General features: G+C 37.6%; 3 protein-coding genes and 1 non-coding gene across 6 annotated transcripts in view; 2 read left to right on the forward strand and 2 right to left on the reverse strand.

Annotated features, from left to right (window-relative positions):
* The first annotated feature begins 9,627 nt into the window (after positions 1 to 9,627).
* On the forward strand, positions 9,628 to 38,457 carry LOC120326695 (uncharacterized). Of its 2 annotated transcripts, XM_039393027.2 has the most exons (15): positions 9,628 to 9,765; positions 10,456 to 10,585; positions 18,056 to 18,313; positions 18,768 to 18,930; positions 22,436 to 22,528; positions 23,323 to 23,407; positions 26,295 to 26,388; positions 26,768 to 26,890; positions 27,607 to 27,780; positions 28,561 to 28,662; positions 29,519 to 29,611; positions 30,580 to 30,723; positions 31,882 to 32,013; positions 34,572 to 34,727; positions 35,453 to 38,457. In XM_039393027.2, exons 1-15 carry the CDS (start codon positions 9,704 to 9,706, stop codon positions 35,678 to 35,680), a joined length of 2,037 nt encoding a protein of 678 aa, XP_039248961.2. In that variant the 5' UTR covers positions 9,628 to 9,703; the 3' UTR covers positions 35,681 to 38,457. The 2 variants fall into 2 exon arrangements, with proteins under 2 accessions (XP_039248961.2, XP_039248962.2); XM_039393028.2 differs by lacking the exons at positions 9,628 to 9,765; positions 10,456 to 10,585 and adding an exon at positions 11,633 to 11,744.
* A 15,513-nt stretch (positions 38,458 to 53,970) lies between these two features.
* LOC120326712 (uncharacterized) overlaps positions 53,971 to 72,089 on the forward strand; it is a 20,628-nt gene continuing 2,509 nt past the window's right edge. Inside the window, exons 1-2 of one of the 2 annotated variants that reach the window (XM_078112097.1) lie at positions 53,971 to 54,291; positions 54,731 to 54,859. In XM_078112097.1, coding sequence (XP_077968223.1) covers positions 54,018 to 54,291; positions 54,731 to 54,859 — 403 coding nt within the window. In that variant the 5' untranslated portion in view covers positions 53,971 to 54,017. Of the gene's footprint in view, positions 54,310 to 54,730; positions 54,860 to 72,089 lie in introns of both variants that reach the window. The other variant, XM_078112096.1, reaches the window with a different exon arrangement.
* Positions 64,929 to 65,002, reverse strand: Trnan-guu (transfer RNA asparagine (anticodon GUU)). The gene has a single exon. It is a non-coding gene; the product is annotated as a tRNA-Asn (tRNA).
* LOC120347859 (zinc finger BED domain-containing protein 5-like) lies at positions 65,728 to 68,049 on the reverse strand. Its single transcript, XM_039417969.2, has one exon. The coding sequence runs from the start codon at positions 67,703 to 67,705 to the stop codon at positions 65,945 to 65,947; it is 1,761 nt and encodes a 586-aa protein (XP_039273903.2). The 5' UTR covers positions 67,706 to 68,049; the 3' UTR covers positions 65,728 to 65,944.

Raw genomic sequence — 72,089 nt, forward strand, 5'->3', positions numbered from 1 at the left:
CCATAAAATATATACATAGACAGTTATTTATATCCTAGAATAGCAAGTTTAACATCGATTATTTCAGATGTTTTTTTATCATAATAAAAACATCACATTTATATACAAACAATAATACATAAATATCATTCCACTTGAATAAAAACGAGCTTATTTTAATATTCCACTTCTTATGAATTCACAGTTCACCGTTTCTAGTTGCAATAGTTTTTTCACAGTTAATAATATTTTTATCATATATGAAAATTGAGGCCTTTCATTACGAAGTTTTCATTTTGTATATAAATATCTGGCACATAATAAAACACAATTTAAAACTTGGATTCGCCCTACCCACAATAAAATTTCTTTATGTGTCAAATTGAGGTTTAATCCATACTCAACAGTTGGCCATACATTAGCTATTTCCCAAAATTGCTGCACAAATTCACAGCAATGAATTCAGATATTACACTTGGGGTCGAATGCGAGCTGAGGTAAAGAGATATTTTACATACTTCACCCATTCTATTTTCCATTCCATACTAACCTAAAGTTTATATAATTTTCAGGTATCCAAACTTTTTTAAGTTTAAGTCACGATGCAAAAATTATTTCTATCGCTTTTGTTGTTGGATGCTGTAATGTCCGTGTTACTCAATGTCACATACGGATATGATAGACAAAGTTAGTTGAAATCTATTTATTTATTAAGGACAGCGGTTCTCAAACCCAGGGGCGCAAACAATTTTTTGATGGGGCGTAGAGCTAATCAAAAATATTTGTTAATTTCGATTTTGGCCGCCTAATTTTGGATATTTACGTTCCATCAACGTAGTTTCAACCTCTCTTTTGAATAAATCATGCCTTTGTACAGTATTACTATCTGTTATTCATATCCTGTTGTTAGCTAGTTATTCTTAAGGTGGTGCACCAGACTTAAAAAAGTCTGAAAACGGCGCGGCTTAAAAAGATTGAGAACCACTGGTCTAAGATTTTCAGACAAAAGCAATTACTATCGGCCCTTAACCCAGTTAGAATTCATGACAAGCACCCAAGTACATAAATCTAAAATATAACGATTGCAATGCCTGTTATGTCCTGGTAACTGGAAGCAATGAGCATATATACAATGAGTGGAAACTTCCAAATATATGCTCATTAATACATTGTACCCTGCATTTTTACGTCGTCCAGCTAAATGGTTCGTTGCATATGGAGAAAGCACATCGTTCGCTGCAAAAAACCCCTTGTTTCAGCTGGGCTGGGTGCAAAATTGGCCGTATTGAGGCTTTTAATTTTTCGATTCTTGTTCGGTTTTGGGTTTCGAAGTATAGTACGTTGAAAGCATACTAACTAGGAGCATATGCATATTGGGAATGGGAAAGCATATGCATATTGGGAATGGGAATGCATATCTATTAGGCAGAAAACGTAGCTACAGAACAGAATATGAATCAGTCGCCACGTGGGGTGCGGTTATTGCTGTATTTATTTATTGATATAACATGGGACTTACATATTTATCCAGGGGGAGAGGAAAGCCTGAATATATATGGCGAACCACGGCCTCTCCAAATTGCTCTGTGCTCCGTATGAACCCCCAGACTGCCAGGACTTTGTAAGCTATTCGTTTACTTCTTAGAAATACTGATTTTAACTATAAATTACTCTGGGATATCTTGCCATTGAAATTTAAAAGTTGCCGTTTTCATGTCTTGTGAATTTACACATTTTTTTTATTGTATTATTTAGAGTACATTTTGTTATCAATTATGATTTTTGCATATATATTATTTAATTTTAACGATCCTTCATATAGTCATGTATATAGATACTGTTGATTTGGATGCAATTATATTTGTAATTAATAGTGAGATATAGAACTTGGACGAGGGGCGCAGCCAGGATTTTTCCAACGGGGGGGTTACGGTGGTTTTGAAGCAGTGCACCAAAAGTTCAATTCATGACGGCGAAAGGCGGGTAATAAATTAAAAAACAATGCGTCGTTCACAGCAAAATTCCACAGTCACGTGTAGCTCGCCTCTGACGGTTTTGGTGAATATATACAAAAACACGCTCGCGTGTAGCGCCGATCGAATGAATGAAATGTGGAACTTTTACTTGGAATTTAATGCTAATGAAGTTGATTTTTCATTGTCATTCAATAATTATTTACATGCGTCGTGATTAGTGGTGGGCAAAATCGTATTTTTTTATATAAAATTATTCGAATATTTTAACGAATATCGGCGAAGATGTTAAAGACAACTGTTGAGGAATGCATTCACAACAAAAATTAATTTTATTCTGATTTTTATCTTCTGTGTAGGATTTGTATCACAGTTACGGTACTAATTTTGAGCGAACAATATTATCCTTACTGACCCCGGGATGCGATATTTGCGAAGCTGATAGTTGACATTTTTATGTTTTAATTTTATATCGTTTCCGTGTTACTTTCGTATTAAATAATAATTAAAAAAACCCGCAAATTGTTGAGTATTCACGTAACTCAGCTTTGGTTTAAAACACTGATACTTAACACGTGAATAAATCAGCAATAATGGCATTTCTACGTGGTCAAAATATTATTTCTCCACAATATCCCGGGAAATTTGCATAGAATACCTTATTCACATGCCTTGCTTATCTGATTCAACGTTTCTAAATTTACAAAAACGATGTTAACACGATTTACGCAAAATTAGAAATTGAAAAATATGATGGAGCAAAAATGAAACAAAACAAAAAATTCTCACATTCATCGTTTCTGCCTGTTGGCGATAGCCGTCGGTAAATTTTACGTAACTCGTTGTAAATTTATGTTAATAAATTCCAATTTGCTTTCAATGTGCCATGTATTTGTATTAAAATAAAAGAGAATGTCCTTAAATTAGCTTATAACCTTCTTTCATTTTGAACGCCCTAAACGACGGTTACATGCGCGTTACTGAATAACAATCAGGCATTCTTATTTATCATTATTAGCGCCAACTAAAAAAGATAACATGTCGTAAAGATAAAAAAGTCTGGCGGTGTTAATTGCGCTGCAGTGATAATACACAAAATAATATCGTTTTGACGAAACCATAATGCGCGACCGTAAAACGACGGTGCTGCTTTTTTGTGGAAGAAGTTTCGCATGAAAAAAATTTCTCAAACGGAATGCGACCCATGTAAAGGGGGACGTGGGGCATTGTTTTCATTGGTATAGGATGGGGTTAACATATTTACCCAGGTTGAGAGGAAAGCCGATTCCCTGCTATTCTTCGAATTTTTGTCTTCGTTTTTAATGTCAAGATATCCCAGACTGACAGAGTAATTTAAAATAGGGGAGCCCTGGGGATTTGTAAGAGCACCTTATAAACTATGATTGTGAGAAGCCGTGGTTCGCCATACATTTAGGCCTTCTTATTACCATTGCTTTCCCCTGGATAAATATGTACCTAAATCCCATGCTATAATTAGAAATAACGGCACTTGACTTCATATTCTGTGCTATAGCTACGTTTTCTGCCTAATAGATATGCATTCTCAATAAGCATATGCTCATAGTTAGTATGCTTTCAACGTACCATTCTTCGAAACCCAAAACCGAACACGATTCGAAAAATTAAAAGCCTCAATACGGCCAATTTCGCACACGGCGCGGCCGAAGCAAAGGATTATTGCAGCATGCTCATTGCTGGAAGAGAGGCCGTGGTTCGCCACATGATTCGAACGTATGATCGGTTTCCCTCTCTCCCGGGTTGAGTGAAATTAGCTTTGTAGTGTCTTCGACCATTTTCAAGTGCGTAAAAATTTGAAATATATTTGCCCATTAGTTTAGCTCACAGGGGTGTGAAACCTTTAGTACAGGAGGGCCGGATAAAAATAACTGTGTGAGACCACGGGCCGCACTTTTATTTAACATGGGCTTTCTACTAGTTAAAATTTTTAGTTTTGGATCTTATGACATGCATTGTGCAATTCGCACAAGCTCGCTGTTAGGGCATTGTAACGTCATAGGCATAGATAATAAATTGAACTCAGGTATAGGCTTTGCAACACAAAGGAAATAAAATTACTGGCACGTACCAGATTTAACTAAATTAAAAACTTGTTTTGCGGGCCGCTCACCATTCAAAATTGGCATTTCTCCGCGGGCCGCACATTGTTTCCTTGTAGGCCGCATTTGAACCGTGGGCCGCAGGTTTCACCCTATTGGTTTAGGAGAAGAGCAATATTTCCACAAAAACACCAATAACAACAAAAATTTAGCAAAACGATTCGTTTTGTGCCCAAAATGTTTTTCTCCCAATTCATTTGTCTTTTGAGTTTCATTTTGCAGAATGCATGCATCATAGAGAATGCGAAGGGGATCCCAGAGGCGAATATTGTCATGTCAACCCCGATCGCAGGGACTTCGAATATTAATGTGGTATTTGTCAAATATCTGAGAAGTACAAATACGAGTTGAGTGTATAAAGGAAGAATTAGTCCAAAGGTAACTAACAGAAGATATGTAATGTATAACCTAAAACAACAGAAATATTCACAGAAACCTTTTCGTTTTGTCTTTCAGGACCATCGCTAATGCCCATGAGGCACTCAAATGTGCAAAGAGAAAGAATCACTGCGTTAAAACAAACGAATTTGATAATTTAGCTAAAATTCAAACAATAAATTGTTTCTCAGAAAATATAATTGGTCATTTTGTAAGCGTTGCATTGGAAATATAGAAGGGATAGGGTTGCTATTTCGGGCCAGATTTGAAATCCCAGGCTAGGGACCATCTATTCCAGGGATAAATAAAAAAAACACACAAACAAAATATTATAAGCAGTCATGTTTATTTCCTACTGACGCAAAAACATGAGAGCTTCGAGATTGTCACCCTCAAGTAGTTTTTTTTAAAAATGCACACTCAGCCTCAACTGCTTCATGCAACTTCCCATGTTTCCTTGGGTCTCCCCACTTGTCTCATATATCAGCATTTCTTTCTCAGCCGGCTGCTATCTTTCTATCTATTTATTCTTGTGGGTCTGTGCCACATATGTAATGGGTTTTATGAACTTCGTAATTTGTAATTTGGCTAATTTTTCGGTGGATGGCAGTGTTGCAGGTACATGACCTCCTTCCTGAAATAGGTAAATTATGAAATTATATTCAAAATAGCCCTGGCATTGGAATTGAAAAAAAGTCGAAAATCCGGGGATCGCAACAGCAAATTGATAGGGTTTCAAAAACAGTCTCTGATTATAGTTGGAATGGGTGCACGTTAGGATAGAATTTACATATTTATCCAGGGGGAGAGGATAGCTGATAAGACGGCATAACCTTATGGCAAACCACGATTTCTCGTAAATGTCGGGTATGGGATTAGTTAGTTACCGTATTTGTTTTCGGAAGCATGGACTTAAGTAAGAACAACATTAGAATTTCTTTACATCTACCGGTATTTGTTTCTGTTTCTGGAAAAAGTTTACTATCTAGTGTAAAACACCAATGTCACCAGTGGCGAAACCTCCAGCCAAGGATTAGAAATTTATTACCGGGTCACTGATTGAATTTGGTGTTCAAAGTGCGCCATCGTGGTTATAACTTGAAGTCGCAAGGCATTTTTCTGAATTTCTGGCAAATGTTGTTCACTTTCATTATTGATCGAAATGATATAATGAATTATACAATGCTAGGTTAAATATTGTTTTCATAAAGTTTTTATAATTTTATTTTTTACAGAGAGGCCAACGGCTGACATAAGAAGACAGTGTGAACCGCGGCAAGTTTGAAATCTTGAAAACCTACTGAAGCGTTACCGAACGACCTTAGAAACCGACGTAGCGTGGGGTCCATCGTTATTGTTGTGTTTTGTTTTTGTTTTTCTTACGATTTGTTTTGTTTTGCTGATTTAGACTATGTCATATTCAGCTAAAAAAATGATTAGATCCGTCTTGAGTTATCTTCGTACCGCATGTCTGGGATTGTTGAGATATCGAATTATTCTAAACTATTCTGCTATTGTACCGGTATCTTTGTGGCTGTGACCAAATACAGAAATACAAATATTCGTACACAGATAAGCAGATAGATCTGTACGGTAGATCTTGTGTTTTTACTGCGCGTTATGTCCAGTATTGTAGTGAGAATTTAGCAGATTGTTGGGTATAATGAAGTAAACGGTTTCATCTGACCAACTTGGTCACCAAGGTAGTTCAACTATAAGATAATAAGGAGAGAAGTTGCATGCATATTTAAATAATCAGTGTTAAACTATGTGAGCTGCGCATCTTTTCATGTTGAATAATCAAAAAAATCGGCAAATTCTTGATTAAATACAAGCGGGTGACTGAAAACAAGGGTCATTGATGAGATCTCTTCTATATGTTTAACAATTAAAGTCTAAACAATATAGTGTTTTGTGTTTCTCAGCATTGAATTTTTATGTTTTCCAAAAACGTCTGTTTGCCGCAGAAGGTAATTCTTTACAGACGCATTTAGTTCAAATTAAACTCACTCCAGCACTTAATTTCCAAAAGAGCAGGTATGCTGAATACTGGAATAGGCTACGACGTTCCGCACGAGACAGATTCTGAGAGAGATTATTACTGGCTCGGCGGTGTGGCGCATCGTGCTAAGTGTTAGGAATACGCTCGCCACCGCATCTCTGATTACCCTTCGTGGGATCGCAGGTTCGAATCCCATGCGGGGATGATCATGTGTCAGAGGATTGCTGGACTCCTCGCCGCCGTAGGGTGGTTCACGTAACCGCAGGTCGGTTACGGCTTCTCCTTCCTCCACCATCAAATCCATGCTTCCGAAAACAAATACCTGGCTAACTAATCTCATACCCGACCTGGACTGGTAACCGGACGTGGTTCGCCATATGATTAAGCCGTCTTGTCGGCTTACCTCTCCCCCGGGATAAATATGTAAATCCTAATCCTGTATTATTCTGAAAAAAATTTATTTTCACTACCAAATTATGTTCTTCCTTGGCAATATTTAAGCAGTTACTTATCAGTATTGGCATAGTAGGAACAGGTAGTAGCAGACTGTGTGGGATACAGAGATATAGTTGTTGATATGGGTTAGTATAAGATTTTCATACATATCTCGTTGTGAGGTAACCACCCTACCGCAGAATTCCTCCAGCGTTCTTTGAACTTTTTTTATCATGTCTTACTACTTTAGAACTTGACATGGCCAAATTTTTTTTTAAGATTGAATTTTGGTTCTATTCCGGTGACGATGGGTCTTACAAATTTGATCAATAATTTTGTTCTATCATAAGTTAGGGTTAGGCCATAATTTTATTGCTATTTTCCTTATCTTAGTTCTATTACATGTTCAGAGACTAGCCAAGTCAGTACAGCACGCTATCCAAATTCCAAGATTGTCCCAATAAAACAAGGAGTAGTTGGTTTAATAAAACATACACTCCATGTGTCTCCCAAATGAGGGGTGTCTGGCACGACGACAGATACGTCATATCGCACCATGCTTGTCTCAATAAAAATCTAAATTAATCGCGTGCGTCATGTGACCAAACTTGCCGTTTTTTGCTAAAAACTCTTAAATGCCACCGTAGAAAATTTTTTTCTTCAGTTAATCGGATTCTTTTTTCCAGAGGAATTCAATGATGACGTTTTTAGATTGCCTTTCTTTGTAGTTTTTTGCGCAACTTCATTATACTGTATTTTTACCAATATTGAGGGACAATCAGGTGCAGAAGTCTCCCCTATGGAATAACTGGGACTTGATATTAACTAACTGCCATTGTGTCTTGACTTAATTATTACCTCATACACCCGCATGTAAGCCGAGTTTAAAACTTAAAAAGAGGTTGCCAAACTAAGGGGTCGGATGTTACAATTTAAAAGGTAAGGAAGTTTTAAATTCATTTCAGGGTGAAGAGAGGGGTGGAAAACCAATACTGGTTATTGAGTAGTGACACCCATGATTAAGATTTACAACGAGATAGCTATCAGAGACCGCTGACTTATCGATCTAGCGGCGTGTATCCTTCCATTTGAATCAATAGTGACACCGCGTGTCCCATCACTAATTAATTAATAACTCGCTAATTATACAACAGAATTCATCCAAAATCAATAGGCTTCCGATCAGAGATATGATGAATGCACATGCACAAGTTGGAGCAGATTGAAGATTTCGTGAGATATCGCGATACGAAAGTGTCTAACAAACAAGCACATACCGGTACCTATCAACGTACTTACCGATCATGATCGATAAGTAATATTCGGAATCATTTTTTAACAACTGTGCTGCGTGTCTCGAGCCTTTATTAAATGCATCATTAGAGTTCCCAGGAGCTTTTGGCGACACTATTGTATTGTCGGCTTCTCCTCATGTCTTTGTTGGATCCTAATCTCAAGCGCCTCCGTGGGTATAGAAATGTCACAAAATAGGTCTGAGCTCTGAGCTTTCATTCTGGAGGCAAAATGGGGAATTTTAAAATGAGTAAAGGATTGTATTTAAAAAGATTTGGAACCACTGCACTAAGCCATATCACCCATTAAAGTAAGATCCAATTCCCACGTCCCTTTTTTGAACTCAGTGCATACTACCGATTTTATGCACTCTCTATATTGTTATTGAACTCTTATAAAACAATACGAAATAAATAATTGTGACGCAGTGGTACTTGAGAAAAATTCCCTACGTCAAAAGATACTTTTCATATTGTTGTTAGACACTTGAGTTTTATCTCGAGAGGTGTGTGAACAAGAAGAACCTATAAAGCATGGCCATACATAATTGAGTATGATATTTTGACCTTATATTTGTGCCATGTTTGTTCAATTTAATAGTATATTAGTTTTTCAATAAGACATAGCAAGGCCCTTGAATTGCTTTTTATTTTTTGTAATAAATCGTAAGAAGAATTCTGGATTGTTTTGTTTAGTTATGGCATTGTTAGAGATAAGACAGATTGTTTTGTTTGAGAATTGAAGATGGAGGCCATTGTTTTCGATGTGTGAAAAATTTTATTTATGTCGAAATTTCGGTACTCCCGTAGTATATGTACCAGGTTAGGTCATACTTTCATTCCGATTTCCGTATTTTAGTTCTAATACGAGTTCGGGTACTGTCTGTGTTAGCAAAGTGAATATACCTCCTGCCCATAGGTTTCAGTCCATTTACACATCTTGATGTAAAGTAGGTAGGCAAACAAAATTAGTTACCTCCATATTGATACACACACCAATTTTTGTACCTGTGTATCATGCCAGTGTTTCCCAATCAGGGAAAAATATGTTATTTTTGAGTGGAAATTACAGAAATATTACTTTGTATTCAGTATAGTTGCACTAATATTGTTCAGCAGGGATGGCTAAAACCGAATAATGTAGTGTTCTGAATAAATCCTAAAATCATCGTTTCGAAAATGAAACATTGAATATGTTCTGAAAGAGAAATTCTTCCTGCGGCACCAACTAGTTATCCCTCTTCAATTTTTTTGTGCCGATGGATACGTAAAATGCAAGGGTATTCTATCAAGAATAAACATGACTATTCTGAGTGATTCAAGAGTTTTCTGTGGAAGAAATATATTATATTTGTTTTAATGTGCAGCAAGAATCTTGAATTCCATAAAAAAAAAATTCACTAATTTCTATTTTATTGTTTCACAGTTTAAAGTAATCTTGTCTAAATGATTACCATGTTGCGTCGGAACGATATTTGACTTCAGTGTTTCTTCGAAGACATCAGAATGAAAATGGATTTGGTTCTTGATCTTGATAATTTTGATTCACAAGAGGCTGAGGGATCGAGGTAATAAATATATATGAAAACTTTGGGCGCTTGTGGTGTCCTAGCGTTTAAAGCGTTATTGAACATAACCGCATTGTCATGACGGATTAAACATCTCTGGTCCTAATCCCACGCCTCCAGGCCGCAGCCTCACATTCAGGATGCAATAAATCGCGAGCGGGGAAGGTTTCAGTCATGATATTGGTATATATCAGGGCCTGCTTGAACAGGGCTTAGTTTTAATAAATAAATTTAAAGTTTTCCATACTGAAAGATAGAAGAAGTCACTAGGAAGTGGCTCAGTGGTGTGGGTGTGTGGCGTTTTGTGTCGAGCATTAGGATCCTGCTTGCCACCGCACCTGCTCTGATTACCCTGTATGGGTTCGAATCTGGGGATAGCTATGTACAAAAGGATTGCAGGACTTCTTAACAGCTGGTTGGTTGCAACTTCGCTTTGATCATTTCCATGCTTTCCTCTGGGATATTTGTAAATCCTATCTTTAAGCTAGCAATTTTATCCTATTTTATTAAACTCCCCTATCATTCTTCTATCGGGAGTGTTAAAATTAAAAGGACAATGCCAAACCATAGAGAGCCCTGCCTTTTGATGAATAGTAGTTTCTTACCTAGTAGCAGATTCTTGTACAAAACCTTGTTCAGCCTAAAGAAGTGATAAACAGCTCAAAAATAATATTATTAACTTATCTCTAGGTATGTTCTTACAAGTCCACGATCTCTGGAAGCTTGCGCAAGGATGAGAATTCGACCGGTTCAACTTCTACCCAAAACTATCGATGAATTTGTGGAAGAAAACCCTGGAAAACCACTGCCTTTGCTGCAGGTATGAATAAATTGCTTTGAAGTGTATAGGATAGAATTTACATATTTAACCCGGGGAGAGAAAAGTTGATAAGACGGCTTAATCATATGGCAAACCACATCCTCTCACCCGGTCACCAGGCCATGTTGGGCATGGGATTAGTTAGTCAGTTATTTGTTCACGTGGATGGACTTGAAGATGGAGTAAGCCGTAACCGTCCAGCGCTTACGTAAACCACCCTATGGCGTTCAGCAATCCTCTCGCACATAACCATCCCACTTGGGATTCGAACCCACGCAAGGTAATCAGAGGTGCGCTGGTAAACATATTTCTATTGCTTAGCACTATGCGCCCACACCGCCGAACTGTGCAGGATAATCCGAGTTGCGAAGGCAAGCCTGTTCCTTGTGTTTATCACGATGCGCCTTCAATTTGGGCCAGTTGAATGTATTGCATCTTATATTTATTAAATTATATTTGAAGTGCAGAACAGGCGTTTTATTAATGGCTCTAGAGTTAGAGGTCAGACTAAGATTTTCATGGGTAGAAATTCTGAATTGCCTGGAGTGCGATCTTTTATTGCTGATGAAAAGGGTAAAAAAATTTCCTAATACTATAAAAAGTGTTGAGTTTACTATGTGTTCTTAACAGTGTATTAATAAATGATTGCATAATTTATGCTGCAGTTTTACTTTTCGAAATATGATTTAGCCAGAGTAAATTTTTTTTTTGATTATTTTTTAATTTTTCCAGATATAGGATACCACTATATAAATTACATTTCCAAGGCTTTTAGATAATAACATTCTTTCTTTATCTTCCCAACTCTGTCAACCGCTCATAGTTTTGGTTCCAAACAAAAGCATTCAGGATTGAATAGTTTGGATTATAATAATCACAACGTATTCAACAAATTGTTTTTCGTTGATACAAGATGTCAATGCAGTGAATTAGGAATGATGGATTAGTACATTTGTTATCGGGGTCAGTGTAGAACGGATGAGAGGTTTCGATGTAGATGAAATCAAAAATTGATATTTTTGGAAGCTCTGACTTTTGTGTTACAATAGGGCTTGTAAACTAGTGTTCATGACTTTGCGTTGAATATTTTTGAATAACAATGTTAAAACTGGCAAATAAGAAATCTGAGGTTGTAAGAGATAGTATATCCTGGCATCAGGTAAGTTGAAATAGATGGTGTAACTGCATTTTCAAAATCTTGGGATTAGAAATGCTACGACTTGAACTACTATAGAATAATATATGGATATTTCTCCTGGGGGAAAGGGAGGATTATTTGATGACTTAATCATATATGGCCAATCATGTCTTCTCGGTTATAACTCCATGTTGGGTAAAGGTATAGTTAACGAATTATTTATTTTCGATGCTTGGACGTTAACGCAGAGAAAGCTGCAACTGACCACTCCATGTCAGCAAGGAGTCCAGCAATTCTCTTGCACATAATTCCCCAGAACGTGTTTGGGTGTGATTTCTCTATTGTCCATGCATTTATCCTCAATCACCACAATTATGTATGGCCCTTTCTTGTTCCAGCATGTCTCCCTTTATCAATAATATATGATCTATACACATAATTTGAGTTACAGTATATACTAAGATTATCATTTATTTATAATTGTAGACTAAGATGGTATTTTTTTCTGTAAAATTTGCACGATTATTTTGCGAAGCAAAGCATTCGCTCCGATATTTGTATGGTTCTGTTAAGATGTGTTTTTTTTTATGTGGAATTGACACGAGGCAAGATTTTAGGAATTCTAGTGAGAACAAGGAAGTACTTTTTTTGAGATATTTGCTCTAAACAAGGTCAGAAAAACTCACTCAAAAAACTGAAGAGTGATAACAGAGCGAAGCTACGGGCTATGCCGACTAAAATGCCAGGATCTACTGACACTAGAATTATAAAAGACAAGCTATAAAATGTATAAACTATTCATATACAGATATACATCCTGAAACTCCAACCTCGCTGTTCTCTCTTCTATTAATAATGTATTATTGGTTAACAGATCTGGAATTGAATTTATCATTTATTTATAACTTTTACTGTATAATTTAGCACAGTTGCCTAGCCCTATACGCTATATGCTTGGATGAGAAGTCTGGTTGTTTGTATATATAGGCCCTAGAAATATGAAAGTTCTCAGAGGTAATAATATTGTGTATGCTCTAAGCAGAAACACCCCTGTTTTTTCCAAAAGTGTAGATGCTTAAGCTTTGTTCAGGGAGGAAGTCTAAACACAACCTATTCCATTTAATGTTATAATAATCTGCAGTGTTTCTTGTACTGTTGGGAACGTCCAACAAGGGGGGACCGGAGATAATGTTTTAAAGGGGCGTGAAGCCGTGAAGTTAATTAGAAATAAAATTATAGTAGAGCTGATAAGAAGTCTTAATCCTCTGCGAGGCATGCAATATACTTATCTGCAGACTAGTTCAGAGCAAACGGAAGATGTAGATATAGTAATATCTCGTAAAAAATGCAATTCATACAAGATGTGTTGAACCATGTGTTCAAATAGTGAATCCCTATATTTTACTGTGTACCTGTCTGGACCCATTTTCATAGCCGATGTGAAACGTATTTGGCTATGGCCCTTATGGGTAACCTTGAGAACATCAGTCTTTATTTATTTAGGGTGAAGCAAAATGAAACTTCAAATGATTATTTATGGTTTGAGTAAATACAGGAATATTGTAGATATTTGCTCAGTTAGCAAGTTAGGATATTGATTCCATATTTATCACTGGGAGAGGAAAGCTGATAAGACGACTTACTTATATAATGAACTGGGACATCTGATTACCAGTCAATGTCTGATATCGTTTTGAGCAAAATTGCAAAATAACCCAAGATAACTCAGAGAAGACTGAAGGGATTCAAAACTTTAAGAACGGGTTCTCTTTTATATCAAACTCACTCACTGGTCCCCTCATTTTAACCATTCAGAACTTATAGTTCCAAAAAACAAGATTTGTGTTTACTGATCACCACAACATTCCAAGGAAGTGTTCCCACTGGTGATGCTCTATATTAGCGGTTCCCAACCGAGGGCGCACTAAGCGGGACACAGATCAGTTGGAGGGAGCCACAATGCTAGGCGCGAAACTGATTTTAGTTTTCCTTTTACAAGAAAACTTCTAGATATTTCACATGGTGTTTTTACTCTGTTAAGCATGAATTGTTTGAACATAATGAGATTTGGAATCTACCAATCAAAATAGCACTACAAATACTGCTTGAATGATAACAGGGAGCCACAATGATAGGCGCGAAACTGATTTTAGTTTTCCTTTCACAAGAAAACTTCTTGTTTCTTGATAAGGTATATTTCACATGATGTTTTTACTTTGTTGAGCATGAATTGTTTGAACATAATGGGATTTGGAATACGCCAATCAAAATACCACCATAAATACCGCTAGAATGATAAACAGGGGGCCATGAGTGCTAAAACCCTCTGGCAGGGGGCCACGAGCCATTTAAGGTTGGGAACCACTGCTTGCCCAAAGTATTTTTCAGAGTTGAATTGAAAGTGCAATCTTGTTAAAGATTAATGCAAAATATTTCAACAAAACGTATTTGGTTAAAGGGGTGACCGTACATTTGAACCCACGTACATTTGAACCCATGCGTATATCCACGGGTTCAATCTATATGCGGGTGCTAAAACCCATGGGTTAGGGTTAGTATGGGTTCAAATATCCGCAAAAAAAAAAATTCCATAGATGCAATAGCATACAGGTGCAATTGTCATGGGTTCAAATGTACGTGGGTTCAAATGTAATGGAACCGGTTAAAGGTACCCTTGAGAAACATCAGTCTTTATTTAATCAATGTAAAGTAAAATGAAACTTTAAATGGCGATTTGAGTAAATACAGGAACGCTGTACATAATTGCTCAGTGTAAATAGTTAGCAAGTGGGGATAGTAAATATAGATTTATTAAAGGAAGAGGAAAGCTGGTAACTCTGTTGAATCAGGCAGGGATTAGGACGGAGAGTTTACCTTTTGACTTTATTCTTTAGGCCAGGGGTCACCAAACTTTTTTGACCGCAGGCCGGGTATGACTCAAACTGGGTTGAAACGGGCCGGATGAATATTTTTGTCAATGCAATAAAATAAATTCACAAAAGTTGGGAAATTCATCCTATTTATTTAACAATATATATTCTACATTTCTGAAGACTTGAATATTTAATTCTATCTATATCGCAGAATATAGATCAAGAACATCCTAGGAAAACAAATATACAAGATTTCTATATCTAGACAACTATCCTGAGTTTAGCTGTTATCAAATCGTTGCTGTCATGAATTAGGAATGTTACAAAATCGGCTTCACGTCTGCTTAGTACAGTTACGCCGTGTTGGAATACTGCTACTGCTGAAAACGACTACGGACTGCCTGCTGTAGCTTGGAATTCCATGAAATTTTGACATAATTTAGATAAAATAAACAACATATCTGGTATTTAATTTTTGCATTAGCGCATACATTTCTCAGCTTTCGACGCTTTTAAAAATTCCGCCTCCCCCTTTTATACGTAGTGCAAATTAAACTATCATGCACAACTTCAGCGTTTATTTGCGATGATCTTTCGGCGGTGTCAATGACCGTTGCCAGAATAAAATCCCGAAATAGTCTCAATATTAGTGAATGACCTGTGTTATTTTTTCATATTTATTACAGTTCTTATCGAAAAAGTAATACAATCCTTATGAAAATAATTGCCCTGTCGGGCGGTATTAAACTTATTTATTAAAGTTATTCTTGACCGTTTTTTATAAACTTGGTATTGTCTTCCTATTTTTACTCAGATCTATCCACTGGCGCAGTTTTTATTTAAATCGGATGAACTTTATTTTTTTTGTAACATACTACATGAATATCCGCCTTTTGAGCAGTACAAAAGTTAGTGTGACTTATGAAATTGGAGCAGTACGCGAGGGATTATAGTACTGTTAGCGCAAAATGCACATTCAACATTTATTTTAGCACAAGAAACGTAAACAGTTTCGTCGAAAGCACGCGCCACGAGTGTACAAGTGCCTCTTTCGCAGAAAACGTTGCGTACCGGTAGAGAATTTTAGCCTATTTTTTCACAGCTATTTCTAGACTAATTTTTTATTACTACTATTAAAACTACAACTCCTAAGGATGCAAATGATAGTTGACTTATTTGATTCATACTTAAATTTCCGAAACACAATCAAAAACTAACGAATAGCATTCAAAGTCGCAAAAACGAGGTATTGTTTACAACCACGACTGGAAATCTGTCAGGATGACAAAAGTTATCTGAGCTGAGATGCAAAGAGGCTTTTTATTACGTCACGTTTTTTTGCATCTTGCTGATTAGTCAATGTTACGAAATAAACAAGGAAGACGATGTTAGGGGAAATCTTCCTTGGAAAAAAATTTAGCCATTTTTGCGTGTTATTGCGGGCCAGATAAAATGATGCCGCGGGCCGCTTGCTTAGAGCCATGTTCTTATAAAAGTACAAATGCAGCCCATTAAAGATTGATACAAAATATTTCAACGAAGCGTATTTGGTTACAGATAACCTTGAGAATACCAGTCTTTATTTATTCAACGTGAAGCGAAATGAAACTTTAAATGATTATTTAGGATTTAAGTAAATACGGGACGTCGTCGTAGATATTTGCTCAGTTGGGAATCACTGATAGATGGAATGCCTATGCAAATATTGAGCTTGAGGGAAGCCTGGGTATTTTATTATTACTATCGGTTATAGGCTTGATGGCTTAGTGTAGGTAAAGTTTCTGTAGGAAAATATTTCTGTGTTTGTCAGAGGTTTGAGTAGAATAGGATTTATGCCAGAGAAGGGAAAGGTGATTACTTATCGATCTTAAGATCGGTAAGTATATTGATAGGTATTTGTCTGTATGTATGTCTGTCTGTCTGTGTGTGTGTCTGTTAGATGAACGCGATATCTCGCGAATGCGAGGTTGAATCTGCTCCAAATTTTGCATGTGCATACATCATATCTCGGACCAGAAGCCTATTGATTTTGGGTTGATTATGTCCTATATTTAGCAAGTTATTAAAAATTAGTGATGGGACACACGGTGTCACTATGGAGTAAGAGCGCTGTTTCGAGGGATCCCCTAACTTTCGATCGATAAGTCTTCGGTCTCTGACCGATATTCTCGTTTATTTGTTGGTGTAATAGATGTAATGTCTATGCAAATATAGGGGTTGATTGATTTTTGATTGTTATTTTTTGTTGAGACGTCATGGTTTAGTGGTTGGGAAAGCTAAGATACAATTTTCTTGTTTATCGTTTGAACCGATAAGGTGATAGGATCACTTGTGAAACTAGGGTCTTTATCCTGCGCTCTCGAAGTATTTGTACCAAGATGACGCACAACCTGAACCCTATCCTGATACACATACCATGTTCAGGCTGTGCGCCATCTTGGTGCTCCCTTTATTCTAGTTGCCTATCTATTCGGGTATAGAGATGGTCGGTAATTTATTTATATCAGATAAATGTTTAAATTAAAATGCCTATTAAAAATAATATTACTGTTAGTCCCGCTTTCCACAATACTGTATTTGGGCTGATGTACATGGTAGGGGTCGTACCTAAAAACCGCAATGCCCATGGAGCAGGGACAACAGTTCTAATATACTGTTGCGCTAAAGTAGTAGCCATTGATGTTACAAATCAGCTCCCACAGTTTGCCCCATCTATAGGATTTATTTGGATAGGACTTATTTAGGATTTAGGATTTGGATTAGGATTTTATTAATTAGGGATAACAAAGCCGATAAGACGGTTTAATCATATGTCGAACCACGGCCTCTCGTCTACTTACCAGTCCATGTCGGGTATGGGATTAGATAGCTAGCCAGTTATTTGATTTCAGACTTGATGGTTCAGGAAGCTGTAACTGTACAGCGGTTACATTGACTACCATATTACTGCAAGCAGTCCAGTTATTCTCACGCACAAATTACCTCTACAGCATTCGAACCTACGCAGGGTAATCAGGTGTGTGGTGGTGAGCATATTCCAAACTGCTTGGCACAATGCATCACACTGCCGAGACTATGTTGGAGTCACAGTTTAAAAATCTTGTGTTCAAATCCCGGAGCTCCCGGAGTATGTGCACCAAGATGGCGCACATTATAAACACAGTATGTGTACCAGGTTCGGATTCAAGTTGCGCGGCATCTTTTGCACATACTTCGGGAGCTCCCAAATCCCAACCCTTTTATTCCAACCCGGATGTGATTGATCGGTCTATGCCAGTTTCAAATGTGATCGAATATTTGATTTGTTTCTTGACACCCTTGCTAAGAACCTAAACTGACTCATCAGTATTTATTTCTTCACCCCCCTTGGGATAGTCTAACAGAACATGATAAATACAATAATGTGAACAAAATATTTTATTTAAAAAAACAATAGGTAACATTGCTTCTATCTTTCAGGTGTTCCACGACAACCACGAATTAAAAAGAATTGAACTCCTCCAGAGGTGCAAAGAGATTAGGCAAACTATAATCATGGAAAACAAAGTGCAAAGTAAGAAGGATAATTCCTCAAAGATTGGCAGTACGAAGATAACGCCACGAAGTAAAATTTTACCGCAAATGAAGTCAGAGAAAGCGTCTTCGAAAGAAACATTATCTCAATCTAAAAGTGTTGGAAATAAGCTTGACCACGATGAAAATAATAATCCAGAAGAGGTCAGTAGAGTGTTTTTTTTTATCTATGGGAAGTTTTTACATTCACCTCCCTCACTCCTCACATCCTATGCAAAGCCACAGCTATGGAATTAGTTAGCCAGCAGAGGTATTCGATTTAGATGCTTGTTGGTGTCGTAACCGACCAGTGCTAATGTGAACTACTCCATGGTGGTGAGGAGTCCAGCAATTCTCTCGCGAATAATTATGTATAAAATTCAAACCTGCGAAGTGCGAACTCATGGGTAATCAGAGGTGCAGTTGCAAGCGTATTCCTAACAGTTAGCATGATATTTCATACCCGATCACAACGATATTCAGGCAAAGTGTTGCCCCTGTATGTCCACGTTTCAGCACTTGCTTATGTAAATCCATATTACAACCGATTTACCATTAGAATAAGCCATCTTATCACTTTTCTCCCCCTCATAAACATCAAAATTCTATTTACACAAAGGTGAACAACACATATGAGGTCATTCCAACGATACCAGACACATCACCAAGAAATCCTAAGAAATTACTGAAACAGTCGTTAACACCACAAAAGTTTGGTCAACGTCTGACTCCAAGACAAGGGGCAAATTTTGTGAAGTCGAAAAGCAGATCAGAGGCCAATCGTAAGTCTTAACTTGTACATGTAAAGTGGTTATTTAGATATAAAACTTTAAGCAAATGATCCAAGTAAGCATAAATATGGAGCGAGTTTCATACAATTGTGGAAGGTCTTGACCTGTATTTTGTCATCATATTCGAAAGAGCTGAAAATTCTGCCTCACACATGTAACGTCAGTGACCCTATTACCGCCACCCTTGAATAGTGATATCTCAGATTGCCCTCGTCGCTTCGAACTAAACTTTGCCACAATAAATAATGGTTTATCGCACGTTATAAAATATCTAACTGGCTAACCAATATGCGAAACTAACAACGCCACAAGCTTCAAGGCAACTAAAAGTCACAGTGGCGTTAATTGGCACCATGTATTCTATTACCGCCACCTAGATTCACTCCCAGAAAAGTTGGGTTAACAACTCGTGATGATGTTGTTGAAAATGTAATTTATTATGAATTATTTCGAATAATAAATAAAACATATTTTTTTTATTATAAATATAACGTTAAATTTCAACTCAATAACTGTAAACTCTAAAATAACAACAAAACATAGCTCAAATATGACATAAAACGTTGGCATACAAATTGATTTGCGCTCCCAAAGTATGTATACCAGGATGGCGCACAACCTGAACCCTCACCTGGAACACACACTGTGTTCAGGTTGTGCGCCATCTTGGTACACATACTTTGAGAGCTCCACTTGATTTAAGGTGAACACAATTATAATTATCGCAAAGTTAAAAGTAGCGCATCGTGTTATCAAATTTAAAACGCACTTGCTTCAAAAAAAATTATTTGTAGAATAGCTAGATTTATCTTTTTTCGTGAAATTATTAACGTTAAAAATGTGTATCAAAATGCACTCAATATTTACCTTTTATTAGTTTTTAAAGTCATACATTTTTTAATTTAGCTTACATTTAGAAACAAAAATCACTCGCAATCCATACAAAAAAATTTTTGGCTGTAGTGAAAATTTGTTGGCATGCATTTGGGACATGTCCAATTTGGACATCCGATAGTATCGCAACCAACCCACAATATTTGTTCCTCTTGAGATATGTTATTTCAATTCCTGTCGCAAATGTGACATTCGTTATTGCTGTCCCAGTCAATCTTTGTTTTTTTGAGATAAGAAGAAGATGATGTGTGTGCATTTTCCGTAGCATTTTCCGGGGGTTTAATTGTGCGCTTTTTTTTCAAGTTGTTTTTTTCAATCATTTTTTGCTGGCACTCGAGATCTTCAGAAATTTGATTAGCTGTCAGTACTCGCGCTTTTGTTTTTACGCGAAGGGGTCGTTTTCTGTTTTTTGGGATGAAATCCTTGGGTGGTGTGAAAACATCATTCAGCTCTGCTGGCACCAGACCAAGAGTGACGAATACGTGCTGTTGACAAGACGACTCATTTTCTTCATCCAGCTGAGTTTGAGTAGCAATTTCGTTTCCTGTTCTTATTTTTTGTGTAGATGAATTTGCAGATAAATCTACATCAAGATCAGCCCAAGGCGTTCCTTGGAATACTTTAGACTTGTTGATGGCATTAGGATTAAAAGGGAAAATGCCGCATGCTTCAAAACCCCTTACGATGTTGTGCATGGACATGCTCTTTTCAAACGGAATTTTTAAAATTCTAGGCAGTTCCTTTTTTGCTATCCACAGTGCACCACGAATGGCTTGGCCGGTATTTAGAAAAGTGGTTATATTAGATTTCAAACTTCTGTAAACGGCGACGTCCAAAGGTTGACACACATGCGTGGTATGGGGCACTAATGCCATTAAAATTACATTCTCCCTTTGAGCAGCCGCTATGAGTTCTTCCGAGTGATGGGACACATAACCATCTAATAAAAGTAGAACTGGATTATCTGGGGTCCTATCTGATGGAATATTTTTAATAAATAATCGCTCAAACCATTTCAGCATCAATTCACAGTCCATGAACCCGGAATCCGATTTTGCATATACAGCGCCATGAGGACCGTTTCTGGCGTAATTTCCTCCAGGAAAACTTTTTGAAAAAATAACAAAGGGGGAAAGAGCATGTCCTGTGGCATTTACCGCACAATGTATCGTGACACGCTCGCGAGAAGCTGCCTGGCGGTAATACGTGTGTGGCGAGAACGAGCAGGAACAATCACTTTTTGAGCTTTTTTGTTAAGATCGAGCATAGATTCGTCGCAATTATAGATTCGAGAAGGTTTAGAGTGAAAATCAAATTTGTCCATGACCTCTTTCAGTTGTGTAAAATAATCCCGCAAGTCTTCTACTATTATATCGCTTACTCTTGATCTATCGAGCATATCCTGTCGTCGAAGGCGGAAATCAAACCTTTATTTTGCTCTACTTTTAAAGCCTTGCCACCACTTCCGACTGGGACCATTTTTGCCAAATAAATTTTTACCACTCTTTTTATCAACCGCCCAAGCATATTTTTTAACAATGTCTATAGTGAGTGGAAAGGCTCGCTTGGCCAGATATTCAATATACCACATTGGAGAGCCTTCGTATTTTTCACTAATTTTGGTCGGAGGCCCAACTCTGGCATTCAATCTAACTTTATCGTTCACCCGATCACTTAAAGTTTTTCTAGGCACTCCATATTTTTTTGCCGCACCTTTTATACTCATTTTGCTGACCTTCACCGCCTCATATGCCTTCTTCATTTCCTCACTATTCTTCCAGTTGATTCTCTTCCCTGCGTATCTAGGTTTTCCCATCCTTCCAAGTTAATTTGGTTCAACACAATTTGACTTTCGTCCAAAGTTTAATTCCCTGAGCAACGTTCCTATTACAGCCACCCCTTTATTTTTTAAAACGGCACGATTTTCAGCTTATATTTTGGTTTAACGCAGTGGAAGCTCCTTTTTCAAGAACAACAACAAAAACAAACAACCCTGCCAGGCTCAAACCCTTTGGCATACGACTGTTTCCCGCCAAACTGCCAAAGTTGGCCGAGCGTAAAAAGCACACCCCATTACCGCCCCAATTTTTGGGTCAGGGCCATTTCAATCTGGCAACGGCCTTCGGTGAGAAATGGAATTAAAAATAATCCACTAGATGTCACGAACATGCTTGTGTTGATTGAAACCGTGTGCGTCATCATGTTTTTCAGATACCGTGCGTTAAAAGTGGGCAGGCAGAGTTTGCGGCGGTAATAGGGTCACTGACGTTAGGTCGTTGCAGAAGACAATACAATTTCAATTGCCTTTGATCTGACAGCAATGGATATTCGTCCGCAACTCTCAACTAAAGAGATGCAATGGATTTTTGATTGAAATCAATCATTAAAGATCGATCAGGCTCTTTTCATATTTTTGCGGACCCCTGTGCAGTCATCACAGACCCCCAGGGGTTTGCGAACCCCGGTTTGGGAAACCTTCAGTAGGCCAGCAAGTCCACCGACTAGCTCATAAAAACAACAACCTGGTACTGCATATCGATACATTCAAAACTCCAGACATTGTTGCTTTTAATTTTATTATATTGTTTGTTTTGTTTTACAGTGGAAGAACCTTACATGATTTCCACACCAGTTGCAGCAAAACACAGCAGTTCAAGAAAAAGTTTGGAAAGAACCGGGAGAAGTATGTTAGGAGGTAAGTCGTTATGGAGGGGGAACTCCGATGAATTTCCTGTTTTGTCTTTCTCTCTAGTGCCGTGATTCTCAAACTTTCAATATACTTAGTGAAGGTCTCTACTTGTGGCCCTCAGATATCCGTAATGTGTGGCCCTCCAGGGATTGAAAAGGGGCCAATTCAAGGAATCCCGCTCTAATTGAAGCGCTGAAATTTGTTTCCAAGAACTTGTTTTGTATAATACACTACCCCTTAGCCAATTTCCTGAGAGTCCATATTAAAAATAATTAGGCTATTTACTCATTTCAAAATAAATATCAGAATCTGAAATATGTGTCTCCATTATCATACATTACTATATTACAATAGCACTGGATAATGGGTCAAATATTATTTGACATTCTCGCTTGGTAAAGCTACTTAAGCTTTTGTTCCGTCATAGTTTGTTTTTCTTCGCCATTGTTCAGCCATAATGGAATTTAGAATTTGTTATTTTTACTTCATAATTGAAAGTGAAAATCACTATTGAATTATTGTCGAACACTTCTAAAAGCTTTTATCAACCGACCATTCATCGAATTTACTATTTTAGAATGAATAGAGAGAATCAAAAGTCTACTATAGGGCTACATTACAAATTGGATTTTGTAAAGTAAATTTTTTCCTAAATTTTTTTTTCCGCTTTGCCAAGGTTCGGACAAACTGGTAACAGAACGGGAGTGCATGGTTCATCGTGTGCTTATGCTATCAGCTTTCCTCTCCCATGAGATAAATTTGGAAATCATATCTAAAATTTAATCTACCTTTGCATACAGATTCTTCATCACTGAGATCCCGGTCTCTCTCAGATCGACATTGGCAGGATAGAAAGCGAAGTCGAAGCTTAGACTACTCAAAAGTGTAAGTTTTCCAATTTTTGATTCTTTTCAGATGAGAGTTGACAGAAATAAAGTTTACTCCACCTTTTCCACTCAGGGAGGAGGATAGGATAGGATTTACATGTTTATCTCGGGGGAGAGGAAAGGGTTAAGACGGCTTAATCATATGGCGAACCACGGCCTCTCGTCTGGTTACCAGTCCAGGTCAGGCATGGGATTAGTTAGCCAGTTATTTGGTTTAGGAAGCATGGACTTGATGGTGGAGGAAGCCGTAACCGACCAGCGGTTACGTGAACCACCCTACGGCGGCGAGGAGTCCACCAATCCTCTCGCACATGATCATCCCCGCATGGAATTCGAACCCACCAACCTGCGAAGCCACGAAGGGTAATCAGAGATGCGGTGGCGAGCATATTCCTAACGCTTAGCACCAGGAATGGCCAATTCGAATTAAGTATTCGAATGTATTCGAATATCTCGTCATTCGAATATCGGAATTCACGTTCATAAGAATATCGGATATTTGTGTGACGTCACACATTTTCGACGCCGCTTTCAAGACGTTTCCGTTGAATGAAAACATTCTCGATAGAAACTTGCGCGTGATTGTTTTCATCACTCATCAGCGTAACGTGTTATTTAGGCCCGTAAACGCCTTTACGATTGTGTTATTTTCTCTAAAACGAAAATTTTCCACAAATTTGTTCCACGATAACGATAACATTTATTTTATTTTTGTAGGCGCACGGAATTGTGAATCTGGTAAATACGTTCATCGGCGGCGAGTTTCTAAAGACAACGCAACTTTTTGATTGAAAAGCGGCAATTTAAAATACTGAAAATAAAACCGTAAACAATATAAGTTTTATTGAGGCCCGCAAAAATTTAATAAAAGGTTTTCTAGGCAGTGAAAATTGCAAAATTTCGTGTGTCTCTGGCACACATTATGTTTGGTCGGCGTTTAGAAACATATCGTCACTAATTGAGGGCGGGATTTGCCTGATTATCCATTACCTCAAATTGCCGTCGAATATTTTCGTATTAACACGATACAAGGTTTGAAACGCGACTTTTTCCTGGGTTGTGAGGATGTATATAATATAATTAATCTAAAGTATATTCAATCAATTTTATTGTGATGAAATAAATTTTACTCTGAGATATTACAGCATATTTATGGATTTTTCGAACGGTTTTATCTAAAAATAATCAGAGTGGCAGCATTTCGATCGAGCGAAGTCACTGTTAACAAGTATATCTAAATATTTGCCGAATTCGCAAAATACGGATCAAAACAATATTTAATCGGGCAGTTTACCTCGCGTTTTTATTTTTATGACCGCGGATTGCAATGGTATATAATAAGACTGGTGAGGATTTTATTTTGTCGACGCAACCGCAGGTTAAATTGAAGACAATTAAATTAATAAAGCAAGACATTTTAAATATGCCCGTGTCGGTCACGAATTCATCACTTTGCACAACAGAAAAATATATATTCGTTGTTATATTATTTGTTGTAAAAGTCGACTCTTTTAACAGGTGGCATAATCGAGGCGATGAATATGAATTTTTAATTTACTGCTAAACTTTATATGTATATTCATTGTATGCAATGAATTATACTCTACACTTAACAGGATTTTATATAATTATTTGAGATTTTTCTTACGGCGATAACGAGTTGGCAAGATTGCAAAAACACGTATTAAAATTAAATACATCAGGCAGTTTATCTCGCAATTTTAGGTCACAGATCGCCGTGGACCGAATAGTAATGTTTTTTTTTTGACGTAAGAAGAAGCAACCGCGAGTTACGTTGGACACATTAAATTAATATATAAAAATATTTTAGAATCTCGTAGTTGTCATGGATTGAATATTTTACGTAACAGGATGATCATTATACGCTGAAAAGACGGCTCTTTTAACGAGCGCGTTACAGGCGGCAATGGGAATTTCCGATTTCGAAAATCCTGGCTGCGCGGCTGGCAGTTTCACATAAATTAATATACAAATATACTGGTGGGTAGTAGAATACTCTAGGCTTAAATATTAGAATTTTTAAAGGCATAATGGATTTTTGATTGTTGTTGCCTGTATTGCAAATAAATTTTATTACTCTCAGAAAATATACACAATTATCTGAATACAAATAGTATTTTTGTCAATAGACTTGACTATTATCGTAATATCATGGTACCACTGATAGAAAGCGTCAGTCAACTTCTTGGCTATCTTTTCATATGGTCATTTGTACAAATGAATAATTTTAATAAACTGACTGTGTCACAAGTTGCTATTATTTTTATTGATAGCTATAAACTTTGTGTACATATACTGATGGTTTGTGGCTTTATTCTGATATTTCTATTGAAGCTTATTTCCTAATTTACTGGGTTTTAATCAACTAAAACAATAATGTGTTATTTTCGATTTTAGAATGTATTCGGAATTCCAGATTCGAAAACATTATTTTAGAATGTATTCGGAATAGTTTAGTATTCGGAAATGGCCATCCCTGCTTAGCACGATGCGCCACACCGCCGAGCCCGAGGAGTTGAATTGTTTTTAGGAACAAACTTTTGCTTTGTGTCTCTCGTTAAGAATACACTCGTCACCGAACCTCTGATTACCCTGCTTGGGTTTGATGGGCTCCTCGTTGCCGTAGGGTGGTTCACATACTCGCTGGTCGGTTACGGCTTTCTCCACCATCAAGTCCATGAATCTGAAACAAATAACTGGCTAACTAATCCCATACCCGACATGGACTGGTAACTGGTCGAGAGGCCGTGGTTCGTCATATAATTAGGCCATGTTATTAGCTTTCCACTTACCTGAGATAAGCATGTAAAATCCTATCCTCCTATCTTTGCGTCTGTATGTATTTTTCTTGTTTGTCATTTCAGGAAGCCTTTCAAGGGTGCAGATATGGAACTGGCATCATCAATGAAATTTGCAAGCTCGCAATTCATGAGCGGTTGTTCTACACCACAGAAACAGGTTTGACTTTCTTTACATCCTAGGAAGGCTAGGTCAGAGGTCAAAGGTTACAGAGGTTTAATAGACCTCAGTCATTCAAAACCCATCCCACGCGGATGAAATAAAAGGGCCAAACCAAAACAGAATTAACATTAGCTTTTGTAGGGACTGTGGTCAGAAAACAAATGTAATAGTGTAAGAGCATTTTGGATCGAATAGTAAATTATTCAAATCGCCGGCCGACAGCGGTTGAGCGAATTCCTATTTTTTTTTATTGAAGCCTCATTTTTACTTTTCTTTGGAGCTTCTCAAGATAACCCCAATGCTTAGCAATAACTAGAATGCTAAATAATACAGTAAAAAATGTAAAAATCAACCCTTTTATCGTTACTTTTTACAGAAAGATCAAAAAATCTTGGAAGTCATGAAAGATAAAAGGAAACAGCAGGAGAACGAGGCGAGAAAAATTAGTGAAAAACAAAAAGAGTGGGTGGATGAGAAGAGAAAAGAAGAGAAAAGAAAAGTGAGTATAATCATATGTTGGGGAGCTGCAGATTCATCTGTTTTCATCATTTTTTGAAATCGTTGCGTGGCTATACTCAAGCAAAACAGCAGCTGCCGAGTTTTTACGCTGTGATAATTCCCACATGTTCAGTTGCTATTCAGCAACACTTCATTACAAATATAAAATAAACAATAAAATTTACTAGAAAATAAGATCATTTTCAGGTTTTTGTTGTAAAAATGAGCGACCCAAGGGAATTATTAAGCAACCCAATTCTGGGTCGTTACCCATAGTTTTAAAAACACTGCTCCAACCTTACATCCTCGATGTCCGATGTGTCCCTTGTGTTTTGTAGTGCTGTGAAAATTAATATAATGCTTGAAATATCAATACTCTCGTAGTGTGTGTACCAGGTCAGAGTTAGGGAGCGCATAATATTATTCCAATTTTCCTTATTTTAGTTTAATTTCAAGGTTGGGGACTGTCTGTGTTAGCCAAGTGAATACACCCCCTGCCCATAGGTTTCAGTCCCTTTACACAACTTGATGTAAAGTAGGCGAACAAAATTAGTTACCTCCATATTGGTAAACACATTTCAGGAGCGCCGAAATATTAAATATATCCTGAAGTTTAACTGACTTTGATAAATACTTATACTGTGTGCCGCCCAGTCCTTACGAAGAGACTTTATATTTCCCTGTTGGCAAAAATAATTTTCTCTTTATTTCTCTTAGCTCCAAGACCAGCTTGAAAAAGATCGAAGTCTTCGGCAATCTCATTTGGAGTGGGAGAAGAGAATGAAAGAGAAAGAGGATAGAAGAGTGAGAGAAATAAAGAGGAATGAGCAAGAGAAATTAACGTTGATTGAAGAAACAGAGAAACAAATTGAAAGAAAGAAAAAGGAACAGGTGATGATTATGTATCATAAGAATGATTAGTTCACTGATATGGAAAATACTGTTGATGTGTCAAAGACCAAAATACTCCATTTGTCTACTTATACTACGACTCAGTGGTGTGGCGCATTGTGCTAAGCGTTAGGAATGCACTCACCACTGCACCCATGATTACCCTGTGTGGGTTCACAGGTTTGAATACCATGCAGGGATAGTTATGTGTGAGAGGATTGCCAGACTCCTCACCGCTGTAGGGTAGTTCAGGTAATCGCTGGTCGGTAATGGCTTCCTCCGCCTCCAAGTCCATGCTTCCGAAAACAAATAATTGGCTAACTATTCCATGGACATGGACTGGTAACCGGTCGAGAGGCCTCTGTTCGCCATATGATCGAGTCGCCTTCTCGGCTTTCCTCTCCCCCGGGATAAAAATGTGGATACGCTTCTATTCATCAGCAAGTTGAACTTCCAATCCTTGGTTTAATTTCAGCCATTTATCTGGGACTTACTGTGGGCCCTATGAAAACTACGGGAATACATTTCAAAAATTCTTAGTCCCATACTTTGAGAAACACTAGCTTACACTAGGCTACAAATAATGAGGCGAAAGTATGTTCTATTAAAAAACATGTTGGAAATACGTGGTTGAGCGTGAATATTCAAAATAAGGCGGGCAAGATCTAATCTAACAAGTATTTTTATCTAGTTTCATGCCCCCTCAAAAAATTGCCCCATCGTTTGAGAACCACTGGTTTAAAGTGAAATAATAATATTCTTGTAAATATGCCTCAATAGGAGAGAATTCAACGAGCAATAATAGAAGAGAGAAGGAAATCAGAGTTGCTACGGAAACAACAGCAGGAAGCTGCAAAGCATACTGTTGAGAAGGAAGTAAAGGTAGGAGGAGGTTTCGGTAACCTATGATCTTTGACCTTTGCCTCTGGCGGTTGACACATCGTGCTAACCATTGGGAATGTACTTGCCATTGGCCATTGCATCGCTGATTAAACAAAAACAGAAAATATGCCCTATAACGAGGAGTCCACCTGTCATACTAATCCCATTGTTTGTATCGCCATTATTACTTATCGATTTTAATCGGTAAGTATGTTGATAAGTATTTGTCTGTATGTTTGTTAGATGCACGCCATATCTCAAGAAAGCGAGATTGAATCTGCTCCAGATTTTGCATGTGCATTCATCTTATCTCGGACCAGAAGCCTATTGATTTTGGCCGAATTATGTCGTATAATTAGCGAGTTATCAATCAATTATTGATATAGTTATCTAGATTTTTGTGAAGCGAGAGAATTTTGAGACCCGCCGAGTGTGTGTGTGCGATGCGCAGTGCGCAAGTTACAAGAGCGGATGAATCGTTTCTGCAGTTTCTGTTTTGGGGGATCCCCTAACTATCGATCGATAAGTCTTCGGTTTCCAACCGATATTCTCGTTTTGTTATCATTAGCTGAATACATGGTGTCCATAAAGTTCATTTACAATTTTAATTTTGTTTTGAAGTCAGTTCTCAATATATCTTAACCAGGTTTGTTGTTTTTGAATCAGTAATTGTTCAAGTATTTTTTCTTTATTTAATACATCTGTGGACTGTGGAGGCCAAAGAAAATATATGGTATCGATAAATTACCTATGCAATTTTGAAAAATTCTAAGACTTTATGGACACCCTATATTTAAAAAGAAATGTTTCCAATTCTGTATTTTTGACTAAAAATTTCATTTTTTACATTGTCTAGGCATTCCAAGAAGCAACCGAGCGTGAGATTGACACAAAGTTGGATAAAGCGCAGAGAATGAAATTAGAAATGGAAATGAAAGAGATTAATAAGGTATAAAGCACATATCCAGATTCCATTTATTGTTCCTGGCAAACATTATGAAATGATCTGTCCATGCATATGAGCATTTGCAAAATATTTTGTAAGTGTCATTAACCTAAAACATTGCGCAGTCATTTTCGATTAATTCCACCAAGTCAATGATTGTCTTTCATGATTCGTGCCCTTCCCCCAGAGCAGAGGTCGGCAAACGAAGCCTTGCGGGCCAAATGCTTTTTTGCCCTCGAACGACCTTATTTTTGAAGCGAAACAAGGATTGCTCATAAATTTATTATCTGCAGATGTATGCCTTAAAAATGGCTGTTTTACAGCGTTCATCTTGTAGAAGTAGAGGAGATGCATGTCAGTTGCCAGTTTACTTGCCAATCATGCTCACCGTTAGCTAACTTCTACGTTAGCTCAACTATGCCTATTAATCCCATACCCGACTTGGAATGGTAACCGGACGAGAGGCCGTGGTTCGCCATATGGATAAGCCGTCTTATCGGCTTTCCTCTCCCCCGGGATAAATATGTAAATCCTATCTTATCCTATGCGCAGTTGCATTTCATATGACAATGTAAGAAATTAGGTTCTCCTTCATTAAATTCCAGTTGTGCCCCAGGTTTGAACGATTTAAAACATTGGTCCAAACAATATAGTAGTCCTCTCACTAACTAGTGAAGTGTGTCGTAAATCAGTGACAAATGGACTAACAAACAAAAACAATAATTCGTATTGATATCAAATAAAAAAAATATATCTGCCATACTTCATAGCTGGAACATTTGAAGGTAACAGGTGGGACGCCGGGACATGTTGGCTAAATCGGAACTATCCCGGCTAAATCGGGACATATGGTAATCTTCCCAAAGTAACGAAGCCATTCGCCAGGCTCAAAGGATAAGACTCACTGTCTTACAAGCTTTCCTTTCCTCCTTTCGGGACAAATTCAACATCTCTCCTATATTTTTTTTCAGCTGCAATATCTGAACAAATCTCAGCGTGAAAAATTTTTAAAACTCGAAAAAGAATTAAAGAAAAGGAAAGATGAAGATGAGGAAAGACTGAAAACTGAATTACAGAAAAGGATGGAAAAGGCTGAAATATTAAGAACAAGAAAGGTAACTTATTGAACAAGGCACTGTATAAGCTGTATAAGTATAATACAGTGATACCTCGGTAATCGAACATAATTCGTACCGGATTGCTGTTTGACTAACGATTTGTTTGAGTATCGAAACTTGGTATATATTTTAATTCGTTCTTATGCTTTTCAAAATACCTAAAATATTAACAAAACGTGTAGCCTACTTCTTGTTGGTCTTCGTGTCCATATATTTGAGCATCGCTCTCTCGTTGAGGCAGACCAGAGGATGTCGAGTACCACAGTTCCCAGCATTTTTTACTGAAAATTTTTGTTTGACTGCTGGGGTATCACTGTAGATACTTCAATGACATACCAACAGAACCAGCCCTAGAATGGCAGTATTACCGTAAAGTATAAACACAAACAGGAATGTAAGAATATATGTAGCTGCTTGTACGCAGGTCGCTGTGTGGAAGGAGATTTCTGAAATCCGCAGGTGGTTCATGGGTGCTCCCATAGTGTGTGTACCAGGTTAGGGGTTAGGCCATAATTTTATTCCGATTTTTCTTATTTTAGTTCTATTACAAGTTCGGGAACTGTCTTTGTTAGCCAAGTGAATACACCCCCTGCTCATAGATTTCAGTACCTTTACACAACTTGATGTAAAATAGGCAAACAAAATTAGTTACCTCCGTGTTGGTACACACACTTCTGGAGCGCCGGTTCAGGTCTTCACAGGCCATTTTTGTGACTTCTATAACCCACTAATTCCTTGCACCTGGTCTAAAAAGCGAATCATCTATACACTGAATTGGAAATCTAAATAAATGCCGTTGTTTGCCAAATGGGTGCTCCCGAAGTATGCGAACCAAGATGGCGGACATCGGAACGTAACATGGGTAACAGGTTAGGGTTAGGCCATAATTTTTTTCCAATTTTAGTCCTATTATCAGTTCGAAGACTAGCCAAGAGCATCCCGTAGTATTTATACCTAAAATTATGGCCTAACCCTAACCTAGTACACATATTACATTCCGATGTCCGCCATCTTGGTTCGCATACTTCGGGAGCCCCGCCAAATGATAATGCTATTTTATCCACTTTCCCCCTATTATCAATACAAAAATGCCACGTAAACTGCCCTGACCTTAGTTAAGCTTGGAATTTAAATAAACGAATTCGTTTTTACCAGATTGAAGCGCGGGAACAATCACTGAGATTACAAGCCAAAGAAGAGGATGAAAGAATGCAAAGAACCAAGGAAAAGCATGAAACACTGAATAAGAAGAATGATGAATACTTGCAATCTATTGCTGAACACAAGGTGGTGTGGTTGGAATTCGGTCATCTTTTTTTTTCACGCAATAAATTAAAGTGAGGGGAGGGGATCTGGAAATTTTGAAAAATTTTGCCATAGGGAGGGGACTTTCCCATTTTTACATTTTCAATTGTAAATATAAAAAGGTTCTTTAACCCTTTCCATGCTATTTTTATTTTTTATTAAATAATCGTATTTGCTACGCCGACTTTATGCATTTGTACCCCCACAACTAATCGATCGACTAACAAAAAAGTAATGATCCTCTGCTGCCCACTGACGGCTCGTTGGAAAGCTTATTTAAAGAGCTTGCAATTGGCGATTAAAAAAAATTTTTTTTTTAAAAGGGGTGGTTTGAGTCACAACCCGGATAGAAAAAAGGCATTTTTTTTTTCTTGGGTGTTGAAACTTCAAACCGTGATAAAAAATAGAAATATTCGCTAAATCCTTTACTGTTACCGCTTCTTGGTTGGCAAACAATAGAATAATATTGCTGTAGCAATTTCGTTATCTAACTCAAAATACTTTGGTAGATGGAAGAGATTTACCGTCGCTTATGTTAATCTCGAAGAAGACTTCTTATCAATAAACTAAAACCCGGAAAAACTAGACCAACAGTTTGCGACCGATTGCTCAATAAAACAGTGGAGTACATCAACGTACCCGCCGCAATCTAGCGAGTTTTGTCGTGGGTACGTATACGTGCCCACCGCACGGAAAGGGTTAAGTTGCTTCGAATATAAAAGGTTTTGTTGGCTCTTCTATTATCAACTATTAGTGTTTAGTTAAAAATTTCCCCAGCAGAGACTTGCAACTCAAATTTGATAAAAACATTATTTATGAATTCTAATGTAGCTGTCTTAGTGACTTTGTATTGAAACAAAGTCGCAAATGATTATTATGTTGCTATTATAGCCCAGAAATTCTACATAAATGTAGCAATATATATGAATGAGGATCTCAAGACTATTTGCCATCGCTAAAGTGGTACATATAGTCAGCTTGGTTGTTACAGTTTGAAGTATACCGTATATGCTCGTTTTACCGCCTGATCTTTATTAAGGGCCCGTTTGAATAGCCGCTCGTGTGAACAGAACATAAAAATAAATAAGGGCCGGTGCTTGAATACCCGCCCGATGTAAAAGCTGATTTTTCAGTGGTAGAGAACAATAGGAAATAAGAAGCGCTTTTGTCACAACGCTTTTCCCGCGACATTTTGTAATTTTTTTAATTTTCGCAAATCCCAAAGAGAAGAAAGAGACATTTAAGTACATAACAGATAGCATTGATTGCGTAACACCATGGTTCTCAAACTAGGCGTCGCGACAAGTGCGTCATCTCAATATTAATAGGGCGTCGCAAAACTTTTCTTTTTTTGCGGATTTGTACCTGCGGTGCGTAGAAAAAGTCAAAATTTTCGTTATTCTCGTTTAAATCATACTTTAAAACTGGAAATAACAATATATTAATTATTGTAACGATCGAAAATAACAAGCGCCCGTGCTTGAATAAGGGCCCGGTTAGTGAGTTGGTTGAAAAAAATAAGGGCCCGGGCTACAAAACGAGTAAATACGGTATGTGACATTCACTTTTTGCATATCTGACTTGAAACATGTTGCCATCAATCAGTGTTTAGCCTCATATTTGAGCTGTTTTACACTCTTTTCTTCTATATAAATATGGAAACCGCCCAGGTAATAACCCTGTGCTAGAAGAGCTCTTCGTCGTGACATGATGGTTCATGAAACTCTAATTGGCTATGGCTTCCATCTCCATCCAAGTTGAAGCATCTGAAACTATACATGGTGTCGTAGGCTTGATGATGACCAGTTGAGACTTCTTAGAAATTTCAATGAAATATAGCAGGGTGGTCCAAACCCAGGCCCGCGGGCCACATGTGGCGCGCTGCTTCATTAACTGTGGCCCGCGTCATATTCGGAGAGTAATCAATAAATCGCAATTAATTGAAAAAACATATTGTTACATATTATTGAGACATATATTTGACACTAATGTCACTGAATTGACTAGTGTTATGGCTATAGCTGAGGCAAATAGCAAAGTTGAATGGTTGTAGCAAAGTTGGCAGTCTAAATTATTATCTGGCTTTCTATCTTTTTGGTCGGGAATATATGCTATCAATATAGGTGTCATAGAAAAATAAAAATCGAATGCGGATTCCATTAGCCTGTGATGGCGATATCTGATACTTATGTGTTTGCACAATAAGAGTGTTTGTTTTGTATTGCACTGTTTACCTATTCTTGGCACTATTGTGGCCCGCAAACAATGAAAAAATAAATTTGTGGCCCGCGGAGCCGACAACCTTGGACCACCCTGAAATATAGCATCATATATATGAAAACAAATAATCGGCTAACTATTCCCATACTCGACATGGACCCGTAACCGGACGAAAGGCCGTGGTTTGCCATCAGAGGAAACTGTGTTATCAGATTTTCTCCGCCATGATAAATATCAAAATCCTATCCTATTGTGTGATGTTTAAATTTCATGGGCAAATTATTATTTTTCAAATCAAAAAATTATTTTTCATATCTCAGAAAGAATTATTGAAAAAGGCGAACTCAACTCTGATGCAAAATATTCAAACAAAATCGAAACGAGCTCAACAATTAAGAGAAGTTTCTCAGGAAGAACAGAAACGTCGACTAAAACAGATTGAAGAAGAAGAGAAAAAATATTTATCAGAGACTAAAGTAGGTGTTTTGATATAATCAGGGGGAGAGGAAAGCTGATAATATGGAGCTTGTTCAGGCAAAGGAATAGTTAAACAGTTAATTTTATCCAATTTTAATTTATGTTCGATATTCGAAAATAATATTTTCAAACAATGCTGTGGCGTCATAGTTTGACAAGGTTTTATGTATATTGTAATCAGTCGTATTTTCAAACTTTTCAAAAGTCAGAAATTTCAACCAAAATTCAAAAAGTAATTTTCTTAAGTAATAAATTAATTCCCTTGATCCCATCCACAGCGTAGTTCCAGAATGTATATTCTTTACGTTTTAAACCTTACTTAAGGTTTTATCCTGATATCACGACCAGCTTTTATTTATTTGTTTTTATCAGTCAGTAATCAGTAATTTATTTTTTCACCATTCCAAAGCACACAATGTGAATACACAATACAAGAAATAGGAAATATGGTACTTTAGGGTGAAGGGAGGCGCGAGACACCAAGACTGGTGATCGAGCAGCGACACCCATGACAAGTCTAACAGTAATAGATAAATAACAGTAATATATAAATCAAACAAACTATAAATATTAGAACAGGTTTACGTTAAAGTAAGTCGAGGCGACCTGTCATTTTATTCCCTGTGATGCTGGTTATGGAGTCAGAATAAACTTATACTTATGTATCGGTGATAGTAGATTTATTTGATTCATGTGATTTATTCCATTTCTATCATATTATCAGGATTTCCTCGAAGCCAAAGACTATCGTTCCAAGACACACCAGCAGTTAAAAGAAGCCGCAATACAACTATCTCGAGCCAATGCAAGGGCGGCGGAAGCGGCGAGGTCAGAGGTCAAACAAAAGGACGATACTTTCTTACAATCGCATAATCACGCTGCGTTAATTTCATCAATCGGACGAGGCCCAAGAACTGGACTTGTAAACGCTTCTACTGTTAAACTCGGATAGCTATTTATCCCATATGTGTTGGAAAAAAATCCCTCCATGGAAATTTTCACTTTCTCCATTTTTTCTTCAAAAAATAGTTTTTCTGAAAATTCATCACTCGGAAAGCTTCGCTAATGCCCAAATTCTTTTAAAGCCCCCCCCCCTCCCCCCTCTCAGCAAGTTAACCGCAAGAAATATATTTTTAAGAAATATGTTGAAAATTGCACTCTGACAGAATTCAACTCTAACCTCTAATAATATCCGCAAGCAACTTCCCTTCAAACTCCAAACAAATCTACGCTACTAATTTCATCATTTTGGCGAGGCTTAAGTACTGGAATTGTAAACGCTTCTACAGTTAAACCTGAGTAATTAGTTATTCTAGAAGAGGCTTCCCCTTTCAAGTGCAGTCAGAAAGATACTTCCCACAAACAATTCCTTTGAATATTTTTCCCTCTGAAATTAAACCGATGAAAATTCCGTGATGTAATATTCAACCAGAAAATGCACCAAGAATTAGACTACTGTTAAAATTGGCGCTTGAAATTCTTCCCTCAAAAATTTTCTCCAGAAAGAATAGACTCTCTGGAAGTTTCTCTCTCGGAGAGTGTTACTCAAAGTTTCCTCCAACAAAAATTCATTTGTCCAAAAAATAATTTCTTTGGAAGTTCATTTCACTCTTAGAAAGTTACAGCACAAAAATTACACCGGAAAAATTCAATCCTGACTCCCTATAAGAAACGCTTTTAAATATTCAACCCAAAAAATTTTGAAACTCTTTTGAAAATTGAAAATTTCTTTCTAGAAATAATGCAATCCCAACTCAAGCTTGCATTGAGAAGATTTTTGGGAGTGATTTTCTGGGGGAATTTACCTTGCACTGTTTTAGTTTACAAATTGTATTTTCAGGAAATATGCCCTTAGATGCATTTAATACAGTACTTTAGTAATGGACATGTTAAGATGAAAGCACATATATTGGTATATGACATTATTATGTTACTTAATTGCTATCGTTTGCTTGCTTAAGTTTTTTATGATTAATGATATTTTTAGTGAATCTCTGCCATCATATATCATGTCATTATTAGCAGTTCCTACTGTAGGCAGCAGGGCTGTGATGTGGAAAGGTTCCAGTCCTTTCAAATGATAGTAACTCCTTGCATGTTGTCAGATATCAGTGGCTGACATGAGGTGCGACTAAGCGTCGTTCACATACCTTAGACCTGCAGTTTTGAATACGTCAGAGATCTGTTTTTTCTTTTGTTAATCTTCATATTTCGGGATAATAATCTGGATGAGTGAATTTGAGGTATATATGGCTCTTTTTGTGTAATATATTTAGGTTATATTCAAATTATTACTCAAATAAATTTTTTGCATGATTTCAGCGGACACAAGTGGAACGGATGAAGCACTCCGATAGGCCTGGCTGGCTGTAAATCACTCACCCTCTGCTTTGTATCATGCATTGTAGGCATCATGCAGTAAATAGTTGCTTTTTCTTTCATTTATATGTGTTATTTGGTGTATTTATTTGCTATTTTGTTCCCATACATGTGCGAGTGTCGTTAGACATCTTCGGACAACTGTTAAACGAGTACTTTTGAGTATATGGTCATTATTTCTATGTTTTGGCACTGGCCAGAGTTCATGTTTGCACATAGATGCATTTTTCTTTATTTTGTTATATGTGCTATTTGGTTTATTTATGTGCTATTTTGTTCCCATACATGTGCGAGTGTCGTTAGACATCTTCGGACAACTGTTAAACGAGTACTTTTGAGTATATAGTCATTATTTCTACGGGCTGGAGTTCATGTCTGCATAACTCATATCCTCATAGATGCATTTACCTTTATTTTGCTTTGAATGCTATTTCGTGTTTTCTTGTACATATGTGGCCAAACGTCTTTGGCAGTTAACTGTGCATTTTGTGCAACTGTGCTATTGAGTATATCGACATCATTTCTATGTGTTTCGGAACTGTTTGAATTTCATATATATGTAAACATTTTTCGATATCTTGTGAGATGTGAGTATATACATGTGGTGAATTGCTGTCAGGAATCGACTGTGAAATTGTACTTTGCAGAATGTGTGTATCCACATATTTCACATGCCCATAGATGTGTTTTGTGTGTCATTGTGTGTTTGTGGCCAAATTTTGTTGGGAATCGACTGTGAAATTCTGTTTATTTCAATGTGTGTATCTGCATATTTCACATGCCCATAGATGCACTTTTTGTTTTTCATTGTGTGTATGTGACCAAATGTTGTTTAGGATAGACTGTAAAATTGTACTTTTCAATGTGCGTATATACATATTTCATATGCCCATAGATGCATTTATGTGTCATTGTGTGTATGTGACCAAATGCTGTTAGGGATCGACTGTGAAATTGTACTTTTCAATACACGTGTTTACATATTTCACATGCCCATAGATGCGTTTCATGTGTTATTGTGTGCATATGTGACCAAATGCTGTCAGGAATAGACTGTGAAATTGTACTTTTCAATGTGTGTATCCATATATTCCACATGCCCATAGATGCATTTATGTGTCATTGTGTGTATGTGACCAAATATTGTTGGGAATCGACTGTAAATCTTTGCACGCCTAAGTGATACATGGACTTGGGTATAAGAGTTTATTTCGATTCATAGTCAACACAAAAGAAGATGAAATAGTTTGATATCGAACCTAAAACTAATGCTATCTGGTTTAATCGTCTGAGAGTTGATGAGAAAAATTGGGTATTTCCATGTCATCATTGGGTATGTGTTCACACTTTTGAGACTCTCAAAGATTTTTTCAAGATTTCTCTCCAAATGAAGCCCCAATCAGACCTAAAATATCTAGTTTACCACCTGGGAGTGGATGAAAAAAATTAGGTATTTCCATGTCATTGGGTATCTGTTCATATTTAATATGTATCAGGAATGATACCATACCCTGAGTACTCTTTTTCGAGTGTTCCATATCTTAGCTCCGAACAAAGCCTAACCCATCAGCTAATGATAAACATTTATGGTATAATCCTGTGCTCTTTTATTTTAACTTACAATTTATTTTTATATCAATATGAAATCGATAGTATGAAGATATCTGATGATGGTGAATTGTAGAGTTCTGGAACTACTTTATTTAGTGAAATTATGATTTGATGCTTATCCCATGGGTAGGGGGAGGGAAACACGATAACAGTTTTTTTTATATGCAGAACTACGGCCTACGTCAGGGGTCGGCAACCTATGGCACGCGGAGTAATATAATCCGTCCCGCGGCGCTTCACTGAATTATAGTAGCAAAACAGCCGTTTTGACGATTACATTCTTTAGACTATATTATATTATAGGCTAACAAGTATATAATTCACAATTACTCGTTAAATGGGCCTATAATTGAAGTATAATTAGTCAAATGGCAACAAAACGCAGAAAAGTTGATACTAGTTGCGAAGGGTGGAAAATATTGTAATAGAATTTTTTGAGATGCAATGAGGAAATAAATCTATATTCTATTCGAGAGATGTGTTGCATTTCTTTATTATTATAAAAAATACCATCCGTTCGGTTTTCAACTTTCTAAAAATATGTGCTGCCCGCCAATGACTTGCAACCCTTAATTTTGGCCCGCGAGCGACAAAAGGTTGCCGACCCCTAGCCTACGTGAACCACCCTACGACGGCGAGGGGTAGAGCTGAGATCTGAAGCCCAACCCGAAATTCGGTCCTGAAATGTCAATCATTACGTCTAGGTCGGGTTGGGCTTCTATATCGCTGACTTTTTTTTTGAATAAATATATGTTTATAAAAGAATATATACTAAAATATGTGTGGAATTCAAGGAACTCCTAAATTTCGGGCTCGGGCCTGCGATTCCAGTTAATTAGTCGGGTTCAATACCCACGAACACGGGCTGGAATTTTTGGGCCCGATCTTAGTCTAGCAATCTTCTCGCACATAATTATTCCGCGGGATGATTAGCGGTGCTGTGGCAAGGGTATACCTAACGCTTGGAACGATGCGCCACACCGCCGCCAATAGGGAAAGAATAGTCGATTTTCCATATGTACGGCCTGTCGTTTGATTATAAGTTCCTGTTATCAGTTCATGTTCATGGGAATAGTCAAATTGTGTATTTAGTATTTGTTTGAACAGACTTTGGTGTTGCCATAAAGGTATAAACAGTACAGGTCTATTAGGTCCCTAAAAAAACACCCACAAAACAATGAACACACAAAAGTTTGGCAAAACTGGCAAAACCTTCATTGATGTTTAAAACATGTAGAAATACATGTGTAAGTTTACCCAAAACATGTATAAAGAAAGATAAAAAAACACGAACGTGTAGCATTCGCGCGTTTAACTTGTGTAAAAAACACAGAAACACACTACAGGCATGGTGAGTTTTAATATAGAACTGTTGCGGATATGATGTGTCCGAGATGGTGACCGTACATTTGAACTCACGTACATTTGAACCCATGTGTATATCCGCGGGTTCAATCTATATGCATGTGCTAAAACCCATGGGTTAGGGTTAGTATGGGTTCAAATATCCGCAAAACAAAAAAAAATTCCATAGGTGCAATATATGCAGGTGCAATTGTCGTGGGTTCAAATGTACGGGAACCGTCCGAGATAACTTGATTGAGGTAAACAACTGCGAAGTAATGTGATAATTGAAAATGTCAGAAAATTTATATAAATTCTAAATGTTCCGCATAGAATTCTTTATTATGAAGAAGCCGTAGCCAACACAGGTTACTGGAAACCACCCTGCGACGGCGGGAGAAGCATAGAACGCTCTGTACTACTTACAGACTTCGTTTATTTTGAAGACCAAGACCAGTCTTTGCTATATCAGAGGGCCGTGGTTAGCAAATTGCGATGTGAAGCACACATCCGTGTCTTAGGCCAGTAAGGTCTTGGACATGTATGATGTATCCCGTCTCTGTTCTACCGTTTTTTTATTATGCAGATACATTTTTTAGGCAAACAAGAGAGCTATGCACAAATATATGGACACGTAGCGCCACCCAATGGCAATAATTTTGATGACGTCATAGCGAAAAAAAAGTAATACCCTTCTGGAGAAAAATTTTATCTTTAACCACTGAAAATTTTAAAGCAATTGGTCCAGTATTCGAAGAGAAAATCGATTTTTTTAAAATGGAGACGGAGACAAATACCAATAACAACAAAATTTTGAAACGATCGTTATGTCCATTTCGTGTCCAATAAACATACGTACCTACAACAATTCTAACCTAAAGATTATAAAAATCTGTATTGGGAGAACTATAACCCCGCTAGCTGTCGCCATTGAGTCATCATTTTCAAGCACAAAAAACAACTATACATGGCGGTCAAATCCTTTCGAAAATCGAATATGCAAGCGTCATAAATTGGTTCGGGTAACATTAAATTCTCATATATCAAATTCCTTTACCTAACATATTCGCATAACGAAACGTTAGGAAAAGGATACTTTAAAGTAAATACTTTAAGCTTTTACACGTATTTTAGGATATATGGTAGGATTTAAATATTTACCCCGGGGGAGAGGAAGGTTGATGAGACGTCCTAATTGTATGTAAAACACAAACTCTCGTTCGGTTATCAGTTCCTGTGTGATTTAGGATTAGTTAGCCATTTATTTGTTTTTTTGGAAGCATGGATCTGATGGTGTAGGAAGGCGTAAACGGCTTCTAATGACACGTTCTGTAAATTTTACTTCAATTCTACGAAAGAAAACATCTACATTGTAACCTCGTAAACTTGGGGGTAAAAGCTGCCGTTAGCACAATTCTCGATCAGGTGTAAAGTTGTACGAGAAACATCGATGACGAGGGAATTCTTGACAGATTCTTGAATTAAAAAAAATTGCTCGAAGCGTGGTCATGCACACTCACTCTCAAGTGAAGGAGACTCATCTCTGAGCTAAGCTACGGGCTACCCTTGAATATCAAGATACCAAATCATCACTGAATGGAAGTTTCCCCGACCCTCGACCCCTGAAATTTATCCTTATACTTTACTATTGAAAATTTTTCATTTTTATTTTAGGCGTGTTTTGAAGTGTTGACGCTTACAAACCGAGGTACAATTGCAGTTGTTACGCTGTTGTTGTCTTTTTGCTGATTGGTTATGATTACTGAAATGAACAAGGAAATTAAATCGGGAAAGCCATAACTGACCAACAGTTACGACCCACTATAAATGCTTTCGCACATATTCATTCGAGGAATGTCACGGACGGCTCTTTGATAGTTCGGCTCTCGTTCGCTAGTTACCCTTGATAAATATAAACCCTGCAATACACTGGCGCCTTTGGGCCAACATTTAAGCGATATTTTACTTAAAAAGCAAATAAAAATCAGAGGAAAGTCAAGAAAAAAAGAGACAATGCGTCGCGTATTGCACGACTCGGTAAATATCGTTCGTCTGCTGAAGACGATATGCAACCAAGAGACTTGTTCGCAAACAATGTGTGACAATGTAGTGCCATTATTACGACAAAATAAGAATAATAGAGACTAGATTGTAAATTTACCTTATTATCACATCACAAATAATCGTCGTCATCATATTTTTGGAAAATTCATTGGTTTGAAGTCTTCGGCAACGTTATTCAATTTTCAATTTTTAAGGATAATTACGATCGAACTAAAGTTTTCCTGGTCAACGTATATTCCCAACATCTAATGACTCATCCACGAAAGCTCAAGTCAATTCGTTCACATACTGCAGGTCTTAATTCCCGTACGAAAGACACAAAAATATACAAAACAAAATGCAAATAAAGAGGCGCATAAAAAGAATATTAGATGCAGCCATGATATAGAAGTCCTACTTATATCGGATTCGGCAATTTCAAAACATTTTTCCAATACCCATTGATAAGTTTATGAAATAGAAATTCTCGACAGTTATCGATGAAAAAATTTTTGTAAACGTAACGTGACGAGTCATAGGGCTGCTGGCGTGAAGCAAATGAGCAAGAATCGGAAATGCATCAAATCTTTTTATTCATCATAGATACTTATATTGTGTGTCACAGAGTCAAATTGCCACTTAAATGTGTTATCTTTATTTAAACTTTTTTTTTAATTTTAGCAACTTCACTACATTTTTGCCCTGTGGGTTGTAGTATTTTTGTACTATTGCGAAGCTCAAAATAAATTATTTCATGGTGCTCAATAGATAGTTGTTGCGCAACGCCCCAAACCAAACAACAATGGAGATGTTTACAGCGCTTAATAGGGCAACTTTTTTCACACGGGTTTTCGTAAAATCTGGCATCGGAAAGTTCATGTGATTCATCCAAAGATCTTGACACTACTTGACCAAGTTATATATATAAACATTCCATTGTTCCGTCAAATAACTATTGTTATATCATAATCACTCTCGAATATTGTCAGATCTTTGCCGACGAATTCAAATATTTGTAGATTGTTACCATTGTTACGTATCCTTTATTATGCTGTCATAATCTTATGTACTTTAAATAACTTCCGTGCAGTTTATTCACAGAATTCTTTTGATTTGAATCAATTCACGTCAAGAGTGATATTAATCACCCTATAACTAGAATAGAGATACATTGCTAAATATATATTTCATTTTGAATGCGGCCATGGTACAAAAATTGGCGCTTTAGAAGTGTGTGTATCAATATGGAGGTAACAAATTTTGTTCGCCTACTTTACATCAAGCTGTGTAAAGGGACTGAAACCTATAGGCAGGGGGTATATTCACTTGTCTAACACAGACAGTCCCCGAACTCGTAATAGTACTAAAGTAACGAAAATGGGAATAAAATTATGGCCCTAACCCTACCCTGGTACATACACCACGGAAGTATCCAAAAATTAAGAAAAGTGCCAAAACTTCAAATGAGGTTTGAAACATGCGACAAAATAGAACGGCATGGGTTATCGTACCTTGTGACCGCATATGTGAATCAAGCTTGATTCGATCTTACCAAAAACCGTATACCGTATTTTACGATTTTATTCAAAGCGCGCCTTATGGTCGTCGTAAAATAGTTATATTGTCGTCATTACGGGGGGCGGATAAATAATGCGCAATTAACTGTTCCGCGCCCGACTAAAACATTCGAAATGCAAGGGGTCGCTTTAGGCCCTTAATATGCATAACGTTATTATAAAACAATAAAAATTGTCAATTTTTCCACTTATGTATGTGTGTATAGTTACTACTATCAGTGCCCACGCGCTAATTCTTTGATTTATTTATCTTAGACTGGGATAAATTGTTACCCTGCCTTCCATCCTATAACTCAAGATAAACAGACATAGAAAACGTATATATCAGAAAATTTATGGTGGGTTGATAATTGGGTAGTAGACGTACTGTTTTTACAATGTTATTATTACTGAACGTGCTTGTCACCAGCCCGCCCCTGATGTGATAATGAATAGAATTAGGTAAACAAAGAGGCCGTGTTATTTGTTGATCCAAGTCGCGATGGTTAGCTTATGGTCCCTTCTCTCGAAACGGTTGTAAAACGATTAAATACTTTGAAAGTAAAATTTCTAATTTCATAAAACCAATTATTCCTTTAGACTTCCTATAGACTTTTTGAGTGTATTGCGTAGACGTCTCCTCAAAGTCACGAGTTAGGTCGGGTCATTGTCAACCAAATATAAATCTTATTGGCTGTTATTTCAGTACGAGTTTAAGGTATTTGTTCAGATGACACGATCCCCCTCAGTTACCGGCACCACCATCAAGACAACAAGCCCAGTACATGTCATTCAACACAGGCTATTCGACATAACCCGGCACTTTAATGACAAACCATACTCTGATTCCTAAGCGAGCTACCCCCTGCGTAGCATTAAGAAATATAAATTTGCTTTAAATATCAAAAACACATTTATTATGGTGACTTCACCGCTGGAATATTTAAAAATCGCGCGTTAGTCTGACAAGAAGGTGACATATCCTTGGTTTGTATTGTGACGTATTAATCAAATATATGGGATTATACTATCACAATCGCTAATCCATTCGCGTGTGTAAAGTAGTCTTCACGTGTTGAGATTTTGTATGAATAGATAATTTTGAGCATGCAGCGAGTTAAATAGCGGTCTTCTCGGACGTCCTGGTTATTTACGACATGGGGTTTAGATTAAATAGAAATCTGTGTTAGGTTCTGGATAACAATATAAAACTTTGAAAAACTCAGTGTGTGTATGTGAAGTAGAATTTATGTTATTAGCACGCAGGGCGTAGGAAATAGTGTTAGTGAGAATTTTTTTTGTATAATGACGTAATACGACGATTACTCGTGATAGCAAACCGGGTAAATTCCGTTTTCAGTTAATCGTTCAAGAATGGAGTAATTGAGTATTAAAGAGAATAGTGTTCCGTCTTTTTTGTCCCAGAAACAATATAAAACTTTAAAATTATTACGGCAGGCATATTGAATCGAATTGATGTTAGATATTGCAGTTAGTTTAAAAAATAACGACACGTCAAATTAAAATTTTTAACGTAATAGTGAAGTCATAATTAGTTGGAATTAATATTCATTGAATCAAACTTATTTGTTCAATTATTAGTTTTCACACAAAACGGTAATACATTTATTAACTACTGAAGAATTTAAAACGATTGAATGTTTGTTTATATTGAACCTGTAGCGGTAACCGGTCAAGAAGCCTTGGTATTTTCGTTGACTAGATTCTCCTCGAGTCTTTCACGACCCCTTCTCAACTGCAACAAGCCGATATCCGTTTTTGTAAATTGCCACATGTCTTTTATTTATTTCATATCGTATATTGGTTTTGTACGAAGAAAAAAAAATATCGGAATCTATTGTAAAATTCTGTCAAATTGCCACCATGGTTGCTGATAATTCGAAAAATGTTGTTGAAGGACCTCGTTATGAGTTTCAATGTATTGGTTTCGTTTGTTTACTTTTCACGGTTTCGAAGTAATTAATAAAAGTCATTCGAAATCGATCTTTGATTCGCAACGGTTTGAAATCGCTCATTTTGGACCAAAGATGGTGGATGCTAAACTCGTCAGCGACATCTATGGATTTCACATGATTTTGTATAGAGTAGCAAAAAATTCACGTTTTGATATCAAATTGCTTTTGAAGTGGCTCAAGTACAATCCGCGACGTCCGAGTGCTACTTATTTAAACAACTTGAATTTGACATCACCGCTGAGCTGCTATAGAAAGATTGTCGGTTAGACTTGACGTTGTTTGAATTCTTATTTCGCCACAACATGATGTCAACTGGTCTGACTATAACACGCCCGTTTTTACGAAACTTGGCATAGAATAGGAGGATAAGATTCACATATTTATCCCGGGGGAGAGGAATCATATAGGGTTAGTTGGCCAGTTATTTGTTTTCGGAAGCATGGATGGACTTGATGGTGAAAGGAGCCGGAACCGACCCGCGGTTACGTGAACTACCCTATGGCGGCGAGAATTCCAGCGATTCTTTCGCACATAATTAACCCCGCGTGGAATTCGAACCTGCTAACCCACGCAGGTGGCGAGCGTATCTCTAACGCGTAGCACGATGCACCACACCGCCGAGCCTTGTTCACGCCTTTACTCGGAAGCCGTCGCTGATATCTGGGGATATGTGAGGAGCTGCTTTTTAGATATTATTGGATTCTTTTTGATGCCCGATTTATCACACCCTGGATTAGGTGATGGCGTCGGGTTTGAATTGGTGTTGCGATCCCGGGATATTCGTTTTTTTTTAATCCAATAAGTTATTTTGAATATAGTCCCGAGATTTGATAAGTGACGTATTGTTATTCTAAAACGGTTATCACTTTGCAATTCGTGAATTGTACTTAATTTGCATTTTAGTTTGCAGTTTTAGTAACTAAAAAGAAATTCAAATTTAGTCCAAATTTCAAGATTTGAAGAAATGTGTGACGTATTGTTATTCTAAAACGGTTTTACTGTGCATTTCGTAAATTGTACGCACTATAAACAATCAAACCCACGTCAGTGGAGGCTGAGCGTGCATTTTCAGATCTTGGATTTTTTTGTCAAAAAAAATCAGAAATCGTTTTAATGATAACCCTCTTTTTTTTTTTTTATATGTGTTCAAATCGGGTCCTGGAATAGCTTGAAATAGTCCCCCCCCCCCCCCCCCCCCTATTTTGAATCCAAGATGTGTAATCTGCAATACCAACTCAGGTAAGCCCAACGCTGTGACCGCTGGACCGCCGTTTGTTTTTCTTGACGTCAATAAAAATTTCTTGACACTAACGGAAATAGCTCTGAACTTCTACCTAGTTTTAGGACTTCCAGTGAAGCGTAACTTTGTTGATCTTGCTACTATCTGACCTTGGAATATTATGCCCTACTTATCTCTAGAATTTAGATGGCAATATGACGTCATCTTTTTATATTCTGACGTCATGATTTATAATTTGACGTCACTTTTTTTGTGAATTTTTAAGTCAATATAACCATCGAGCATAGAAGTTCTATAAACTTCATAACATTGGTGAACCCAAAAATTTTTCTCGTTTAATGCTATCAATAAATACATTAGAATTGTATTCTTCTACTTTTGCTTTGGACCTCCAGAAGTATGCGCACCAAGATGGCGCACAACCTGAACATAGTAGGTGTGTACCGGTTAGGATTCAGGTTGTGCGACATCTTGGTGCGCATACTTCTGGAGCACCTTTGATTTTAATAATGATTCTTAAATATTTTGGTAGGCGACTTTATACAAGCCGCTAGGGTCGACGTTTGTATAAGATAATAGCATGTGTACTGTCAATTATAGATAAGATCGAGCTCATAAATTCCGACCCAGGCCCGCGGGTATTAAACCCGATCCGACTCGAGCCGGACTAATTAACTGGATTTGCAGGCCCGAGCCCGAAGCCAACCCGAAATTTCATATTTTATCTAGGAGTTCTTCGAATTGTCAAGAGTTCAGTACAGTATGTGTCGTGTTGCTGAGGCAACTTCTGTTTTTTTTTAGACCACGGTCTCTGGTGGCCAAAACACGACCGAAACGCCCTTTTTAAAAACAAAAGCCAGCGATAGAGAAACCAGACCCGAACGTAATGATTGACATTTCAGGCCCGACTTGGGTCTGGTCGTCCACGGGCTTCAGATCTTAGCTCTGCTGTCAATCAAGTGCAATGTAAGGAATTATTCCTTAAACCAGGGGTGGGCAACCTGTGGCCCGCGAGTCAAATGTATCACAAAAGAAAAAATGTGCGGCCTGCATAGAAGGGCAAATTTTGATTGGTGTGCGGCCTGCGAAACGAGTTTTTTAATTAGTTCAATCTAATACGAGCAAATAATTACAATCCTTTTGCGCTGCAAGTGCTTGTGCGAAGCGAGTAACGCGTGTCATAAGATCATTGACCAAAATTTTTGTGACTGCAACTACTAGAAAGCCTGTGTTAATTATAGGTGCGCCCGCGGTTTCAACCAGTCATTTGTATTTGACCCTCCTGTATTAAAAGTTGCACACCCCTGTCTTGAATGATTTCAAATGTCTCAAGTCTAAATTCAAAATGGCGATAAATGTTCAACTTAACTGTAAATCGTCCTATTAAAATTCTGAAAATAAAAATGTGATATTGGGAGTGACAAAGGAAGTATTGCAGAATTGACGCGTGCAGAATAAATCAATCCTAACTTGAACTGCTTCGTTTTGTGATTTCAGTTGCTATGTGACGTGATGTCAGTTGCTATTGATCGCGGCTTCAATTTATGCCGCAGCATCGATTTGCGGGGCAAACTTGTGGCAATAAAAATCATAGAGTAGGCTTTGATGTACAGCAGATGATTTAGTTAGCGCGTGACTTTAATTGATGACCTTGATCTGACATTGCTTTCAAAACAGCTGGTAAATTTTTATATTGTTCGTGATTTCGATTAATGTTGTCGTTGTTTGAAGTTTGTAATGGACGTGCTGGCAACTATTACTGTTCCAGCCCACTAGTGTTCACTCTAAGGTTCCTCGCAAGTCCAAAAAAGTACGAAAGTGCTCTGGCCGATTTTAACAAGTTAGGTACCCCAGCTTTCGTTTTAACTTTTAAAAGCGTCGTGTCCGTTAAAAAGGTTATAACTATGACTGTCCAATAGAGTCGCAAATTATTTGAATCGGGCTGCGTTGTTGCCACATTTCGACGTTACCATTGTCAAATTTTGTTAATGCCGTTATTGCTTCTATATTTCAATAAATAAACTAATAGCTAGCTAGGTTATCTCAGCCCTGCGGTCCCTATGGAGCACTTTGGGAAACTAAGATAGGTCATCGAGCTTACGAAAAAACATTGAAGTATGTGAAAATTTTTATCAAAAACTCGCGACTTTAGATTGGGCACTATACATACGTTCAGTTACATATATTGGTGCTCCCGAAGTATGCAAACCAAGATGGCGGACATCGGAACGTAACATGGGTAACATTTGTATAACATTGTTTCATGTTGACTGAAGATAGATTAATCCCTCTAGAATAATGGACATGAAGAGCCCTACAAATAATTTGTTTACAAAAATATTCTTTCATGTGATATTTTGTCACCGTATAGTGTGTCAAAAGTCTCTTCATATTTGACCTATGGCCTCTCAATTTACAGATCTAAAAAGCGATGATCATTTGGGTGACCGGTCGCCTTAACAGTGTGTCACCCTATTGTTAGTTATTATAAAGTTTCAGCTGGATTTCAATTATAAAATGAACCCGTGCTTTGAGTTAATTTATGATTTTGTCTACTTGTCATATTTGCGGTCAAATATGGCACGCGATTTCAAGTACGTTTTGACAATGAAGAGGACTTTGTATTTTTTGGAGTGTGAATACACGTCACAAGTACGCTTAACGGAATCCTATCCTAACTCATTTTAATTTGTTTATAATACACAGAGGTCATTTACAAGGTCAATGCGTGAATCCAAACATGGCCAGGCAGGGGCGAAGCCATGAGTTTTCAGAGTTGGAGAGCATCTGAAATATCCAATTGCCAAATAAGACCGTAACAGCCAGCTGACCCCGTCGTGAGACGGAAAACAAGGTTCCAAGAGCCTTGCGGGCCCTAAAAGCATTTCAAGCTACGGAAATTGCTATGTTTGATGCAGGAAAATGCTTTTTTTACTTTTTACATTTCAGAAAAGGGGTGTCCGACCTTCATTCCCCGCAAAAGGGTCTCCGACTCTCACCCCCGCCTCCTTGGCTACGCCCCATTTTCTAAGTACTATCCTATTATGGCCCCACTACCGATTTACTGATCTGTTTTCTTTGGTTTTGTTTATCTTAACAAGTTAGTTTAGCAAAGGTGTTGTACAACTTACTAGATAAACAGAGAAAAATGGGGTATTATTCTAGCCCGATGGTTTTTAACCGAGGACGCAGAGCGGGGGCCCGTGTCCTCCAAAGGGGCCACAGAGGAGTTGTAGGGGCCACAATACTAAGCTAAAAATTAATTTTATTGCAATTTTGTTCGCATACTTCTCTGAAAAAAATATATTTGCAATTGCAATTTCTCTCTGAATATGGACTCGAAAAAGCAAAGTAGAAGACGCGACTATGTTTTGACCTATGAGGGACTGGTATCTTTCTGCTCGTTTCCATATTTAGTCTGGCTGATTTATAACACTGACTGAAGTGGCGGTAGTGAGCTGATTATCTTTTTACGGAGTATTTCAAACCTCTAATCAAACAAGTCTCTGAGCAAGCAAACACTTTAAACTGGCACTTGAAGAGCTAATATGTTCCAGCTAGGGTATATTGACCATTGCGCATATAAACTTTTCATTAATAATTATGTCCGCAAAATTTCTAAAATATTTCCCGGAACAGTGAAATAAATAACAACATAGCTATAAGCAATTTAAGCTTATTTTATAATACCAGGACCTATGGTCGAGAACTCTCCTTGTGTATCACGCCAGATTTTAGAGTAAGACCATCGCGCGTATAAATTTCTTATTAATAGTAATTTCCGCAAAAATTCCCCAAATACAGTGCAATAAGTTGCACCAAAACGATTGGCAATCTAAGCGTATTTTATAATACCAGGACTTATGAATGAGAACCCTTCAATAAATATTCTGTATCAGGCCTATCACGCCAGCTCTAAGATCCTAGAGATAATGAATTTCTCATTAATAGTAATTTTCGCAACAAATTTTAAAAAATTCCACAAATACAGTGTAATAAATAACAACATAGCTATAGGCAATCTAAGCTTATTTTATAATACCAGGACTTATGGTCGAGAACCCTCCATGAATCGAGAGTCTCTTGGCATTTCCAGAACACGGGAATGCTTCCCTAACACCCCGTGTCTTTGTATTTGAGCCGCTCAAAGAACCCTTGAGTTTGAAGGGTTGAACTTATTCGAAGGAGGTGTTAAGACTATGCTATTTTAGGAGTGTAAACTCGTGTTAGTTTGTTTACCACTTTCCTGCTGGTATTTTGTTCAGCTGGTTTGTTAAACTTTAACTGCTGTAAGGAACTCAGATTTTGGTAGTTGCGCTGGATTATGTGTTTTTTTTGTCTGGCAATTTAAACGATTACGCATTTCATCGAAATTTCTATTTCCGAAACAGGTTTTTTCGCAAAACTTTCTGCGCTGCAGACACTTTAGTTATCTTGATAGATGTATTGTATCTTGTAGATATATTGGCACCTCTTTTGTTTGAAAAAGCTCTTATATACTTTTAGCGGTATTAAGGAGCAAAATGGAGGGGTGTAAAAAATATGTACCGACGTAACATTACGTAATTATGTACACTTAAAGACAAATGGTGAATTTAAATGATAATAAATGACTTTTCGTCTGTATTTGATTTTTCACTACTTTTCTGCTGCTTTGCTGTTGTTTCATTTTGCTGTTTATTTTAACTTGAACTGTTGCAAAAATTGAGGGTGGGATTCGTAGTTATGTTCTGATAAATGTCAGTTCGCATTATTACATTTTAAAAGTTAACCATCGCCTGCTTGTCAATGAAATTCCTATGATAATTTACGCATGTCTGCGTTGTGGACAGCTTTGTATACCATCTGTGGATCAATTGACGCCCAGATAAAGCCCTTAGAAAATCATCAGGGGCTCTCTTTTATCAGTAATATTTTCATTCTAATTGAAAGCTCGCAAACGAGATTGCATTAGAACGCCACTACAGATGTGAAAAATACAGTTATTACACGTACTACCAGTGTGAAGCAAAAAAGGCCCAAAACTTGCACTTTTTGGAATTACCTTGCAATTTGCCGAGTTAATTTAAACGTTTGGGATATATTGTCTTTGTTATGGTGTTCATTTTTTATGCAGATGATATTGTTGTTTTGCTAATAAGCATACAATACGATTATCGCAGATCAGTTTTAACTTTCTTCGCAACTTATTGGATAGTATGAGCGCCAAGCAGGTAAAACTGGGATATATCAACTAACCCACGGAGATTGTAAAGCGTTGTCGGAAGAAGATGGACATCAGGTATGTAAGTATCTACAATATTATATGTCAGAGTTCCTAGTCAGCGGTTCATGAACCCTCTAGGGCGGGAGTGGGCAAATTACGGCCCGCGGGCTGGATCCGGCCCGCCGAAGTGTTTAATCGGGCCCATTCGTGTCATGATGAAATTAGGACTATAGTTTTCATGGATATAAATTTATGGTGAAAATATTGATGAAAAAACCTGCTTATCAATATATAAACATTAGCCTAGCTGTTGTGAATAAACTGTTATTATTCATTGTTACTCATATTGTTTTGAGTCTCCGTTCCAATAATAAATAGTATTATCTGTAACCCTGGCCCACTCATAAAAGTAACAAGCCCTGATGTAAAAAATTGTTTGATTTTGTTACTTTTCACATTTTGTCTGGGAATGGATGTTACTTGACTAAGGTCTATTTTTGATGTTTAGAATTTTCTCACGTCTGGATAGCGCTCGTGATTGTATCAATGTAAACAATAGAATGTAATTAGAGTTTTCCAGTAATTCATTTCTCATTGCAGTAATTTTAATTTGATTTTGTCACGCTCGGATAGCGGCGATGACGTCATATAGGTAAACACAAAGAGACTGTCATCGTTTTTGAAGTAGATGAATTAGAAATCGCGTATAAATTTAGTAGGTCATTTGTCTGTGAGAGTAGTTGCGTTATGTATCCTAGCAAATTTTGGTCTGGAATTACTATTAGCTAGTATAACATTTAATATAGTTATCAGATGCTAGCGCTAAAACAGACAGACTTGAATTACCTCAAATGCGACTTTGGGAACCGCGGTTATGTGTAATTAATGAGGAGTATTTGGCCTCATGCCTCTCTTTTCATTGAATCCCTATTGCTTCTAACAAAATACTGCCGTAACCACTTTGATTCATGAGAGCCAAAGCTCTGAAAAGAAAGAGCCGCATCTTAGATTTGAGTCGCAAGAGTGTACAATTTGATATGGATATTAGATGAGATAATGCGATACTAATTCCTTATCCTACATCTGTGCCTTTGCGCCAGTGGATCTGCTTATAAGGAGCAAGGATGCTGCAGCAGGGGTGAAGATATTAACTATTTTACGTGATTCAAAAGTCTTGCTGTCTGACACTCAAGGATACAGAAATATAGGCTTATATAATATAGGATGTCAATAAAGTCCCTTCACAATTTCCATTTTGTTATGAAGTCACTTCTCAATATATTTAATTCAGGTTTGTTGTTTTTCAATCAATATTTGTTTAAGTATTTTTACTTTATTCAACATCTCCATGTAATCTGTGAAGGCCAAAACAATATATGGTATCGCTAAATTCCCTTTACAACTTTAAAATATTTTAAGACTTTATAGACATCCTATATTACATTGTAATGTGAAATTTTGAAACAGCTTAATAGCCGTTTTGATTGTCGCTACGGATCGCCTAACACAAATTCATAAATGAGGTTATACCAAATTGTTATATGCAGTGACATTCTGAATGTCAGTGCTAATATATTGTTATTGATATACGTATATCAGAGTAATGCATATTTAGTGTGGTGTTATTTTTTGATATTTTACAGATTTTCGTTTTATTTAGAAAAAAGCTTGTCTCAAGGAACGTAAATTTAAAAGGTCTTTGATTTATAGGTAAATACATGCACTAAATGTTACACTCCGTAACCTGAATAACGTTGTTAGGTCTCGCCCAGAACACCTTTCAAGGTACCTCACGTTTGTCACACTATATATGTTATAGTTATCGAGCTTGGATATTTTTTCGATTTTTTTGATGTGGCGTTCAATTGTGCTGGCAAATTTTGATTGTTTTCTATAATTAACATTTATTAGTGCAGAGATCGGGCGATTTCATTATGGAGTTAGTATTGTTGTATTTGATAATGACTCATTTATACGTGTTGCCAACTCATGCCGGCGTATCGCTGTTTGATATTGTTGCCGAGAAAATGTCGAAACGGGAGTTCTCGAATGACAACGATATTCATGTTAATGATGAAAATAGCATGAAGGATTTTGTTAGCGCGGAAGACATTTGGGATGAAGATAGGATCAAGAAAATGTTGGGATTGGATTATGACGAAATAGGTGGATCTAGGGAAGAAAACATTGACAGTTTCGAGATGCAAGGTGAGGATAAGTTTCAAGGTAAGTAAAGAATTTAAAAGTATTTTGAGGTTTTCGGTACAGAATTCTGGAGGTTTGATTAATGTCTTTATTGAAGTGAGCTTTATAGGCATCTTCAATTAAGAAGAAATAAGGAATATCAAGCTTCGAACCTCTCTCTCCTTCTCGCTTAATTAAGTCAATAATTTAATTTTACCTCTAGATAGGAATAACAAATATTGAGATAAAATACAGCCACGCTACATGTTAGAATGCTGTGGAAATAATATTTAACTGTGAAAAGAATTCTTGGGAAATTGAACAGATAAGCTTGTAAAGTTAAATTTTCAGAACAAGGTGTTATGCTCAAATTGAGTACGTTTTTTCAATTTGTGATTAAGATCTTAATGCCGGCTGATTCACTGCTTATCCAACTCATCAAATTCTCATTCTTTGACTCTAGATCAAGAGGTTCCGAGCCTTTTATCCGCCTTATACAACAAAATGAATGAACCTGGTTCCACGGTCATTCCGTTAAAATGCAAGATACCTGGAATGAAAGGAAATGTTGTCAGAATGCTTAACAATAAAGGTGAGTGGAGTCAATTTATTGAAAGTTGTTTACCAAATGATTGTATTCGGTACACCATTTATTATTTTTATTGAACGCGAAGACGCATGTAGATCATGTGCAATAATGGTATTGGGTTCCATTACATTTGAACCCACGTACATTTGAACCCATGACAATTGCACCTGTATGCTATTGCACCTATGGAATTTTTTTTGTTTCACGGATAGTTAAACCCATACTAACCCTAACCCATGGGTTTTAGCACCCACATATAGATTGAATCCGTGGATATACGCATGGGTTCAAATGTACATCGGTTCAAATGTACGGTCACCATGGTATTGAGTTGGTGGAACAAAACCGCTTTCATCTGCTCGTAAGAGGCCAATCGAGTTTTTAAAATACTCAGAAGTCAGACGAAATTACGTGCGACGCGAGATACTTTGTAATTTTTATAGTACGATAGTATATTACACAAACGTGTGAAAACACCAAAATATGTGAACATTTTTAATCAAGCTAAATTTCTAACGGGTCTTTTAAAGCGTATGTAGAGTGCATTTCGGCGGATCTGGCGTGAAAATATGTTAACATCAATCACTGATTTGTAACTAATCGTTTCATCTGCCCGAGTTTGATCAATTTCGCGCGCTTGATCGGAACTTTATTTGCTCTACGTGATTTATCCGGTTATCAAGGCAATGATTCTTAAATATGTTCCATATATGCTCGGTGGTTCTTTTACATCGTTTTCCCGCGCACCACATTAACCAATTGTACATAGCAATATGATACATGTGGCCAAACTCCACCACGAATGGTGTTCTCTATGGCAAAGGCCTTATAAACTCAACCAGCGACACTTCACTGTGTTGTTTCGTAATTTGAAAACATCTAGCGCCTCTAGTGGAAACCACGATTGTACCAAACCTGATTATAGCCAGATAGACCAATTATTACAGGATCGGGCTATGGATCTAATTAGGGCTTAATTAACCGAATTAATTATCTACATTTTAATGGTTCCACGCCCAGTTTAACGTGATCCATAACTTAACTCAGGTACGGAGGTTGAGTAATCTATGATAATTCATGTGATTCGAAATCCTGTGGCTTTTCGTTTAAATTCACCAGGCACGTATCTCCGCCTCTCAAACCTACTATAAACACCCTGGCTTGCACATTTTGTATCATTTTATTCGAACCAATGCCGCATGCGTCCACCGGACAAGAATGTGCGCCCATTCGGGAGCAAAGCTGCGAGCAACGTTCCTCCAAGACAGGGATGTGCAATAGGCAGCCCGCGGGCCACAACCCGGCCCGCCAAGACAATAAGTGTGGCCCTTGTCAACACTCAGATATTTTCCCACTAAGCATCAAATCCTAATCTGAAAGTTCATGTTTAAAAAAGCGCACACAGGGGTTAAAATCCATAATTTTAAGTCTTTCGTCTTTTTGCCTTTATTACTGGAAGACTAAGCGATAGCCTTTTTGTTGTGAGAAATGTTCAATTCATTTTGTACCTGAAAGATATTGAATTTGTTGAATGGCCCGGCTAGATGTCAGAAGTTGGTTATATGGCCCGCCGACAAAAAATGTTGCACACTCTTGCTCTAACAGCTTGCTTAGTTGCGAGGAATAGAAGGCCATGTGAGCTCTGCGAGGAAAATTAGAAAAAATAGAAAAGAACACAATCTTTTAAACGAAAGCAGTGCGCGGCAGAACGAAAGTAGTGCGCGGGGATTCTCGGGAACGTTGCTTTAAAGGGAACGTTGGTTGCGAGAACCATTGACCTTCAACCTTCACTCAAAGTACTATATCTATTGTACTTTTTCATACTTTTGGTATGAACCACAATTATTAAAATTAGTACAAATCTCACGATTTCGAGAGAATAAATAGGATCAGGGAAGGGGCGCGCTTGCATAGCAATGGCGACTTTGATCGTAAGACACGAGATGCGGCGCGATACTCGGAACAGGGGGTTTAATTTACGCAAAACATGGTAATGTCCATTCGCTCAGATCAAAAAGACTAATTGTTTAGCACAGTTATGAGTGGGTCTAACTTGATACTCAAACGGTTCTACCCGTTTTTTTTACCAGAAATTACGAAACGGCGGCCTTACAAAAAAGTAATTGTAGTTCCTGATGCGTCAATGGTTCTCGCAACCAACGTTCTCTTTAAGCTGCGCAGCTTGTCTAGTTCGGGGCTTCTCAAACTTTTAGGCTCGCGACCCCCTGTTCTGAGTAGCGCGCCGCATCTCGTGTCTTACGATCAAAGTCGGCATTGCTATGCAAGCGCGCTCCTTCTCTGATCCTATTTATTCTCTCGAAATCGTGAGATTTGTACCAGTTTTAATAATTGTTTTTCGAATTAGAAAAGTCTAAAAAAGTACAATAGGAAATTGGTGTACTCTTTGCGACCTGTAGAATTCACAGTTCTTCAGTTTAGGAATCCTTTGTCTAAAAATCCTTGTTCGAGGCAATAAAGTAACACCTGATACAATAAACAACTTTAATAGCAAACATAATTGAAGGTTAAGTGTCCATTTTGAATCGACCACCCTGGAATATTTGTTTTCCTAATTGAAGCAACGTCAGCCCTTTAAGGACGTTAATAGCAAACACATCCTGGTAAAATCAAATATTATTCGTTAATTTATCTATCCGGGAGAAACACTTGTTTCTTTCAAACAAAACTTAATTATCTTGGCGGTTTTTGAGGTGAGAATAAAAAAAGTAAAAATTACCAAAATTTTGGTGTTTTAAATTATGATCTCTGGTATTTATTGATTTGTTGTGTATTTCATGCCACTACTATAGACAAGGGTTTAGACTTTATACAAGCAGGGGGACGTAGCCAGAAATTTTCAAAGGGGGGGAGGGGATTCTATTTGCCAAGTTAGATCGAAACAGCTAACGGGTCCGGCCGAATGCCGGAAACGTGTGTTTTCATGAGTCTGGAGGATCTAAAAAGACGGTTTTAGACGGTTTTTCACTGTTTTTAAGCGTTTTAGCCGGGTTCTTGGTGTTTTTAGACGGTTTTCACTGTTTTTAAGATGCTAATATTTTTTTACATTCCAAAAAGAAGGGGGTTCCCCCCCAAACCACCCCCATGGCTACGCCCTGTATACAAGCACTATAAGGCTCTTAAATGAGACTGAGAGGATTTAGTTTTCGATGTGAGTGATCCCATATTTTGAATTAAATGCATCGCACCCTTATTCTTTCAGGCTCTGTACATGTGGCCACCGATACTTGAGCGCAGGGCCGGTGCGCGTCGGACCATCTCTTCCCCCTTTTAGTGAATGTAATAAAAAAAACATCGTTCTGTATCATACATATCAATTTGTTCGTAACTCCAAACGCTTTTAGACCCACAAATCTCTTGAAAACCCACCCACCATTTAATAAAAATCTGACTTTCTTTTGTTTATCATATTGCCAACCTAATTCTTTACATCCGAGTTGGGAGCGCCTCTGCTTGACAAACCACCTTTTTATAAAAATCTGAGTTTATTACGATATGCCAATCTATGTCTTTGTATCTGCGTTCGGTAATGGGCATGTACCCCTTCCCTCCGCATTTTCACAATGTACAAGGCACACACTGCCAATGAACCACTATTTTCGAAAAATTCGTGGATTTGGAGATTCGGCGATGCCTCCACAACTTATTACATTTAAAATGATGCGTGAAATCCATAACTTACCACACCAACAAATTTAGGACAGATACGCCACTTAGTAGACCATAATCAACGAATCACACGAAGATCCCTAACCTAGCCCTGTCCCCTCATCCCCGCCACCAAAGTATCCTGCTGGAAATTCAGAGTCGCGCTCATATGAACATCCCTCCACCTTCATGCTAGATCATATATTGATTATAGTATCGTCCAGTTAGGGTTAGTCATTGATCAGGTCTGATCCTCGCACTCAGTCTCGATCATACGAAATTCCAAGTAGATTTTTGGGGAGTACCTACAACCTATAAACATCATAAATAATTGGGTACTCCCGAAGTATGTGAACCAAGATGGCGAACACCGGACGTAGTATGTGTACCAGGTTAGGGTTAGGCCATAATTTCAGGTGAAAATACTACGGGAGTCACTCGGCTAGTCCCCGAACTCGTAATAGAACTGAAATAAGGAAAATTGGAATAAAATTATGGCCTAACCCTAACCTGGTACACATACTACGTTCCATTGTCCGCCATCTAAGTTCACATACTCCGGGAGTACCAATAATTGTTATTGAAAACGCCATTTCTTTAGTTACATTAAGATTCAAGTTAAAATTCAGGTTAATTTTAATAGTTCACGTCCAATGTTCATTTTTTACGCTCACGCGAGCCAAGTTATCACAGGTGCGAATAATAAATTAATCTACCATTTGTGGTAAAAATAAATAATACCGCGTTTCAAGATGTTAATTTTAATTTGATATTTATTTGCCCACCCCTAAAGTGGTCGTAAATATATGGCTAACAATACCATGATGATTTAACCAATATTGAATAATAGGATTCATTATTTGCTTGTGGAATTGTGGTAATAAGTGCTAACGCCCATTTATATATGTCGAGTGGGTGATTGTTTGAATTTTTTTTAAATGTAATGAACGCTAACGCATATTTATATATGTTGCTGTATTTTTTTAAAAATTTGGTAATGAGTGCTAACGCCCATTTATATCTGGGAGGTGTATTTTTTCGGAACGTAATGAGTGCAAACGCATATTTATATATGAAAGATGTATTATTTTGTTGAAATTGTGGTGCTGAAGTACAGGATAAGTGTACATCAGTGTGCTGTGTATTTTTCGGAGCGAAAGTTGTATTTATGCTAATGTGTAGCAATACTTCAAAAGTGCTTTTTAGCTTGTATTACGAAGGCGTATTTACGGTACTCACAGTAAACAAGGCCGCCCTCACGTAAAGCATCTCACGCAACGTGGCGATTAAACAACGCAATTAAGAAGCCATATATCATTGGGAATGATTGCTTGCTACGCCTGGGTAAATAATCATTATGACATCGCGTAAAAGTTGATGTGATTTTTCGTTGTTTTATTATGACGAACAATGTATGTTTGTTTGTCTTATTCTTGCGTAACAATAGCAGTCAAATTTTTGATATTTGTATATATATACGACACTTTTCTCTATCTTAAATCAAAAAAGAAATTAACTGTGCCCCGTCTTCTGTCCTTCAAATGGTATTATGACATCATAATTTTCTATTATCGTGTCACATCGTGTATTATGACATCTTAAAGATGATAATTTTTTTTTACATCTGAATAAGTGCACATTTATAATTCTAATATGTGCTATCGTAGCTATCGGCATTCAAGTTGTTGCTCATTACTTTGCTCACACATGAGTCTCCTTTACTTACTTCTGAAAATATGAATTTTCAGCGTAATCTACATTCCCAACCCTAACCCAAAACCTAACTGGATAATCAATAATTTTCTCATTTTAAGCGTCGGTGCCGGCTTTGTACAATATGGACAAAATTGTACAAAATTACCCCAATTGTGTTCTGTGATTCCTCGCGTGGAGAATGTAATGTTTCACACAGCTTTCGTAATCTTCTGAGCATGAAGGAAGTTTTGAAATGATTGATCGTGAATTAATAACACGGCACCTTGTCTGCGTATTCATTAAGCTTTCTCAAGTATGAAAAAGGTCTCATCCGTTTTTAGGCGCTAGTCTAGTTCAGGGCTACTCAACTATTTTTACCAAAGATCCGCATACAAAACTTCAAAAATTATTTAGGTCCGGTCTTTCCAGAAATTATAGTTCGGCATCCCTAAACACGCACTTCCTTGGCCGACCAATGATTATTAGCTAATCAAGATTGTTTCTTATGGCGTTATAGTACTTTTCATATATATTTAAATCTATAAATGTGATTTTAGAAAATGAAATTTCAAAAGTGGGGCTAATGATCCAGAATTAAGAATTAGGCGCGGTCCGAATCGAATACCCGAAAGGTCGCGGTCCGCCAGTTAAGTAGCCCCGGTCTAGTTGATAAAAATTGCGACTCCAATCACAACCTTTCTGGTGCAGGATCAAAGATTCTGTTTTTACGCGGACAAAATAGGATCCATCCGATATATGAAGTTCGAGAAACGTCTCATCCGGTTCTGAGTCCGGATTGGCAAAATATCGACTCCAACCCCCGCTTCACGCACTCATCAATAAACGTGTTATCTGATCTTCGCGTCCAAAATAGAAAACGGAGATACTTTTCTAATGTTTATTACTGATTTCATAATACACACCTGCCAGATTACAAATCGTGAAGAGAATATTAAAACGAATTTCGTTAATAGTTGTGTGTGACGGTGTGCAAAGCCGACAAGGTGGGTTCCATTTGGATGTTTGAGCTGTGAAATCATAATTTTTTTGACTCCGTCCACCGCTCACCAATGTAGAGTTAAAGATCATTTCATTGCGTACACAATTTGTGATCCAGGCGTATAATATAGATTTCATACAGGAATTAAGACGACTGCGCAATCGGAAAAATGTCCCAGCCAGTTTTAGGCTTTGGCTATGAATTGACGATAATAAATTGACTCCGACCACAACCTAGCAGCGTGCATTCTTAGTTTCACTTACAAAATATAACCCACCCGGATTTCACCATGAAGTTGGTAAAACGTTTCTGGTCTTGAGTCCGAATTTCTTATAATTTTGACTCCAATCACTTCCTTTGAAAACGAGAATCTTAGACCACCCAACAATGTAGAACACATTATCACGTAAAACATATAAAATGGCTTAACTTTTTTTATTGCGTTCTCGTATTCCACACCTGTCGGAATGCTGAGTATGTGGTGAATCGTAAAATAAACTTAGAAGGAGAAATCGATATCTTCATTGATCTTTAACGATTGATTATGAATTAATATTGTGACACCTGTTCAGTTAAATATATTTGGCGCCGGTGGACAAAATATTTTGACTTCGATTTCCGCTTTCCGGTGTCGGGTCAAAGACCATTTTACAAGATATATTTCTGATACACAAAAATCGGGCTGATAAGTCGGAGAAACATCTTATCCGGTTGCAAATCCGGAGTTCAGATTGGCAACATTTTTTCTCCAACCATCTCTTCACGACGTGTATCGCTTTACAGCAAAAATTCTCCAATCCGCATAGAAAAATAAAAAAAAATGTTCGACCAAGCAAAATCGCGCTTCGTAACTGGCCCGCGGGCCGTAGGTTGCCGACCCTTGAACTCTACTACATATTCCTCCAGATCCTAATTTCAGACTGGGAAAATGGCTGAGAAAATCGGGCAATTTCATCAGATGGAAAATTATCTGAAGTTAAATGATGCATTTACACATAATCCCACCAGAACTAGAGAATTTTTCAAATCAAAGTGATCACATTATTAATTCATGTTTTAATTAAACCAAACCCGAATCTGCTGACCGTAATCATATCATTTTTGTGTTCATTATATTTGGCCATTTTACTCATTTTTATTCTTAATCGAAGCTGAGTATCAGGAAAGCATATTTCCGTATGTTAGGTCAATTTACATAAGTCTCAAGATTTATGGTCCGAAATAATAAAACACCTTCGTCAATATTGTTTTTGTTTGTCTTTCACGTACATGGAAATAACAAATGGCATGAACTTTACGTGACCCGTAGTATTATCCATCGAAACATCGAGTTTAATTTAAATTTATTTCAACTGTTTTATTTGCAAACAGACGATTTTCTGGACTTTGGCTCTGAATTAATTTACATTTGTTTCAACATTTTTTTATCTGCTAATCCGAAAAGATAGATTATCTGGACTGTGGTTAAGAATTAGGTTAAATTTTTGATTTAATTTCTAAGTTTAAACATGGAAAGCACAAAGATAAACTAACAAACAACTTCGTCGTTCGTTGAACCGTTGTTGGGAGGTCTGAACATTCCGACATTGGCACTGTAAAACAAGCGAGCTATGCTCAAATATATGGACACGTAGCGCCACCCAATGGCAATAATTTTGATGACGTCATAGCGAAAAAAATAAGTAATAGCCTTCTGGAGAAAAATTTTATCTTTAACCACTGAAAATTTCAAAGCAATTGGAAGTATTCGAAGAGAAAAGCGATTTTTTAAAAATGATGGAAACAAATAACAATTGAAACGATCGTTATGTCCACTAAACGTGTCCAATAACGACTGACGCGTTTTGAAATTTACAATTACCGAGTTGGTCTGTAAAGCAAGCGGGTACTGAAAACGTGAGTTTCAAGAGTTTCGAGGGTTCCAAGCTACGTAAAATTTCTATGTATGATACAAAAAATGGTTTTTAAAAAACATTAAAAAAAAATTGGGGGAAGGATGGATCCGACGCTGCTCCCCCCTCCCCTGGCTGCGCCCCTGCCCGTGACTTCTACCTATCACTACGAGTATCACGTAGTATGGACTCATGTTTTTTTCATCATGGTGTGACTTGAGGGAATTTTTGTAGTATATATGACGAAGCTATATTTCCTCATTTTAGCGTTGTGAAGTCCATTTACCAATTTCCCTACAAGTATTATTTTGTTGTAGGGTGTCATATCTTTTTGGCATTGAGAATATGGAAGGACCACATACTAAGGTTCATATTTTCAATTTTACCATTCTTCAGTTAATTCAACGTTTAATTTTCCCAAGAAACATTATTCACAAAGATCTACAGTTTACATGGAGTTTGTTTTTATTAGTTTTATCACTTAGATATTTCTATGATGTTTGTTGACCAGTTCATTTTAAATAATAATTTATGACCTTGTGTCTCGCGATGATTAATGAACTAAATGTCTGTATACTGGACCTGGTATAATGAGGAGGCTATCGGCTTGTTTGTACTGTTTACTCAATTTAAAATCGTCGTACGTAATATGTGATGTTTAAAAAAAACGCAGCGCGTTATAACAAATTAATTATACAGTAGGGGTTAGGATTAGAAATTATTTGAAAATTTGAATTTTCGCCGCAGTTTGTATTGCTAACTCTAACTAGATATTTACGGGGCTCATGTAGTTTCGTACCAAACATACTTCTAGTGGGCGTAGCATAACAATTTTTTCACGTATCAATCCTAACCCCCACCTGACTAAGTCATTCGAAAATTACGTTACTACGACGTCACAGTGACGTAATGGAGCCCTTCAAACCATACGAACTGCCATCCAAGACGCGCAGACGACCACCCGAAATCGAACAGCTATTTCTCTCGTTTTCTCGTCACTACGATCCCGATAGAAGAGAGATCGGTGACGTTAGTCAGTTCTTTATCGTCGGCGCCAATGCCATTTCGGGCGATCGTACGTATATTTGGCAAGCTCTATGACGTGATTGTGATGTCGTAGTGACGTAATTTTTGGATGGCGTAGTCAGATGGGGGTTAGAATTGACATATCAAAAAATTGTCATGCCACGCCTACTAGAAGCACGTTAGGTACAAAACTACACGAGACCCATTTTTACTAATATTCTTTGATCTTTAGCGGTGACATTGTACAAACGATCCCGGTATCTTACTAAACCAAGCCGTCTCGCCAGCGCTAATCAATTTCATGCAAACAACACATTGATCAGTAATAGTCGATTACCTTACCCGCCTGGGCAGGGGCGGTTTTAAGTATTCTGTGGCGTCTGCAGCTGCCGCAAAACCATGGCGGTATTTCCATACCATGGCCGCTACGGCCAAACCTATGGCGACTGACTTTTTAGCTGCCACAAACCAATGACGAGCTGTCGCTACCGCGGCAGCAAATTGAAAACCAATGGCAGGTAAAATTTTGCAGTAAAGACAGGGCTGTACCTTATGGTGACAAATATTGGGTAAGTTGGAACGTTTTTCTTATGGATACAGTTTTGATGGAATTGGGGTTAGGGTTTAAGTAGATATAATTCCAGATGATTAATTAATATCTGGTACATTAAATTGTGAATATACCGTTAACCGAATCTACCGCTGCCGTGGTTCGTTCGGGGCAGAAGCTGCCATGAAGTGGTAAGAACTGCGCCTCCGCCTGGGTGACAGTGTGCTACATAAAAAATTCGGACGTCCCTGGGTGGGCTTGAACCACCAACCTTTCGGTTAACAGCCGAACGCGCTAACCGATTGCGCCACAGAGACCGCACAAACAAATGTTCTTTGTTAAAATAAAAAGACGATTAGAACGACAACAGTAAACATATGTTTACTCGATGGTTCGATCAATATTGATCGAGCATAACTCTTTGCTTAACAAGAACCTAGGCGACATGACTGCGATTGTTGCGATGCTAAAAATAAACCATATGCAAATCATTATTTCGCGGAAGGCTCGGGATAACTAGTTCGCGCAAATGGTATTCTCGCAAACGTATTTTTCCCGATTTATTCCCGCATCAGTCCTTGATACTGCTAGTATCACGTTTGTTTACCTCTTATATCTTAAAGAGAATGGTAAACATATATTTTATATAACATATAAAAAATATAACAGGGATGGATTATAATGGTTTAGTTAACATAGGGATACCCCCTTTGATAATTTAGGGAGTTGGGAGTTACTTTTGCTGCGAATGTCACTTTCTATGTACTTTCTATACTTCAACTTTGCCTAATGTTGTATATATATATTAACCCATAACATAATATGAATCCTATTTGCCAAACAGCTTTGAATAGCCTGTTCGCGCAAAGAGTATTGAGTTTTAAGATTATCTTACAGGGTGTCACTTTGTTAAGCATGAATCATTTGAACATGATGGGATTTGGAATCTTCCAATCAAAGACCTATTATAAATACCATTGGAACAATAAACAGGGGCGCCATGAGTGCTAAAAGCCTCCGGAAGGGGCCACGAGCCATTAGAGCAGTGGTTCCCAAACTTTTCATTCCCGCGTACCATTTTTAATTTTGTGCAGCGTTCGCGTACCACCTAAGTTACACTTGACTAGAATATCTCAAACCATAAACTATGCACCTGTAGATAAGAAAACTGAGCATGTAGCAGCATTAAGATTTGACAAATGTCATTCCAGAAAGAGATAAAAACCATAAATTAAACAAAATGAAGCCAATTAAAAATTTTAATGAGATGGATGTAGTTGTTTTTTCTCCACCAGCTGGTCAATGCGAGGAAGAGCTTTGCTGACAGCGCATCGAAAGTCATGTTCTGGCGTTCCAAGACGATTTCGGCTTTTCGATTTGATGGCCATCAAAGCCGAAAACCCTTGTTCGCACTCCCACGTAGATGGAAAAATCAATAGCTGGGAAACAGCGTGACGTACTAGGTTAGAATACGATGATGCCATGCTCAACCAGAAATTGATTGGACAACATTCCTTATGTTTTATTTTTGCTGCCTCATCAGTTTGAATGTCTATTAGTTCTTCTTGTTCCCCGGTCCCTACAGGCACATCAACCGGATCAATGAAAAATGGGTTGACGGAGTAAGCACAGTATGCAACATCAGGAAAGTAATTCAATAGCTCCGTCTTTAGTTGCGAAAGATGATCAATAATTTCTTTAGAAATGCCACCATCAGGATTTTTCTCAACAGAAGTGAGGCATTTGAACATTCCGTAGTTTTGATTGCTAACATTCCATGTCCAGAGGTCCAGCTTACGAATGAGTGCTCTAAGCTTTGAAATGAAATCTGTTACAGTTAGATTGGGTCCTTGAAACGACAGGTTAAAGTTGTTCAGAACTTCAAAAATGTCTGATAGATATGCCAATCTAGTAAGAAAATCTTTGCTCTCCAGGTCGTTTTGAAAATCGTGATTCTTCTCCTTGAAGAATTGCAGAAGCTCATGTCGCAGTTCAAACAGGCGCCTTGTTGCATTACCACGAGAGAGCCAGCGCACCTCCGTATAGAAGAGGAGACAGCTGTGGTTAGAACCGAGATCCTCACAAAGAAGTTTAAACAACCGAGTATTCAGAGCAGATGTTTTGACGAAATTTACTAGTTTGATAACTCGGTTCAAGCATGATAACATGTTCTGAGGTAGCACTTTCGCGCATAGGGCGAATCTATGAATAAAACAATGAACAAAAGTCACGTTTTGCGCCACAGCCGTCACATGAGCTCTGAAGCCTGATTTATGTCCTAGCATTGATGGAGCTCCATCTGTTGTACAGCCAATCAACTTTCCCCAGTCCAGTTTATTCACTTTGAAAAAACTGTCTAATGCTTCGAAAATATCCTTTCCCTTTGTTGTACCTGAAAGTTCTTTGCTCATAAGTAATTCAGTTTTTACAGCCTTTTCTTGTGTATAACGAACATACACAAGTAACTGTGCGTTATTTGTTACGTCCGTCGACTCGTCCAATTGAATGGAAAAACCATACTCTGAATCTTTCACTCCTGAAATCACTTGCTCAGCAATATCGACTGACATCTCTTCTATTCTATTCTTAACCGTATTGTTGGAGAGGGGAACACTTACTAGCTTTGCAGCCGCCTCTTCACCAAGTACATTTTTTACTAACATCTTTGCAGCTGGCATAATGAGGCGCTCTCCAATGGTATGTGCTTTCTGATTTTTTGCTATCAGGAGAGCGACTTCATAGGATGCCTTGACAGCACATTTCTTTCTCTGATAAATTGTGCCAGTGTTGTCGAAGCGCTGTCGTTTCACTTGCTCGCCCAGTCGCTGAAAGAAACTCTCATTTCGATCCTTCTTGTCGGGATGATTTGTGTCAAGATGTCGTTGGAGTAAGCTTGGTTTCATAGCCGAATTAGCAAGCGTTTTCATGCACACTACACATTGCGGCAAAACTTCTCCGTTGTGTTCAATAGCTATGAATCCGTACTTTATGTAAGCTGGACTGTAATTTCGTTTAGACATGTTGTCAATAGTTGAATTAAACAAAATTTCGCAATATTCACACACCGCAGGCTTTTGAAAGCAAGTACGAATAGCAACCGTACGTAGTCTGAGACGGCCGGTAAGGAGAGCGTTCCCGCCAAATATTTTGCTGACAGCATCGGTCAAAGGTCATGAAAGTTGGTAATTGGCGTTTGATCATCTTGAACAAAATAAGTGTTGCTTCATAAACGTGCGAAACCACAAATTAAAGGTAATTGAAACGCAACATTGCAAATTATTGAAAGTTGGTCGCGTACCACCTGAAAGACTCTCGCGTACCACAGGTGGTACGCGTACCACAGTTTGGGAATCGCTGCATTAGAGGATGGGAACCACTGGCATATGAGATTATGGTGATAACGTTACGCGTTGACAAATTCCGATTTACGCGAGACCTAACACAATTCAATTCAAAACGACCCGGACCCGGAAAATATATAAAATATAGCTAATTCCATGTACCTTAAGTTCTAAATCAGTGGTCTCCAGGTTTATTGACTGGGAGCCGAAATTAGGAGCGGAAGGACAATCGCGGATTCGCATGTGGTCCTAACCCTAATTGGGATACCGGTATAATTGAATTGTTACGAATATACAAGTGCCCAAACTGTGATAATGACGTAACAATGGCGGCATCTAGAACACAAAAAAGTAAAAACATAAAAGGTTGAACTATTCCACTCATGTTCGGCGGGCCATATGAAATCGTTACGCGGGCCTTAATTGTCCTGCGGGCGGGAGGGAGCCAATGTTCCAGAAGAACTGTATTCCAATCCAACTGGAAGTTGATTTTCCCAATATTTTCAACAGATAAGGTAAGGAATCCAAGAAACAGAAGTTTTTGTATAAAACCTCACGCCCAAAAACTACTTTGTTGAGAGCAGTGATTCATTTTTTTTTATGTTTTTTTTCTAAATGTTGGTTTCCTCCTCTCAACACACAAACCATATAAACCTCCCCCCTACGAACGCACTCGCACACATTTTTTTCTTTTTATTTTTTTATTTTGAAATCAGATACGAGTTCCACATAACATGGAGTTCTTCAAAAAAATAAAAATTGCGCGCGCGCTCATTTTACTGTTGACGGCTAATTCCATGTAACATAGGGTCTAGAACAGGGATGGGTAAGGTTTTTGGACTAGGTGTAAAAATTTTGCCCCTCTAGACTGCGGGCCATGTAAGTGTGACGTGAAAAGTTACTTTTTTATGAACAATATTCGGGGCTCCCGAAGTATGCGAACCAAGATGGCGGACATCGGAATGTAATATGTGTACTAGGTTAGGGTTAGGCCATAATTTTAGGTATAAATACTACGGGAGGCTCTTGGCTAGTCTTCGAACTGATAATAGGACTAAAATAAGGAAAATTGGGAAAAAAATTATCGCCTAACCCTAACCTGTTACCAATGTTACGTTCCGATGTCCGCCATCTTGGTTCGCATACTTTGGGAGCACCCAATATTCACATTGTTACAAAAGCAAAACTGGAGAATAATAGCCTCGTGCCATAATAAAATTTAGCCGCGATCTCAACAAATTCCTTGCGCTATTTTTTAGCTAAAACATCAAAATTTGGTTTTAGTTTGGTTGTGGCAGTATCAGGCGGGCCAGATTGAATTATCCAACTGGCCGGATTGGCCCGCGTGCTGTAGTTTGCTCATGTCAGTTCTAAAAGAAGGAGTGTATTACGCCCACGCACACACACTTTTCGAAAACAGATAGGAATGTGTACAATTCAGGGGGAATTTTCCCAGTATTTTTAACAGTGTACACAATATATATCTGACAGTTTTTTGAAGTCAGCTTCAAAAGATAAGTAGTTTTTGTCACTAATTATTTTTTAATTCTGCTAGTTCGTTGTATTAAGTTATATAGCGCTTGAATTAACATTTAAATGGCATCTGATAAGTATGTAAAACATAATATGTAAAAAAAGAATATGAAAAAGAAAACACAATCCATGGAAAATGATTGCGAGTGACAGATATGATATGTGGAACATAACATGAAGTTTTTGTGCGCACGTACTCCTTATTGTTGATATATATTACCCCTCGACGTCCTCTCTCACGCGCTCTCTTTTTCAGCAAAAATAAAACAGATCTTCGTCAATTACTCAAACACGATTGAAATTTGGAAAAGTTAATTTTCCGAGTATTCTTAACAGTGTACACAATACATATCTGACAGTTTTTTGAAGTCAGCTTTAAAAGATAAGTAGTTGGTTTTTGTCAGCTGTAACATTTAAACAGGTGTCAGCAATTAGCAATCACCCGAAACGGCTTTTCGATAGGAATGCATCTTATAGTCACGGATTTATGTTTATTCACCAGACGGAATCCTGCCACTGATTTGATGATATACGGACATTGATTCAAAATTTATTTTGCTGCCAAAATAAACCCCGTTACCAAAATAAACTACATCGGCTCATGTTTTCTTTAAGCCAAATTGATTCAATTTAGGTTCATGACCTCGTCAACGTTGACGGATGCGTGGGATCCTTACACGCAATTTTGTTTATCGAAGTCACGTGACCAACCACGTGACGCATTTTATATAAAAAAGTAGGATTCTGCAGGTTATAAATCTCGGGTTTGTATTGACACTCTCTGAAGTAATTCGTACCAATCGGCATTTAATTACGCGTTATGCACTACTTTAATTTCAAAATAGGTTCTGGATACTTGTTCAGGTCTCTCCGTTGACATTACACTGGTGTACCACCGTCATTTTAGGTATTTTTATTAGCCCTGTGTTGTTCAGGGTTAGCCTGTAAATTCATATTTCGGCGCTCCAGAAGTGTGTGTTTCAATATGGAGGTAACTAATTTTGTTCGCATACTTTACATCAAGTTGTGTAAAGATACTGAAACCTTTGGGCAGGGGGTATATTTACTTAGTTAACACAGACAGTCCCCGAACTCGAAATAGAACTAAAATAAGGGAAATCGGAATAAAGTTATGTCATAATCCTAACCTGGTACACACACTACGGGAGTACCATTATTTCTGAGTGCGCGTGACCTTGTTTTCAGTGAATTATCTTGAAAATTTAAAAAAATGAATCTTCAAGGATCAATCGTCGTTCATCGGTCTATAATGCATAATTCTATCCAGTTCCAGTATCTCTTGGTTCTCAGTTGTTATGGTCATGGGCTAGTTTACTTCTGAAGAAGTGCATCTCAAAGACAACCATAAAAAGTCACTAAACGCTGACAATCTTTTCTGTAATGGTCCTAGTTAATCAGTTTACTCATCAATAACTGTCAATCACGTGGTCTATGTTTACCAAACGTGTCTTTCTTGTTATCTTATCAACTCGGCTGCAAGTTTTATCAACTTTTGAGTTTGCTGACACCTTAATGTGGCGCAATCGCTTTGATAAGTAAAGTGTTATTGGGGTCAGGTGTGGCCATTCTCGCAAACGGCGTTTTTCCCGCTAAAAACGTTCGCGCAAATGGCGTTGCAAAAGAGAACATTGACGGAAAATATACTTCTGTAACGAATTTCTCGTAAATGCTCCTTCTCGCAAAACTAGATTCGCGAAAGAATCATTTTCCATAAAATTCGCGCAAATATGTTTTTTCACGAAACGCTATTCGCGCAAATAGCCTTTCTGCAAGACGGCTTTTGTCTAAACATCATTCCACACACACATGACATACCCGCAAATGTTCTTTTCTCCCTCAAACAACATTTGTGCAAAAAACTTTCACGCAAAACAAAATTCTCGCAAATGTCCGTGTTTACTAAACGTGTCTTTATCGTTTACTTTTCAACTCGGCTGCAAGTTTTATCAACTTTTAAGTTTGCTTACACTTTAATGTGGCGCAATCGCTTTGATAAGTAAAGTGTTATTAGAGGTCAGGTGTTATTATATTAGTTGTATTCTCGCAAACTAACCCGCTAAAAAGATTCGCGCAAATGGCGTTTACTGGAATGACATTGACGGTAAATATACTTCTGTAGCGAATTTCGCGTAAATGTTCCTACTCGCAAAACTAGATGGAACTGATAGAAAATCATTTTCCCAAAACGACACTCGCGCAAATGTGTTTTACATTGAAAAGTCATTCGCGCAAACGACCTTTCCAAATTTCATCCATCACAAAATGACATTCCCACAAATGTGCTTTTGTCGCGCAAACGTCATTTCACGAAAAGCTTTCGCCCAAAACGACATTCTCGCAAACGTCCGTACTTGAACCGAGTTTATGTTAGCCGAACGTGTCTTTTTAAATCGGCTGCAGGATTCGGTGACCGCACATTTGAACCCACGTACATTTGAACCCATACATTTGCTCCCGTATATCCGCGGGTTCAATCTATATGCGGGTGCTAAAATCCATGGGTTAGGGT

Source organism: Styela clava, chromosome 4 (genome assembly GCF_964204865.1).
Source record: "Styela clava chromosome 4, kaStyClav1.hap1.2, whole genome shotgun sequence".
Taxonomy (NCBI): Eukaryota; Metazoa; Chordata; class Ascidiacea; order Stolidobranchia; family Styelidae; genus Styela; species Styela clava.

Bases quoted from the DNA above. Each gene is read 5' to 3' on its own strand.
- LOC120326695 (XM_039393027.2), top strand. From the start codon at position 9,704: ATGAAAATGGATTTGGTTCTTGATCTTGATAATTTTGATTCACAAGAG. The intron at 18,931-22,435 runs GTAAGTCTTAAC...TTTGTTTTACAG, and splicing joins AAGCAGATCAGAGGCCAATC to TGGAAGAACCTTACATGATT. The intron at 22,529-23,322 runs GTAAGTCGTTAT...CTTTGCATACAG, and splicing joins CGGGAGAAGTATGTTAGGAG to ATTCTTCATCACTGAGATCC.
- LOC120347859 (XM_039417969.2), bottom strand. From the start codon at position 67,705: ATGTCTAAACGAAATTACAGTCCAGCTTACATAAAGTACGGATTCATA.